The sequence below is a fragment of the Sminthopsis crassicaudata genome, chromosome 2, assembly GCF_048593235.1.
Source record: "Sminthopsis crassicaudata isolate SCR6 chromosome 2, ASM4859323v1, whole genome shotgun sequence".
NCBI lineage: Eukaryota > Metazoa > Chordata > Mammalia > Dasyuromorphia > Dasyuridae > Sminthopsis > Sminthopsis crassicaudata.
Window position 1 is genome coordinate 52,860,967 of NC_133618.1, and position 72,089 is coordinate 52,933,055.

The 72,089-nt window shown below is 36.3% G+C and overlaps 1 long non-coding RNA gene across 1 annotated transcript; it reads left to right on the forward strand.

The window, feature by feature from the left end:
• Positions 1-18,295: 18,295 nt before the first annotated feature.
• LOC141553205 (uncharacterized) lies at positions 18,296-59,126 on the forward strand. The gene is made up of 4 exons (XR_012485315.1): positions 18,296-18,598; positions 39,941-40,134; positions 48,562-48,624; positions 58,740-59,126. It is a non-coding gene; the product is annotated as an uncharacterized LOC141553205 (long non-coding RNA).
• Positions 59,127-72,089: the final 12,963 nt, after the last annotated feature.

The following is a 72,089-nucleotide window of genomic DNA, read 5'->3' on the forward strand; positions in this document are numbered from 1 at the left end:
TAGATTTCACAATAGATTGGCATATTGTGGAAGATGAGTCTCAGGTTACACACCTCGGTGACTAGAAAAGATTGCAATTTTTGTCTGATAGCTAAGTCTGTAAGCTATCTTAGAGTAAGCTATGTGACACAAGGAATAAAGTATTAGGCCTGGAGTCAGGAAGATTTGAGTTTAAATCTAGACTTAGATGTCACTTAACTTTTGTGCATCTCACTTTCCCAATCTGTAAATGGGGTTAATAACAGAATCGACTTACCAGGGCTGTTGTGGGGATCAAATGAAATAATATTTATAAAGTGTTTAGCAATAATAGGTGCTTAACAAATGCTTGTTTCCTTTCTTTCTTGTTTTTTATTACTCCATTTGTCTTTCCTAATTTCTTTGTGTTTTTTCATTTACTATTTTTATGGCATTATAGTTAACTGAACTCTTTTGTAGGGTTGAGTAATCAGTTAGACAACAGATATCAATTGGTTTTCACTACATGCTGTACACCATGGTAGGTGGTATGAGAGATTCAGAGATTCCTAAATTATAATCCTGCCTTCAAAGAGCTTATAAGCTTATTGAGAAGACAAGATTTGCTTGATAAAAAGGATACTAGAGTTGAATTTGGAATTCAAATCAATTGAATAGATTTAAATCACTATGCTAAGTTTTAAATCCACCACTTAGGTACTATGAGACTTTCTGAGCTATAGTTTCTTCAATTGTAGAATGGGGAAAATAATAGCACCTATTTTCTGAGGTTGTGTATTACTTCAGGTATTATAAGAAAAGTACATTGTGAACCTCTAAGGGACTTATAAATGTTAGCTATTATGACTAATTAAACCTTAAAAAATGTTATAGAAATGGGAAATATGGGGAGGTGAAATACGCAGTGGATCTGGAAGGATAGGTTCAAATTGGACTGGCAGAGTTGGAAAGAAAGGGCATTTAAGGAAGAGGGAACATTCTGACAACCCCTAGTGGAAAATGAGTCCACATTTCAAAACTAATACTACATTTAGTATGGATCACTGATTCTGCTTATTTTTGTGGGGATAGCTAACGTTAGGACATCAGAGGCAAATTGTACTAATGGGAATCCTTGGAGGTGTCTGCAGCCCCTGATAAGGGTTTTCCAAAGACTGGTATAGATACCTAAGGGGAACCTCACCCTTTTCTCGTGTGTGAAAGGCACAGGCCGTGAAACCCTAGAAGGAGGCCCTTAAAATTGGACATTTTGAACCTGTGGAAAACATAACCCCAGAAAACACTTGCCAAGTGTCTGCAAATTCAAACTTTGGAGGAAGGGAGAGAATTCATATTCCTGTGTGGCAGCTTTGGTTACTCATTATGGGGGCCCTGGAATCAGATACTGCATGGTATCCTGTAGTTAATTCCACCAGAAGAACTGACTAGCAGCTGAGAAAGCCACCTTGAAAAGCCAGTCATCCTGCTTGCCATGCTTCATGGGCCACTCAGTCTAAAAAAGGTAACTTATTGGAGATATAATTTATAATATGTACTTAGCCACGTCTACTGAGTCTGAGAAAAAAGCCTCCAGCCTGAAAGGAGTCCATCTTGCCCGCTTCTCATTAAAAATAAATTATTTATTTCATTTTAAATTTATGGAATAAACGAAGAATTTTTTTCTCATTTGAATTTTTCCTTCTTCATCTCATTCTCCATTCTCTATGGCCAAACTGATCATTCTAGAAATGCAATGTACATAATACAGAGGGTCTGACAATATCAGTGTAAATACCAGCTTTGCCACTTTCTACCTAGATAATTTGGGATAAAATCATTTTTCTTGGGCCTTCCATTTCCTCTTCTATAACACAAGGGGGATTGTCAAATTCAGAGTTTTTTAATCTTGTGTGTATGTGTGTGTCATGAATCTTCCTTGGCTTTCTAGAGAAATCTTGGGACCTTTTCTCAGAGTCTAAATTTTGAATAATTGAAGGAAATACTAAATTTGAAAAATAGGAGATTTTTTTTTAATCCAAAGTCAAGTTCATGGGTCTTTTGAGTTCTATCAAGGGATACCAGGTTCAGAATTCTTTTAGTGCAGGGAATGATAAACAAAAAAACTGCATTTTAATCCTAATTGTGGTGTGTACATTCTATGTGACTGTGGATAAGTCATATTTTTTCCATTGGAGTTAGTTTTCTGAGATGTAAAATGGAGGGGTTAGATAAATGATCTTGAAGGTTTCTTCCATATACTTCTTCCTATACTTATGAATTAGGATCCTATATTCAGTCATTTCAGTCATGTTCAACTTTTCTTCGCCCCATTTGGGATGTTCTTGGCAAAGATATTGAAGTAATTTGCCTTTTCTTTCACTAGCTCATTTTATAGATGAGGCAACTGAAGCAAACAGGATTACACAGCTAATAAGGGTCATACAGCTAGTAAGTGTCCAAAGCCAAATTTGAATTTAATTCTTAGTTTAGTCAAGGGAGTAGGGCATGGGGATAGGATAAAGTCAGATTAGATATAGGGTCCAAGTATGAGGAAGTAAAAGTTTCAAATGATTTCTTGGCTCCTGGATGGAAAAATTCTTTTGTTTTGTCCTATGGTTCTTAGGTCTTTGGTGTAAGTACAGATAGTTTGACCTTTCTTATTATCTGAGAACCTTGTGTTCTGAGAAGCAGCCTATCTTGGGGTAATGCACAGAGTTTGGAGATAGCAAGGCTTAGATTCACAAGGCTGTGTGACCTAATCTCCCTGCTCTCTGCATCTCTTTAAGATTATAAGTCACATGGGGACTGAATATGGATCACAACATAGTATTTTCATCTTTTTTGTTATTGTTTGCTTTTTTTCCTTTTTGATCTGATTGTTCTTATGCAACATGATAAATGTAGGGGTATGTTTAGAAGAACTGCATGTGTTTAACCTATATTGAATTATTTGCTGTTTAAGGAGAGGATGAGAGGAAGGAAGAAAGAAAAATTTGGAATATAAGATTTTGCAAGGGTGAATGTTGAAAACTATCTTTGTATGCATTTTGAAAATAAAAACACTATTATTAATAAAAAAGACCATAAGTCACAGAGGTGACTGAACAATTCCTCCAATACTGGTGGAATCAGAAATTCCTATCCTTTTTGCCTGCAGTAGAGTATGCTGTTCTATATTAATAATTCTATGATTATTTCCATCTCACCAAATGTTTCCAAGTTTTCTAAATTAACTATAAAGTTCTTACTCACCTTTAAAGGTCTCCAGACCTCGACTTTCAATCAGTTAATTGTTAATAAATATTGTTAATAAATAATAATAAAATATTAAGCCTCTAGCTTGTGCTAGGTACTGTACTGAGCAACATACCTTTCAGCCTCATTTCCCTCAATCGACCTAGTCAAATACTTGTAAGATCATAGATTTAGAGCTGAAAGAGACCTTAGCATTGATCTAATTGAGCCTCTTCATTTTATAGATGAAGAAATTGAAACTAAGAGAGGTTAAATGACTTGATCATGATCACCATTAGGAAATTTGGGGGGGGTAGAATTTGAGTTTATATCCACCTGCCAGGATGCCCTACCTAAAAGCTTCTGAATAATTCTCAGGGATATCCCAACATTCTTTATTTTGTTTTCTCTTTCAGAAAACCTTTCTCTAACTTTTCCCCCAAATTTATCCATTTTTTTACTTTCATGAAATATTCACTGACCCTCCTAACTATATGTGATATTACAATAGAAACTTCTGAACTCTTATCTATCCATCTTTTATGGAATTGTCCCTATTTTTCTTGTAGCCATCTGTGAATTGACTTTTATCTCTGTAACTACACTATAAGCACCTTAGAGATCCAGATTATATCTCCACAGTGTCTTGAACATTGTAGATATTTTAAAAATATTAATTGGTTAATTTTTAATGAATAAATGAATTGAAAAGAAAGTGGGTCCCTCTTAATTGAGGAATTATTGAACAAATGATGATATAATCAGTGTAATGGAAAATTAATGTGATATAAAAATGATGATATGATGGATTTAGCTGTAACTGGAAAAATTTTGAACAGATAAACAATGAAATGGCCAGAACCAGAGAATAATCAATATGATGACTATGATAATTTAAAGACAAACGGTACTGAAATACTTTAGAAATCTGATGAATGAAATTATCAGTCATGATCTCAGAAGATTCATGATGAATCATTCTTTCCAAGTCTTAGCAAAGAAGGAATAGACTCAAGGTACAGAATTATACACATGCACACACACATTTTTGAACATGACCAAATGCAGTGTTGTGTTTTGTTTGACTATATTTACCTGTTACAAAGTAGGAATTCTATTGAACATAAGGTTGGGATGACAGTGTGATGTGATAGAGCTAACTATAGAAAAAGAAAAAAGGAAGAAAAGGAAGAAAGAAAAGAACATCCAATGAATGTTTAAAACACAAGTCAATTTAACCTGCATTTACTATTTGTTTACTATAGTAAGTGCTGATGATATAAAGTCAAAAATGTGGTTTTTGTCCTCAAGGAGCTGACAGTCTAATGGGAAGACTATGTGCATGTGCAAGTGATTATGTTCAATTTGGACACACATATATGTATCTATAACTATAACTGTAATGAATTGAGATAAGGAGAAAATAAAAAAAGAAAGCTAAATATTTCAGTAAAATAAATTGTGTAACAGTTCATGATTTTATTGATTTTTGTTTAGTACATAATAAAAAAGAACTTTTAAAATTGAATGGTGATGGTTGTGGTCTTTTATGCTTAAGGAGGAGCAAAATGACATCAATATGTTGGGGTCAAATGAAAACAAATCAGTTTCCCAGCACAGTGCTGGTGAACTGTCCAAGTTTCACTGGCACACAACAATGAGGTTAGCACCTTCAGTTTGGTAGGCAGTCTAATACTTTTCCTTTCCCCCACTTTTCTTCAGAGCCTGCCAAACACTGAGCTAGTTCTGGCAAAGTGTACATCTACTTCATCATCTGTGTGTATTTCCTTGGAAAGCATGCTGCCAAGATAAGTGAACTTATTCACAGCATTCAAAATTCCTCCGTTGGCCATAACCAATGGTTTCATGTATGGCTGGTGTAGGGATGGTTAGTGGAGAACTTCTGGCCAAAATTAACACAAGCAGGAAAGAACTGATCCACATTCTGGTGCATCTCAATCTCAGAGGCTGCACTGAGTCCCTTATCACCTGGAAACAAAAAGTCCTGTACCAACTCTCCCTCCACTTTAGTCTTGTCTTGTAGCCTTTACAAGTGAAATGATTCATGGTCAGTGTGGTCAGTGTGGTAAATCTCATCCTTGTTGAAGGCATATGACACCATCACAGAAAATATCATGCTAAAAAGCATGGGAGCAAACATGTATGTCTGCCTCACTCCATTGGCTGCTAGGAAAGTGTCAGAGCATTATCTCTTATCCAGAATTTGTGTAAGCATGCTGTCATGGAAACTCATTTACTCTCTCCAGACTTCTGTTTTTCACCTTTAAATGAGCATACCTATTTGCATAATCTCCAAGTTTTCATTTCCATCGAGATTAATCAAGCAGTCAGCAAGTATTTGTCAAATGACTAATAATATGTGCCAGTCACTGTACTGGGATTGGGAATACACATTTTCTTCAGTGAAAAGAACTATACAAGCTTGTGTTTTTCTTTTCTTTCTCTTTCCTTCTTCTTTCTTTCTCTTTCTTTCTTCTTCTCCATTCTTCCCTCCTTCCTTCTTTCTATTTTCCCTTTCTCCCTCCTTCTCTCCTTCCTTCCTTTCTTTTTTTATTTATTTCTTTCTTTCCCTCATTCTTTTTCTCCTTTCTTCCCTTCCCTTCCTTCCTTCCTTCCTTCCTTCCTTCCTTCCTTCCTTCCTTCCTTCCTTCCTTCCTTCCTTCCTTCTCTCTTTTACTCCTTCCCTCCTTTCCTCCTTCCTACCTCTCTCTTTTCCTCCTCCCTTCATCCTTTTTCTTTCTTTCTTTCTTTCTTTCTTTCTTTCTTTCTTTCTTTCTTTCTTTCTTTCTTTCTTTCTTTCTTTCTTTCTTTCTTTCTTTCTTTCTTTCTTTCTTTCTTTCTTTCTTTCTTTCTTTCTTTCTTTCTTTCTTTCTTTCTTTCTTTCTTCTTCTCTCTTCTTCTTCTTCTTCTTCTTCTTCTTCTTCTTCTTCTTCTTCTTCTTCTTCTTCTTCTCTCTCTCTCTTTCTCTCTCTCTCTCTCTCTTTCTCTCTCTCTCTCCTCTCTCTCTCTCTCTCTCTCTCTCTCTCTCTCTCTCTCTCTCTCTCTCTCTCTCTCTCTCTCTCTCTCTCTCTGTCTCTCTCCCAACTAGCCACTGGCTATCTGAAATCAAGCCATATAGCATATAGATGTAAAAGAGATCAGATACCATCTTGCCATTTTTACAAATGAGGAGAAACAGGAATACAGAAGTGCGAGTGCTATAGCTAATCTGCAGAAGAATCTAAGATTCCTGACCAAATCATCTCTTAGAGAAAAGATCTCTAGACTCAGTGTTAAAAGAATTGGGCTCTGGTCTGTGTAATTTGAAGTGACACCACTTTTCTGGGTCTTGGTTTTTTCATCTGTAGAACAAGGGGGTTAAGCCTTTCCTACCCAATATTTGGGTTAGGCTTCTTATTTTTAAACAGCCCATAAGAAAAACAGATTAGAAAATCGTCTGGAGCCCTTTGGGATCGCTGCTGACACACAAGCTAGAATGGTGTGAAATATGGAGTGGTATGTTTCTTTAGTAATTATTTTTACTAAGGACAGACCTGAGCAGGCAGAGAAGCAAAGACCCAATATGATTTGGAAATGGGGAAAGCACAAGCAAGTCCATCTCCAGGGGGGAGTAAACACAGCTCAGGTTTGGACTTTACTCTGTTGGGGCCCTGTTTTTTCACACCTTCACCAGGCCTAGGTGTGGAGCCACTGTAAAATGTGGTCTTGGTTCCTGACCCACTGAAGGGAGCTGTCAAGGGGCCCTCCAGGAAAGGCTTTGGCTGAGAGGCCAGCTTTGAGGGGCTGTGTGAGGGAGTGTTAGGTAATCAGAGAAAGATAATGAATGGGGCCTCGTGGAATGAATGCTAGTCCAGAGGAAGCCTTGATAAAACTGCCTGCTCAGCATTTAACTAGTTGAGAAGGATCAAAAGGAAATGCCACTGGTTTGGGGCAAGAGGAAAGATTCTTTGGGATTTCTCTTCTCTGTCTTTGCTTCCCTGGGCAGCTGAATCTGTGATCCCTTGGGGGAACCTTCAGAATCCTAATATCCTCTGGAAAGAGATCTCTTGTGCAATATTTCTGTGTTTTTTGTATGAATTTGTCTTCTACTGGAAATCATCCCAAATTCCATACATACTTTTCATTCCCAAAGAGCCCAAGGCACCAGATAATGAGCAGTGATTTCCATGCTGACTCTGGTATTGGTGTTATTGTGTGTTCCTAGGAAGCTTGACCATCATTGCTGATAAAGGCAGTTATAAATGGTGTGGGGGGAATAGAATCTTTGAGTTAGGTTATTAGTCAGTCAGTCTACAACCTGAAGAAGGAAATGGCTAACCTTTCTAGGATTTTTGCCAAGAAAACCCCAAAAGGGATCACAAAGAGTCAGACATGACTAAAAAATCACTAAATGACAATCGTCAACAACTAGATTTTCATAGGATATTAAAGCTGGAAGGAATTTTTGATATTATTTACAATCTCATTGTGTAGAAGAGAAACTGGGGCTCAGAGAGAGGGGACTTGTTTAGGTCATATAAGTTAATAGCTGAGCGAGGAGGAGACAGATTGTTCATTTCCAACCTCTGTAAGACTTGTGGACAATCTCTGATTGGCCAGCGTGGCTACCTCATAATTCAGGGGTATATCTGTTTTGGGGTAGACAAACTTTTATTTCTTACTATTCCTCACTTCCTTCTCTCCCCAAATCCTAACCTAATGTAAATTGGACAAATCTTCCTCTAGTTTTAGTAGCCATGGAAAGGAGAATGAGATAGTGTGCTATTATTTACTATGAATATTTTTTTGCAGAGGCAATTGGGGGTTAGGTGACCTGTCCAGGCTCACACAGTTAAGAAGCAGTAAGTGTCTCAGGTCAGATTTGAACTCAGGTCCTCCTGACTTCAGGGCTGGTGCTTTATTCACTGCACCAACTAGTTGTCTCCGATTATTTCCTTAGATATTTTGAAAGGGTTTTGAAGGCAACCAGCAATCTAGTTCTTTCCTTCAGATGTATTTTTCTATCACTGATGTAAAAGGCTGGGATATCATTGGATTTAATTATGCTTTCGGACAGAGGTGTTCCTGAACTATTTCACAAAAATAGAGGATCCTCTCCTCAAAACATTCATGAAGAGATGCCACAGCCTCTCATATTTACTTTCAGGGTCATTAGAGAAAGTATATTGAGACCAGATGGCATTTCAAAATACATTCTCCCTTTTAGAACCTGTGTATATGAATATAATAATTTCTGATGCTGCTGAGATAGAAACAGCTCCTGAAATGAGTGGGCAAGGCGACCCTGTTTTCTGTAATAATCTTCCCCCAAACAAGTTTCTCACTTTTGTTTCCTCACCCATTTCCTGTTTTCTAAATTTATTTTGCCAGAGAATGAGTGGAGGGGGCCCCATCCCTCCTGGGCTCCCTGCCTTTTGCAGTCAACATTACACTTTGGGCAAGTGTTAAGTGAGAGTTTCTAGCACCAGCCTCCTTAGATTACAGTACTTAGAGACTGTTTGTTGTCTAGAGAAGGCCTCTGCTTAACAGGCCTTCCCTTAAATTCCTGAGAGGCTACCCGGAGGTGAGAGGGGTCTCTGAGCTGCAAATGGAATAGAAGAAGGAGTCTAAAAAAGAGATGGAGGTGTTTCTTGTGTGTTTTTGTATTTCTTTAGTTCTTGGCTTCAGGGCTTGACTACTCCTTGAAATGAGTGCCTTCAGTAAGTCCTTAGTGTTGCTGAAAGATTCTTGTATTGGAAAGAGCTCTGGAGCAGGGGTTGGGTATCTGCTCTGCTGTTCACCTTGAACAAATCACTTCTCTGGCACTCACTTTCCTTATCTTGAAAGTAAAAGATTTGGATTAGACTTGTGATGGAGAGAGCCATCTGCATCCAGAGAGAGGACTAAGGGAACTGAATATGGATCACAATATAGTATTTTCACCTTTTTTGTTGCTGTTATTTTTTTTTCTCATTTTTTTTCTTCTTTTTGATGATTTTTCTTGTGCAACATGATAAATGTGGGAATATGTTTACAAGAATCGCATATGTTTAAACTATATTGGATTGCTTGCTGTTTAGAAGAGGGAGGAGATGGGGAGGGAGGGAGAAAAAAAATTGGAATACATGGTTTTTTAAGGGTGAATGTTGAAAACTATCTTGGCACGTATTTTGAAAATAAAAAGTTAATATAAAAAAGGTAGTTATTAAAAAAAGGAGTTGGATTAGATGATCTCTAAAACTCTTTTTTATAGATTAGACAGTCTTAACTTTTTGTGTCTGGAATTGTATGGAGTTCCATACAGACTGTTGAAGTTTATGGACTTCTTTGTGGAATCATATCTTTAATTACATTAAATAAAATACATATGATTACAAAAATCAGTAATACAGAAATACATTTATTAAATAATAAAAAAGCTCTTAGGCTTCAGGTAAAATACCCCTGATAGTGAAAAGAGAAACAGTTTAAGAAGAAAAGCAAATTTCAAATTAGACATTGATTGGAAAAAAATCACTCAGCTTCAGCTTCTATTTCTATGAAATGGGAATAATAAATTGAGTGCTTTTCAAACCTTAATAGTTAGTTATAATTGTTATTGGAATGGTAGCATGAGAGCAGGCTTCAGCATTAAAAAGACCCAGGTTTAGGACCTGCCCTTGACATAGACTAGCTAGATGAATTTGGGCAAATCACTTAAACTCTCAGGATTCCAGATAACTCTCTAAAGCTATAAACTGAAAAATAATTGCCTCTCTATAAAGGGGGCTTGGGGAGTTGTCCATATATAATGAAATTACAAATAGAATGGTTTTATACATACCCACACACATGCATACATACATATTCGCACACATATATTTGTGTTTGTGTCTAATGGTAGTTGTCTTTTGGGCTGGGTTGAGGGGAGGAAAAAAGGGAAAAAAAAGAAATTCAAAAGGAGAAATATCATTCACTTTCTCTCTCTGGGCTGTTGTGAGGAGGAAAATAGGTAGTAAATCTCAGCCATTATTTCTACTCAATAGTGGAAAAAAGAAGTGGGCAATTTGGTTGGGAAAACATTTTATTTTTCTTTCTAATAATTTCAATATGATTTCTTTATACATACCTCTAAACTTCAATTATCCATTTAATTGTGGGGAAAGATAAGCCCCTAGTTAAAGCCTGTCCTCCTTTCTGTGAAAGCCCAGAGCCTTTTAGCCCTACAAAAAGAATCAGGATTGAATTGTCCTAAATTGTCTCCTTTATCTCTCTCTCTTTTCAGCAGCCCCATCATTCTCTTTGACTAAGGAGATCTGGCCCATCTATCCCCCCACAACTCCCAAGGAGTCCTAGGTCAGTCATAGAGGCTTTCAGGTAAACAGACACTTGAAACTCTTAGCAAGTAGCTGATAATAGAAGGGCTTTCTCATCAATTTAAAACTGTGGCCAGTTGTAGACTTGAGGCTCAATCCCTTTTTTTAGGTATCTAAGTGTGTGAGTGGAATTAAAACCTTAATACAGGCTGACAAGCCAGCATTAGACTTAAATAGGGCTGAGCAACCCTCCTTGAGGGGAGTTGAGCCACTAGTTTATTTAAGGTGATAACACAGCTAATCAGGGAAAGACTGCTGAGTGGTGTCAGCTTGAAGGGACAAGGTTTTGGGGGAGGGGGTTGAGAAGAATCTTGCTTAAACAACTTTTTTTTTTTTTTGATAGACGTTGAAGTTAAAACAAACAAACAAACAAACAAACAAACAAAGAAACTGTCCAACAATTTTAAAATGTTTCTCTCTGATTGAAATCCGTCTCTCTGGCTATGGTGTACATTTTCCCTCAATGCAGAGCCCAGTCTAGGTCATCATTGGTTTTCTTTTCCACAGTACCCCTTTGGTGAATAAAGTCTTTAGACATTTTCTGCTTCTTAACTTTTCCATGCCCTGGCTTTCCTTTTTCACTAGCTTGGTCCTTTTCCAGGAAATTGGGCTGGGGACTAGGAGAAGGATCATCTCTTTGTGTTCCTCATGTTTGATGACAGGAAAGCATAAAATGCAGAACTGGGAAAGAATTTAGAGATCAAGACTTTTCATTACAGATTATAGATTACCTTTTGATGAAGCACCTTGGATTTTTTTTTTTTAATAGTGTGAGGCTCATGGAAGGGAGATGAAAGGTACAGTAGAAGGCATGTGGTACAACTCATTTAACAGAAGAAAAACATTGAAGGCTGACGGTTCTTAACATTTGTGTGTGACCCAGAGCCCCCACCTCTCCCTTTCTCCCCCCCCCCAGCAGTCTGGAAAAGCTTACAAGACCCCTTATCAAATCATGGAGTTAAACACTTCAAAAAAAACACAGGATGACAAAAAGCTATTGAAATACAGTTCTTATAATATTTTGAAAATAAAACAAAATGACATGTTCAAAGTCCACAGGCAGTAAACCACAGAATCAAGACTTGAACTCAGGTCTTTTCACCTTAATACGCTGCTCCTTCTCTTATCTGACACAGACCCTCAACATAGTGTAGTGACTGAACTTAGTTCCAGAAACTGAGGTTCTGAGTTCAAAGTCTGAGGTCCTGGGTCTAGAGGCTGGGGTTCTAGACCTAGTTATGATACTTAGGACTTATATGACCTTGGATAGATAACTTCTCAGTTTTGGACCTTATAGTTTTCATTTGTAGGGGTAAGATCAGAGGTCCCTGACTCTAACTGCTATGGAGCTTTACTGGTCTCATGATTATTATAGCATGATGACTCTGCAGATAATAGCCTATTTGTGGAAAAATGCCCAATTGGTGAAGAAGTGTGGGGCTGGTACCAGGAAAGCAGAAGACAAGAGGAGAGTAAAAAAAAACTGCTTCTGGCATTTTTTATAGTGAAAGAAAATAACATGGAAGATGAAAAATAAAATTCGTCTTATAGGGAAAATTGATTTCTGTGATTTCCCCTCAGCTTCTTTTTTGGACATGTGATTTCATGGGAGAAGCTAACATTTATATAGCTCTTATTATGTGTCAGGTACCATGCCAAGCAATTTATAATTACTATTTCATTTAATCCTCACAATAATCTCAGGAGGCAAGTGATATTATTATCATATGATATTTTTCAATGAGGAAACTCAGGCAAAGATTAAGTGGCCTCTCCAGCTAGTAAGTATCTGAGGTTGAATTTGAACTCAGATTTTCCTAATTTTAGACCCCATCTGCAGGGAATCAACTTTTATTCCTTTTTGTCTTAAAAAAAAAAGTGCTTGGGAGGCACTGAGAGGTTGATTGAAGTTAGTTGGACTTTGCCAGTGTCACCTAGTCAAAAATGTGACTCAAAAATTCTGTAATTTTATATCTAGATTCTGCCCACTGGGCTGGTAACTGTCTATGCTGTAAGTAGTTGAGTTTTCAAGTGTGTCAGGCTACTGATGGAATCTCTGTTTCCCCATTCATAATCCTCCAGTCCTAAGAAGACCCTGAAGGCAACTTGTATGATCATCAGAAGATGTGATAACTTATCAGGATGGGGTTTGGAGGAAGACTTTACTTTCTTTGAAAATACTTCCAGAGCTCCCCAGACTCCTGAATTGTTGGAACTCAGACCCTGCTCATGTTGTCTCTGGGTTACTTTAATTGGGAGTTAATATGTTAATAATAAAGGGAGGAAAGACTTTTTCTCTAAAATATAGTGAATAATAGCTCATTGCATTTTCTTAGGGTTGAAGCATAACAGCAGATTTGGGGATGGAATAGGGAGTTAAAAGAGAACAGCCTCATTTGCCTGGGTTTGTGCAAAGTTGGGGTTGATTGGAAATGGTGAGTTTTTATCTGCTGGCAGCCAACGTGAGCTGGGCAGCAAGCTTCAGGGAAAGTAAGAAGCTGTTTGTTGGCTGGTATTATTTATGGCGCAGCTGCCTGTAGTGAGGGCCTTGTACCTACCCAAGACATACAACTGCGCTTTCAGACTTTACAATCCCTGAAGGTATTTGTGTATAAAAGAGACCCTGTCACGTTTATGCATGTTGGATTTATTCGATATCATTCATTATCCTTTTCTTTGGAAGGCTCAGACAGCGAAATATTTCGGGGGCACCAAATACTTTTTCATCCACATTCAAAGAGGGGGGAAAGAATTCTTTTTCCTGTTGAAAGCTTTGCTTGCCAAAGCCTTGGGGTTTCATGGAAATAGTCCTGATTTGGGGGCTAATCCTGGCTCTGTTCCTCCTGGTGTGATCCCCAGCAATAATTACTAATAGCCAGCATTTAGACAGAGATTTAAAATTTGCAAAGGACTTTACTGATGTTATTTCATTTGGTCCTTACAACAACCCTGGATAATAGTAGGTGCTATTTTTAATTTCTGTCTACTTCAGTTTCCTCATCTATTAAATGGGGATAACAATAGCATCCACTATTATTGTTAATAGCAAGACCCCCACTCCCCCCTTTTTTTTCCTTTGGGCTGCAAGTTACCTCTCTGGAAAATGAAGGAATTGGACTGGATGACAGCTATGGTCCCTTGGTGGCTTGAACATTCTGTGATTTTGTCCCTTTCTCTTTTTTTCTTAGTTTGGGAGAGTCATGGACCTCTTTGAAAATTGAACAAGATCCTTTCTCTGTATCATGTAGCTTAAAAAATAAAATGAAATAAAATATGCGACTTTACAAAGCAAACCAATTCTTTTGCATTACAGAAATCAAAACAGAAACAAAACAAAGCAAATTTATGAATTTCAGGTTAAGAACCTTTTTCTATAACAAGGATAAAGTAAGTTAGAAATGTTTTTAAGTCTCCCAAAGTTATTATATTTTATATTATAATTGTCATATATTCATTATACTATATTTATTATAACATTTTATTGTAATGTATTTACTATAATATATTTTTTAAAAAACAGCTTTGGGGCAGAAAGGGAAAGGCTTTTCTCCCTTACAAGTTGCATGTTTCTTGGGAGTCATTGTACCAGTAAGAAGGCTTGGCTACCCATGTGGCTTTAAAAATATTAAAAGTTGGTTAATTTATTGCATTTTCTTGCACTTATTCTGCTATTCAATTTTTTCCTATAGGGATTTTTTTCTTTCTTTTCATTTTATTAGGTTAATAAAACTTGTTTTTCAAGCATTCGGGAAGGGGTTCCCTGGGGTGCAATCATCCTGCATGTCAAATTCATCAGGTACCTAATGAAAGGATTTTGGAGGTCTCCAGTGCATCTGTACCTGTAGTTCTTGGTGTCTCATAAAGGTATCGACTTTGGTTACATTGTATATTTTGTCTGTCGGTTTCCCCAATTTCTTCAGCCAGATCAGCCGCTTTTCAGATTTTATATTCGGTTTACAATGCCAGCAATTTCTCTCCTCTCACTCCCCCCACCGCTCACTGACTCCTTGAAATAAAATGAAGTTTCTGTAATAACATGAATTAGAAAATTGTGGATAGGAGAATTTTAGAACATTCTAGCAAAGGAACTTTGGTGGGAAATGCCTTGGCTCTCATTAGAGAGAAGGATATGGGTTAGTGGATAAAAAAGTAATAGTTGGCTATTTTAAATGGGAAGGAAAGGCTGAAAAAAAAGTCTTTCTCTTTCAACTCCCTTCCACTTCCAAGTTGGTCAAATACATTTTTTTTGGTCATTGGTTCTGACAATGAAATATGGGTTATGTCTGTCTATAATGGTGGTGGTGGTGAAGGTCAGCTTGCTCATAGGAGGCAATCAGTCAATCCCCTTTCCTGACCATTTCCCTTTCCTTACCAGGAACTCTCTCACTTTCCCTACATTCATATATTGTGGATGTTCAAAGTTTTAGCCCATCCAAGTCTTGAGACATAAACTATCCAAGTCCTCAGGAGAGATGTGATTTTGCAGTCAGTCAATAAACATTTATTATGTGCCAAGAATTGTGCTAAACTCTAGAATATAAAGACAAAATTCAATTCCTGCCCTCAAAAATATATTTTATCCATATCCATAGAGATGGAAGTAGTCTTAGGGAAAAATAATCATAGATTATCTCAAAGATTTCTAATCTTCTTTGTGCTATGGACTGACTCTGAATAGACTGGTGAGGATATGCACCCTTTCTCAGAATAATTTTTTAAAGTATAAAAATACATAGGATTACATAGAAACAAATACATATGCAAATACATATACATGGATGCCTTGAAAAACATTTAAAAAGTTCGATAGGATTTATTTGTAAATGTTTATATATTCATATATATGTGGACACATACACACATGTATATGTTCATATATGCATACATATGCACACACATGTACACACACAAATTCCCAGACTCCATGCATTTTAAGAACTTCTGATTCTAGCCCAACTTTTTCATTTTAAAGGTAAGGAAATTGAAGTCCAGAGAGGTTAAGAAAGGATTTATCCAAAATCATGGTAGGTGGGCAGTGGGACAGATGAGACTATCGCTCAGTTCTCCAGAATGTCAGTTTTGGAGCTTCTATAAAGACACTGAGCAATGTCACTATAACAAAAATTGTCCTGGTGTGGGGGATTACTCGGCTTGACTGCATTGAATTTCCAGTTTTGTTGAAATTCCAGTTTCTAGCCAGTCCCTGGCTATCCCTTAATTTAACTCTAAGGTAGTTTTCTCCTTCTTTAATAGGCAAATAAATTTATTCGAGGGCGCAAGGATCTGGCTCTACTTTGGGACTTTCTGTAATTTATTTCTCCCCACTCCCATTTGACCCCACTGAAGAATTTTTTTTCTTCCTTTCTTCCTACCCCTCCTGTTTGGGTCTCTGTGTGTTCACATCTGCATACAGCCCAGTAAAGAACTATTTTGGGATTCAGTTAGGGTCTGCTCTCATCTTCTTGCCAGGGTCCCTCACAAATTTATTATCCGTTCTGCATTGGTTCCAAATTAAAGCGATCATCTATAATTGTTCACCAGATTGGGGAGCTTTTCCTTTTGATACTTGTGACACTGAGAACTGATTTGTGAACTCCCAGGCAGCAGAAGAATATTAATGGTAAGTCGTTGGTCATTTACCCTGCCCCCGCCCCTCTCACTTCACTGGGAAGAACTCTGGGAGGTCTGTAAGGTCGGGATAGATCTATATTGTAAGCGGCAGTGAAACCGAAATGGCATTACTATTCCATTTGGGTCTGTTGTCGTACTTAAAACAAAAAGACTATTATGAAGCCCATAGATCAGCTGCCGTAAAAGCTTCCATAAAGTCCTGATCGCTATATGAGGTTATAACAGCAGTGTTAATCTTCTCTACAGTGTTTACACAGCTAGCTCATCCATGGTGTCGCTGGACTTGGGCCAGCTTGCTAGAGAACATTCTTGATTAAAAAATGTAAAAGTTGTGTTGCTTTAAGCAGTGACCCCAGGAGTTTACATATACCTGGGTTATCAGTTCCCTCATAATTCATGGATCTGAATTGCAAATTTGGGGGAGGCTGGTTTGGATTTCACACTCTTGTGATTCAGTTGGGGCAAAGGATTTAATTACACTGCCAGTCCAGCATGGAGGTATCAGCCCGGGCTTCTCAACAAGGAAACCAAGTCTATTTTGGAGATGCATATCAATTTTCCCCCCTCCCAGATAAATGTCAATTTCATTCCCCCCCCCTTTTCATAGAAACTTTTTGGGCTTCTGGTTGGTTTTCCAAATTAGATAAGGAGGTTTATGGTTCACATTCGGAACTGAGGTTCTCCCAATGCCACAGACTAGTTAACTGGGATCCTTACAAGAAATGGGTTATGCCAGTAATAAACTTGGAAGTGTTTTTGACCCATTGACATTCTGAAAACAGGTCATTTATAGGGGAGAAGAAGCATTTTAACTATTTAAAATGTAAACTTATAGGAACATGAAAGCTTGAAAGAGATCAAAACTCTAATTTTTTTCCTCATCCATAAAATGAGAAGAATAACAGCAGCTTCCTCCTACGTTGTTGTCAAGAACAAATCAGAGGATATTTGCAAAGCACATTATTGTTGTTGTTATTATTATTTCCTTTATCAAATTCATGTTTTCCTTTTCTACTTCCAATCCTCCCATTGCAATAGACACTTTTGCCTTTTTTTCCCCCTGAATTTTTATATTGTTCTTTTAATAGCCAACCCTCAATTGGAACGAAGATGGAAAAACAAAATTTATTTAGAAAGATAATTTTCCCCGTGACCATAGAAATGATTAGTATCCTAAAGGTTTCCTCCCCCCATCCCTAAGCATTTTATCTTTAGCTTTTCTCTTAATAAATCCTGCAAAACTATAACTCCCCAAATCCTCCTCCTCCAGCCTAATTTCAATCTATTTTATTTATTTGTGTATTTGTTTGGAGGAAACAATCTTTAGATAGGCTGGCAACTGTTGTTATTTTTTTAAAACCCAATTTGTGTCAGATACATATTTAGCACAACAGAAAGAAATGTCAATCTTTATCTTTCCTCAATTGTCCAATCGGACTGAAAAATAGTCTCCGATGAAAATTTTGCATATTGTACCTGTGTCTTAGCTCCAACATTTAGACAATCTGGTAAGAAAACATTTTGCTTTTGATCTTGAAATAAAGGGGGAAAACAACCAAAAACCACTTGCTTTTACAATCATGGAAAAAAAAAAGCATTTCTTTTAAGAAAACCCAGGGTATCAGGACAAAAGCATCATGGCATTTGATCTTTTGAAAGACATTTGGAAAATAAAAGTCTTGTCTAAAGTATAATTTAATCTCACTGGGGCAATGGGCACAAGCTGGAATGTCTTGCTCGGGCACACAGTGAGTGAAGGCAGCCAACCAGTAGCTTGCATGAACCTAGGCTCTTTGGAAGCAGGATCCATCTGTATTTCACAACTAATCATTAAATATAAAACTTTCCTGAGTCAAACAGGTTTTAGAGAAAATACAAATCAAATACTTAACACAGCTAACATTTCCTGTCCGGGGAAGCATTTGTTTAGAGAGAGTGAAGTTTTTTAAAGTGTAGTTTCATTGGAAAACCAATTAATTTCCAGCCTGCAGCAGGATGTATTAGCTCTTTAATATGACTTGCTTTAGGCTGGCTTTTCACAGAGCCGAATATGTAGACATTTGGCCCAGTGACTTTGTAATGTGTAGGCGGGGGACCAACATTCAATATCCCAATTTGGGATTTATTTTAATGCATATCATTATCTCTGGTCACAGGAAAGATTAATGTATATATATGCATATATTTATATTTATATACATTCCCCTCCTCTTTACTCCTGTTAGTTTGCTTCTTCTGTCTGAGTCCTGGAAAGATGAATTATATATTTTAATTCGTTGTATTTCCTCTATTGATTGTTTAGTTAGTGACTTTGCCAACTTCCTGGAGGTTCATGTCGGATTCTGCAAAAGGACTGCATTTCCTTTTGGAATGGGGACTGAGAAAGAGAGGCAGCAGAGGCCCGGGTCTACCAGTAAATTGTGAGTACACAACTTGCTTTCTTCCTCTCCCCCTCTGGCTTCCTCCCTTCTGCTCTTCCTCTTCTCTTTCCATGGACACAGATTGTACAGTGTAATCCAATGTGATCTCTCTTTCTCTGTGTCTCTCTGTCTCCCTGTCTCTGTCTCTGTTTCTCTGTTTGTCTGTCTCTGTCTGTGTCTCTCTGTCTCTCTCTGTCTTTCTTTGTCTCTCTCTCTCTCTCTCTCTCTTTCTGTTTCTCTCTGTCTCTGAATCTGTCTCTATCTGTCTGTCTGTTTCTCTCCCTCTTTCCCTATTCCTCCTCCCTATAATGGTCTAGACTTTGAGTAAAATAGGCTTTTCACATTTTCTCAAAAGAAAAACAAATAAACATGTAAACAAACAGGGAGCTCAAGAGACACATAAAAGCCTAAATAAAACAGGAGAGAAAAATGGTTTTGCACATTGTTATTACTTATTTTCAGTTTTAAGGTTAGGAAAAATAGAAAATAGATAAAAGAATTCTGTTTGATTTAAAGGCGGTTGAGTTCCTTTGCTGAACTTGCGTACTAAAACTTTTTTTTTTTTACAGCTTTTCTTTCCTTTCCTTTCCCTTTTTTTCTTTTTAAAGAAAATGCATTTTTTTTTGATAATCAGATTTAGCAAGTCATTGTGAGTCAGAAGTTAAAATTTAAACTCAAATACTTTCATAAAATCTTCCTTTCCTAAATTAAAAAGTAGCAACGGATAACTGCTATGCAGTAAACAAAGGCTTCTGGGACATGGATATTTTTCCTTATGGTGGAGAGTAGGGTAATACTTAGCCAAATCATTTATAAAATTAATCAGGAGGGCTACAAAAATTAGTAGATTTCTTAATGCATTTCAGTTACCCTTTTTTTCTATGCTGAACATAATTGAAAACATTGGAAAAATTCTGGAGAAATCTTTTATTTATTGCTATCCCAAAATTTATGTCTTTCTCCCCGCCTCAAATAATTCCAACATGTTCAAGAATTTGTAGAACAATATCTTTTAGTGAAAAGAATATGGTGACTTTTATTACCCAGAAGAAGCAATGAAAACTGTAATTAAAAGGCAAAGCTACTAGGAGAGTTTGGAGAATAGTGGAAGGTTCGCCAGGCAAGAATCTGGCTCAGAAATTAATAGTAGGTAGAGATAATATAGAGATATGAACATAAATTTATGAAGGAAAAAATCATGTAAGCATTAAAAAGTTGTTTGCTTTAACTGCCTAAAAATCAACATGCAATATCTATATATACATACACCTAAAATATCTATATCTAGATATCTCTATATATATTTTAGACGTGTTTATATGTTTGTGAAGTCTTATATGGAGCTTGGAAAAATTGAGGCATGATAAAATGGGGTATATGGGTTTGTTCAAATGTGTTCCCCAATAAATGCATGTGTGTATCTGGAATAAAGCAGGCTTTAATTAAATGGTGGAATAAGTCATTAAGGATTGTTAAGGCTTTTCAAACTTTATAAATGCAAAGTGACACTGATAGATTCTCCTTCCCTCTGTCTCTCATTCTTTCTCTGTCTCTCCTCTCTGAATCATTCTCTCTGTTTCTTTCTCTGTCTCTTTCTTTCTTTCTCAGTATCTCTTTTTACCTATCTCTGTCTCTCCCCTCTCTCTAACTCTCATTCTCTCTGTTTATGTCTCTATCTTTTTCTTTCTTTCTCAGTGTCTCTGCCAGTCTGTCTCTGTCTCTGTTTGTCTGTCTCTGTGTCTATGTTTATCTATCTCTATCTCTAATTATCTCTGTCCCAGGACATGAGATCAGGAATTGGAGTCACTTGTCTCTCCTCTCTCTGTCTCTCTCATTCTCTCTGTTTCGGTCTGTCATTCTTTCTCAGTGACTGTGGCTGTCTGTCTTTCTGTCTCTTTATTAATCTTGCATTTGGGGGGAATTTGCAGTTGGTAAGGAGACATGTCCTACTAGTTTCCAATAGGGATCTTGTTGAGAAAAGTGTAGTGAGAACCTGACTTCTCCGTCCTTCTCCTCTTTTAGATTGCTTGTTAAGGCAGCCACCAAAACTATTGCCTTGTAAATCTTTGCTCAAGTTTTCTGATTTAGGTACTGTTTCTTATCCAGCAAAGCCTTCTTTATTAGCTGAAAGGTCCCTGCAGTGTCCATTAGATGGCATTGCTACATCTAGAGTCATAGTGGTGAAAATGATTATCAGTCTTGGCTGGGATGAATTCAGGGTTTCATCTTCTTCTCTTCTGGACTTTTTCCAGCTCTATTATAACACTTGATTTAAACGATTACTGTGGCCCACCACTGAATGACACCATTCATGCAAAACATTCATTTCAGAACCCATTATTATGAATCAATACAGAATTTTGAACTATCTTAAAATGGGTCAGCCACTAAGGCACAACTACAGATTGATAACATATGGTTTTATGTGATGGAAAAACAAAATCAAAACAACAACAACAACAACAACAACAACAAACAAAAAAACAAAAATTGAAAACCTTGGGATTGCAATGAATGGATCTGGATGCAAACCTGCATTTTACTAATTGGATGTGTAACATTGGGAAAATAACTATTTTTCCAGGACTCACTTTTCTTTTAGCTAAAATGAGGAGGTTTGAAATAAACAAAATCTAAGGTGTCTTTCAGATTGAAATCCTATGAGATTTACTATTTTCATGGCCACGGTAGGTTGTCTTCCCTCTTGGATCTTGATTTTCTCATTTGCAAAATGACTGTATTGAATGACATGTGCCACCCAATGAGCGTATAATTTCAAAGAAATGTTAATTATTTCAAAATAATTTTCAAGCTAGGAGTTGAGGCAATGGAGTGATTCTTTTAATATTTTGGAAGTTACATGCTCATTTTAAAAGCAATAGGCATTTCCAACAGGTTAATTAATTTTTTCATTCAACAAATACTTATTAAATACCTACTCTATGCACACATGTAATTAAAAAAAAGCCCCGTGGCTTCATAAGATTTATAGCCTATGAATCTAATTCAGGTAAAATGAGAATTAGATATATTAATTACTGCAAAATTTGTCTGCCTGAAAAACAGTAGAATAAAGTACACACAAGAAAATAGGGACAGCTGGGCTAATTTAATAACTTAATTTGTACATAATATTATCTGAAAATGAATTTAAATATATCTGTGAATATATTTAAAGCTATGTTCCTGGAAATAATTAGACAGATAAAAATGATGACTTGCATTTCCTAATACCAGCACTTGTTAAAAGGAATTACTAATTGCTTACCTCCTCTGAACATTGATTTAAATACCCATTTCCTATTTTGTTGCCAAGATTTCCCACTTTGCTTTTTACCAAAAGAAACAAGTTCTCAAAAGGCAACCATTTTATTTGTAGGACTGCAGAATCATAGAATTCTAGAGTGGGAAGAGATCTTTGTTTATATGTATGTATATACACACACATATCTATATCTATATCTATATATTTTGTAAAATTTTTGTTTTTATAAAGAAGAAAATATGGTCCAGAGAAGGAAGATAATTTACTAATTCTAAAAGAATTAGCTGTTAAACATGTCTGAAAGTTTTTTTTAATAACAAAATGTTAATGATTTAAAAAGTTATGTCTATTGAATACTTGCATTTAAATAGTACACAAAATAGGAAATAAGAATGATATAGGAAAAAAAACTTATTTAGAAATACCTGTTTCTACCTACATCAAAACTTTTATTCAAAAATTTGAATTAATTATCAAAATAATAGAGTTAGTTAAAAGTAAAAAAAAAATTATTGAAGGTCTGCTTTCAATAGTCATTTACCCTTAAAAAGGTGGTGAAACATGTAAGTGTATTCATTTAAGGAGAAAGATGGGAAAGAAGGTAGGGCTCTTGTTATAAGGAAGGTAAGTAAGAGGAAAGGAATATATCCAATTAAAAAGTAATTTTGTAAGACATTATAAATAAATAAATTTGATGTCACCAATTGGTTCCACCAGTGTGGATTCAACACTTTATTGTTTTTGTAAGCTGAACTACAAAAGGGATAGTGAGAGTTTACAAATGCATATTGATATACGATTTATTCATAGTTTATTAAAACATAACTTCTAATTGGTTGGGGAATGGGAGCAGAAGAAGCAGTTTCAAATGAGCTCTGTTCTGCTTTATTGATTTTGCCTTTTGTGGAGAAATAACATTTAGCAACTGAGAAATATTAACCACAGAGTGGTAGCTAAATTGGAAAGAAAAACCCTTTAAAAATTCACCTCAGGTAATAAAAGTTTGTTGATTGAATTGACTTAATGACCATAAGCTAGGAACAAAAGGATGAAAAGGCATAATGTTTATTATGTCCAACTCATTTCACATGAATTGTTTGTGACATTAAGAAGTCCGATCCTCTTGGCAGCATTATACGAAGTAGTTGTTTCCTTAGAAGAACAGAGTGAACTATTTAACACATTTGTACACGCGCACACACAATTTAAACAGCTTTCTTGGCACAGGACCCATCCAGACCCATGCAGGAAAATATAATTGAACATTTCAAAGGATAAGTTAATTTTAAGAAGAGGTGCCAAGTGATGCCCATTTAAATTAAATTTTGAAAACTATTAATTCCCACAGAGACTTACATTTGTGGTCCAGTCAACCTTCTTTTTGCCTTGTAGAATTCAGAGAACCACAGACTATTTAGAAGCAAGGAACTTTGAGATCATTTTGTTTAATACCCTCCTCTGAAAGTTGAGGAAACAGGCCCAGAGAGGGAAAGCCACTTGTCCAAGATCACATCATCAGCTTGGGCTCCAGTCTCAGTCTTCTTATTCTCTTATAATTGTGACATCCCAAGTAGACCATGTGGCAGTAAATATTTTCTGATGTGGGTCTAAAATATTTCAGACTTCAGAAAATGAGAAAGGAAGCAAACATCTCCATGTAGGATCTAATGTTGAATGGTAATAATTTAGACAAATGATTTAACTTAAATCGCCATTTAAATTTTTTGAATCAATTTGTATGGGGAGCAGACATGGCCTCAGCTGATGGGAAAATTGTCACCCTAGATCAGGTTTTTCCTGGGGGAAGAAAGTATAATGGGTAAGACCTTCAAGGAGGGAGTTTACAGAAATAACATAGGGGTTAGTGTCATGCCATGAAACCTATTTAATCATACGCATTACCGAGTTTGAACGATGGTGGGCTATATCTATTTGTAAACTTTTCACTTTCTGTTTTTGGAGACAGCCCTGTTGAGCAATGTGAGGGAGGAGTGGTGATTTGATTTTTCCTTGGACAGCTGAATAAGATCAGAGAGCTTGCTTTATGTTTTGTTTTAGATTTAGGAAAAAAAATCTTACAAAAACTTCAGAAGACAAACACAACACAAAATACTATGATTCGAAACAGGGCAGGACCTAATTTGTAAAGGAATAGGTTCATTGTGACAGTGACATTTCTATTGCCAAGATAAAATTCTCATAAATTTTGGATATATTTTACAGGGAATTTAATTTGAGGGTTACTGAAGGACTTCAAGATGTGTGTGGGTGAAATATCAAGAATGAATAAATAAATAAACAAGAACTCAGACTTACACATGGCCTTCCCAAGCTGATGCAGAGAAATTCTACTGCAAATAATCCAGTAAGCAGTTTTGAAAAACTCACCAGTAAAACACATCTTAGCAGACAGATTTTCATTTAATATTTGAACAAAGGGAAGGAAAGAAAGGGGGAAAATTATTAAATGTTTCCTATGTGCTCGATTCTCTGCTAAGTACTTTATTAGCATCTTTATCCTCTCTACAACTCTGGGAGTTAGGTTTTATTATTAACCCCATTTTACAGATGAGGAAACTGAGGCAGACAAAGGTTAAGTGACTTGCTCACGGTCATACATCTAGTAAGTGTCTGTTTTGAATTCAGATCATCCTGACTATAGGTATAGTCCTCTGCATACTGTTCTCTCTATCGGGTTCCTAGATCAGGAGATCCTGATTCCTTCAATCATTTGTTAACATTATTCCTTCAATACCATTGGATATGTCTCCCTGAGCCTGGGACCAATATATTCTCAATGGAAGAGACTGAATCAACTCCAATTCTAGGTAATCTGATTTATAGATAGTAGCAGAAATAGAAGAGGGATTTTAAAATTTATTTACTCTAAATCACTGGTTTCATGGATGTAGCTGAATAATATGTTTTTTCCAAACCATCCACAGAAGAAAAAACAAGTAGATAAAGAATGGCTTTGTTCCCACTAATACGTCATTTGGATGAATGATCCATAGAGTTGTTGTATATACCTATCTATATTTATATCTTCATCTCTCTCTATGTCTACCTTTATACAAGACATACTGGATGGACAAGGAAATAGTTCCATAATTTAAAAGGAAGAAGTGAACATATTCCATTCCTTTTGAGAAGTTTGACTTAAGGACTCCAAGCTTCTCCTTGAAACAATGATCAACCTTTTCCTTTTTCCTTTTTAACATTGTCATATTATCAGTGATTCTATAGAATTGTGAATCATGTAATACCATTTCAGAAGGTATAAGTCTCTCAATTGGTGATGGAGATGTCTAAGGAGGATAGTTGTTGTTTGTCCTATATTTTTGAGAAGGAACAAGGACACCATGAATAGTGTCTTGACTTGGGTGTGAAATTAGATTTAAGTGGGGTACATTTGCACAAAGTCATCAAATTAATTCTCTTCCTGAGTCGCTGAAGTCAAACAAAACAAAAGTCAAGACAACTGATGATGGCTGGGATGCAGTGGATGACCTTGACATCTTTGATGTCTATGTTCTAAACATTTCACAGTGCCTTCCTTACTTGCCTTCCTGGATGATGAAACAATTTGTTCATTTGCCTATTCTATCAGGGGAAGTCTTCATATGGTTGGTATAGACATCCCCCTAATTCATCAACAGGTTTGGATACTATCAGTTACCCTCAACCTGGTAAGCCTATTTGTCATGAGAGTTTACTGCTTGCTTCTATATAACACTACCCTCATCTCCCACCCCCAACCAGCAGCCATTCCAGTTGCTTCTTGGAGTCATAACTGAGAGTTGGTGTGAATCAAGTGAACACTAAAGGTGGATGAGCAACCCTGAAAAGGGCTTGACAAGCCCTCACACCAGAGGTGTTAGTTCTCCTGAACACTCCATGACTAGGATGAAAGGGAAGGGCATAAAGAATAATGCTGAAGAGAGAGATGATCAAGGAAGGAAATGGAACTGACGTATGAGAGAATCAGGGTTACCACACTGGTAGATTGGGGACAAATGTAGATGTAGTTTACCTAAATTTTAACAAGTTTTGAAAAATCAAGATTAATTATGCTTCTGACAATATGATAAGTTAGAAGGAAGAATGATATTATAATCAGAAGACTTCAGAACTGGATGATAAGCAGATCCAAAGAATCATCTTTCATGATTGGTACTCAGTTTGGTAAGAGGTCTTCAGTGAAGTGCCATATACATCTGTCCTTGCCCTTGTTCTTAAATTCTTAATAGTATATATAACTTATATGTATATATTATACACACACACACACACATATATATATATATATATATATAATCAGTAACTTAGATAAAGGCACGGTCAGACAAATCAAAAAGCATTTATAGAGTACTTGGTGTATTTCAAGCACTGTTGTAAGCACTGGATCTATAAAAGAGGCAAAGGACAGTCCTTGGTCTCAAGAAGCTCTCAGTTTAATGGGGAAAGATTACAGCTAAACAACTATGTAGAAACAAGTATATACAGGATAAATTAGAAATAACCAGCAGAGGTAAGTCACTAACCCAATGAACAATTGAGAAAGTCTATCTGTAGAAGGTTCAATTTTAGCTAGGATGTATAGGGAAGCCAGAAGGTGGGCGTGGGGGAGGGAAGTGGGGGGTGGACATGAGAAGGAAGAGAATTTCAGGCAAAAATGACATGGTATAGGCTCATCAGACTTGCAGATGACCCAAAGCTAGGAAGGATAACTAATACAGTGGGAAATGATGTTAGATACAAAAGGATTACAATAGGCTATGTCTCATACAATTTTGAGGAGTGGGAGTATGGGAATTGTGTCTATTGATTCAGTACCATAAGGATTCACTGATGAGGAAACTCCCTATTAATGCAGGTTGGCACCTTCTCCACAATTTACAATCTTACAGAGTTTCCTGAAATGCCAACAAGTTCAGTTCTGAGGCAGGACTGGAAGCCATGGTATAACATTTTACAATTTGTAAGCTTAAATTTTTTAAAAAAATATTTAATTTTAAATTTATGGAATAAAACAAGCATTTCCACAACACAACATAATAAAAAAAATTGCACATGAAACTACAAATCTATTACCCACAACTTTCTATTCTTTTAAAATATATACTAAAGCTATTATGTAAATTTCTTCCCCTCCTTTTTCCCCTCCCCTTGCCCTTATGAAATTCTAAAAATAATAAATCACGCCTTACACTTGAATACTAAAAATCAGCTTTACAAGAAATGTGGCTTACTCAATACCACATTTCCTTTGGCATAAGTAAAAGCTGAGATTCAATCTTGCCTCTGACATTTCCTGGCTTTGCCACCCATGCCAAGCCACTTATTCTTTCTGAGCCTCAGTTTCCTCATTGAGGGGGCTGGATTCAATTATTTAGTCTAGCCCTAAATCTATAATCTTATGATAGAAACAGAAATAGATAATAATTCATCCGAAAAAATGTCTGGGGAGAGTTTTAATCCAAAATGACCCAGTAGTCTGATATGGTAGCCAAAACTTGAAAATGAATTTAACAATACTGAGAGAGGCATGGATTCCAGGAATAAGGAAGGAATAGTCCCAATATACTTTGCCCTGTTGAGATCACATATGGCTTAATATTTTTAGTTTAAGAGAAACTTTGATTAAGTAGGAAATATTAAATAATGCAATTGAGATTCTATATAGGTAAATTGTTAATTTTATGGATAAAAGTAAAATTAAATTCAGGCTCAAAAAGGGGATGGGACTTAGCTAAGTTCATTCAGCTAGTTAATGTCACAGATGAGACCAGAATTTAATTTTCTGCTTTTTGGTTAGGATATATTTTCCTATGTCATTCTACTTTTGACCTCAATTTCCATATACTCACCATCCAGACACCTCTATAAAGACTAAGTACCTATGACTCTTGTCCCCATTCCAAATGATCACATGCTACTCCTTATGCTAAAAAAACTCTGGAGGGGGAGAACAATACTTCAAAGAGAAGTGTTACTGCTATTCATTTAAAAATTTCACTAAAGATAGCACTGCTGATAAGATCCATCTAATTAGATAGATTTATTTATATATGGATATTTGAATCTTCTAAAAATATTGTGCTCTCCTTTTATGGCATAAAATAATACTAGTAACTGGCTCAGTGGGAATAGGCAGCTGTGGTGTTGTGGAAAAAATTTGGGACTGAAAGAGACTTGGATTCTATTCCTAGTTCTTCAACTAATTTTTTTTGTGTTATCTTGAGCAAAGCATTCCAACTCTCTGGGACTCAGTTTCTTCATTTGTAAAATAAAATAGCCTAACAACCCAAACTCATTAGACAAATTTTAAATGTATAGGAAAGGAATTTCTATGTAAGTGGGAGTTATTACTATTATGTTTCATCCTCTAAGTATCCTAACTTTTTGCCTTCCCAAGGGATAGATCAGACTAGCAATGCTGATCAAGTAATTATTCTAATGTGTTATAGTAGAAGGTCTAGGGGGGCTCTGGGTTCTATTCTAAGATTGGCCTCTAACTGGGTGATCTCTGCTAAATCACTTAACCTCTTGGTGTCTAGTTACTTCTTCTCTAAGATGGGGATAATAATATCTTCTACTTATCCCCATCCCACTAGTTTTGAAAATGAGGATAAAATGAGATGATAAATGGAAATGGATTAAAAAAAATAAAAAGATCTGGGCAAATTCAAGGCACTAATATTATTCTTTAAGCTCCCACTAGATTGGCTGTCTGCCTTTGGCTCAGGATATCTTTCAGTGCTTCCAAAGGTCTTCAGTTTCATTGGTGCTATTACTAACCCACTAACTTGGGTTTCAGTGTCTCCAAACCTTACAGTTTCAAGTTATTGTGGTAAAAAAAATCATTCCCTTGGAATGGGGGGGTGTCAATATTTTTTGGTGAGCTTTGTAAAAAATATTTTTATTTATTTTATTATTTTCCAATTATATGCAAAAAATTTAAAAACAATCATTTGAGAAATTTTCTCCCTTTCACCTTTCTCTGCTTCTTCAGAAGGCAAGCAATATGATTTTGATTATATACATGAAGTCATGCAAAACCTATTTCTATATTAGTCATGTTGCAAAAAGAAAATCAAACAAAGGGTAAATAAGTGTATGCTCAAATCTATATCAGAGTTCATCAGTTTTCTTTCTGAAGGTGGCTAACATTTTTCATTATGTGTCCTCTGACAATGTTGAAATTATGTATTCATGTTGAGCTTGTCTTGGTATGCAGTATGAGATGTTGGTCTATGCCTAGTTTTTGCCAAACCATTTTTCATTTTTCGTAGGATTTTTTCCCAAAATGTTGAATTCTCATTTCTAAATCTTGGATTTTGGGGTTTATCAAACAGCAGCTTAATATGGATCTTTTCTATTAAGTATTGTATACTTAATCTATTCTCCAGACCCACCACTCTATTTCTAAGATAATACAAGATTATTTTGATGATTACTGCTTTGAAATATTGTTTGATACTGCTAGACCATTTTCCTTAACATTCATTTTCAATGATTCCCTAGATATTTTTGGCCTTTTGTTCTTCTAGATAAATTTTGCTATTTTTTTCTAGATCTATAAAATGATTCTTTCATACTTTGATATGGCACTGAATAAACAAATTAACTTAGAATTGTCATTTTGATTATTTTGGTTTGGCCTGCTCCTGAGTAATTGATCTTTCTCCAATTAGATCTTTGTGTGAGAAGTAATTGTATTCATATAATCCTTGGATCTGTCTCAGCAAATATACTTCCAGGTATTTTATATTGCCTGCAGTTATTTTAAACAGATTTCTCTCTTTTTCTGTTGGGTTTTGTTCATATTATATAGAAATGCTGAAAATTAATATGAGTTTATTTTATATCTGGCAACTTCACCTAAGTTGTTAATTGTTTCAATTGGTCCTTTTAGTTGATTTTCTACTGATCTTTATTAATTTTATCATATTCTCTGTAAAGAATGATATTTTAGTTTCCTCATGCCTATTTTTATTCTTTTTTTTTTGCTATAGCTAATATATCTAGTACAATATTGAATAACTGTGATGACAATGAACATCTTTATTTCACTCCTGATTTGGGAAGGCTTCAAGTTTATTCTCATTACAAATAATGCTCATTCTTGGCTTCTGATGAATACTCTATTTTAAGAAAGGCTCCATTAATTCCTGTGTTTTCTAGTGTTTTTAATAGGAATGGATATTGCATTTTACCAAAGTTTTTTTTCTGCATTTATTGATATTAGATGACTTTTTTGTTTTTGTTATTGTTATGGTCAATTATGCTGATGGTTTTCCTAATATTGAACTCATCCTGCCTTTCTGATATAAATCTGTCCTGAATATAGTGTATGATCCTTGTATTTCAAACTTTTTATTGCTATTCATTAAGGAAACTGGTCTGTAGTTTTCTATAGTTTAGGTAACAAAATCATATCTGTGTCATGAAAGAAATTTGGTAGGTTTCCTTTCTTACCTATTTATTCAAATAGTTTATGTTGTGTGGGATGTAGTTTCTCTGGTTAACCTTATTGAAGAGGTCCATTTTTGCTTTTGCTTTATTTCGTTCATGATTGTTATCCTTCTTTATTTCAGCTTCTGTTTCAAGCGTGTTTCTTGTAAATGACAAATTGTTGGATTCTGGTTTCTAATACATTCTGCTATCTACTTTTGTTTTTTAGATGAGCTCATCTTATTCGTATTCATAGTTATGATTACTAACTGCATTTCACTTCATGCTATTTCCTTCTGATTATCCTTTCTTCCTCTCTTTTATCTTGTTCTTCCTCTGGTCTGCTTTGCTTCTGATCACTGAGTTTTAAATGTGTCCCTTCTTCTCCCCTTCTCCTTCAGTTTTCCCCCATACTTCCTCTCCCTTTTCCATTCTTTTAGGAAACCTTTTTCTTGCTTATCCATTTTTTACATCATCCCAACATAACTGACTCATTCTACCAAACTGTTTCTATGTAGGATACTAACTTCCCTAATAATGATAAAGTTCTTAGATGATACCTGTATTATCTTCCCATATATAACTGAATTCCTTATAATTTCTCTTTCACGTTTACCTTTCTATGTTTCTTTTGAGTCTTATGTTTGAAAATCAAATTTTCTTTTCATTATTATTTTTTTATTTTTTTAATCAGGAATTCTTCTGAGTCCTCAATTTTATTAAATATCCGTTCCCTTCCTACCCATATTATACTCAGTTTTTCTGATGATTCTTGGTTGCAATGTGCCCTCTAGAAAATCATCTTCCAAGATCTTCAGTCCTTTAATATAGAAGCTGCTAAATCTTGTGTTGTTCTGACTGTGGCTCTATGATATTTGAATTGTTTCTTTTTGATTGATTACAATATATTCTCCTTTACCTGGAACTCTAGGATTTTGTTATATTCTTGAGAATTTTTAGTTTGGAATTTCTTTTGGGTGGTGATTGGTAGATTCTTTCAATTTCCATTTTTATCCTTTAGATTTTGGGGATGTTTTCCTTGATAATTTCTTGAAATATATTATCTAGGCTCTTTCATTAATCCTGGCTTTCAGACAATTCAAAATTCTTAAATTTTGTTACCTCAATCTATTTTTCTGTCACTTGTATTTCTAATGAGATATTTCACATTTTCTTCTATTTTTTTTATTCTTATGTCTTTCAGCACTTCTTGATGTCTAATAGAACCCTCAATTCTAAGTTTTAAGAAATTATGTTCAGTGAAATTTTGTCTCTCCCCCCCACTCCATCTGACCAACTCTATTCCTTAAGCTGTTACTGTCTTCAACATTTTTGGTGTCTCTTTTACCAACCTGTCAGTTATTTTTTTCATAATTTTCTTCCTTTGCTTTCGTTTATTTACCCAATATTCCCTTTGACATATTTGATGCTGAAAAATTTTAAAGCTCTCCCAGAAATTCTTTTTTTGGCTTGTGTCCAATTCACACTTTTCTTTTATGTTTTGCCTATTTTGACTTCATTGTTTTTGAGTTTGTATCTTGATCTTTCCTGTTACCATAGTACTTTTTAATTGTTTTTTGTTGTTTGCTCCTTTTCCCACTCTATTTCTCGAACTGGAATTTTATGTAATGTTGGGATCCATTTATGACGGTGTGTGTGTTTGTCTATGTGAAGAACAACTTTGCCTCAAGCTTCAGGCTCTTTCAAACTGCTGTTTTCAGAAGTAGTTTTTGGGGTTTGAAACTTTTTGGTGTTTCCAAAGTGATATGATCTGAGAAGTGTAGTCACTGCTCTTTTGTTCTGTACTCTGATACTTAGCTCAGGAAAAAAGTTTCTGACCCCTTGGAATTGCAATTGATACAATTCCTTAGGCTCTCTCCTTCCTTAGGATCAGAAATCATTCTATTTTTCAGGGTCCCCGATCTCTTGAGATAAAAAAATGATACTGCCCCCCAGGACTTCTACTCCTTAAGTGCTTATAAAAATAGAATTTACTAAATAGTATCTGGTCTTGTGTCTGGTCGTAGTACAGAGGCATCCTCTAATCTCTTACTGACCAGTTGCCAAGTTCCCTTACAATTTTTTTTGTTTGAGAACTCCCAAAACAGTTATTGCTTCTGTCAGTACTATCTAATGCCACCACTGGTGTTTTATCCATGTGCACTCCAGATGAGTCAACTCTCCTGTGTCACAGATTTCCATTCTTGACTTTTTAGGTTGTCTTGGGCTGATAGAATGTCCCAGTCTGACCTTCTGTCATTGTCACTCAAGAATTTAATTTAAGGCATTATTTTAAGTTATTTGGAGGAGAATGTTGGGAAACTCAGAATTCTCTACTCTGCCAACTTGGCTCTGTACCTGGTAGTCCGATGAGCTTGTTCTTCATGATTTTTAAAGCCCTTCATGACCTGACTCCCACATTTAGAGACTTTCCTACACTTCCATGTACTCTGTGATTTGTTTATCTGACATCTTTGTTGGTTCTTTTACAGAACATTCTACTAGCTCAGAGCATTCTTTCCCAACTGTCCCCCATGCCTGGAACCCTCTCTCTCTTCATCAAAGCCTCCTGGCTTTGTTAGTGTCAGCAAAAATCCCACCTTCTACAAAGAAATCCTCCTTAATCCTCATGTCTTTTTTCCTGCTGAGATTATCTCTGAGATCTCATGCATATATGTCTAATTCATACATAAGTTGTTTACATATCATCTCTATTAGACTGTATGCTTCTTGAGAACAGGGACTCTTTTGCCTTTTTAGGTATTTTTGGTGCTTAATATACTTCTGATACATAGTAAGTGCTTAACAAATGCTTGTTGACTTGTCTTGACTTCCATGAAATTCATCATCATATTTGAAAATTTTCTAGCTTGATAAAATCCAGCACTACAACTGGGATTAGATAATCAGAATTTTGTCTCAAGGTATTGATGGGAATTGCTGCAGTGGTGTTGATGGTGGGTGGTGGAAGGTCTCTTTCTCCTTGAAACATTCTTCCATTTGATTGTCAAGTCTTTCCTAGTTTCATCATAGTTGACCACTAAGCTCATGATTCTATCATCAAACAATCTCTCTTCCCATCTTATGTTACCTCTTTCTAGGATTTTGGGAGTCAGGTATATCCAGTTAAACTTTGAGACATGCCAGCCAGACTCTAAGAGGACAGGTTCATGTCTTTTTGTGTGACTGTACCCATGGGGAACCATCCTTTGAACCTCTCTCCTGTCTGGACTGAATTTTCCCTTGGGAAAGGAATTTCTAGCATTAGCTCTGATAGTTTTGTTAGATTTGGTTGGTTTAGCCATGAGTCCCTTTAGACCAGAAATCTCCTCAGATGATAGCTTCAGTAGAGGTTACATAGACCCATCTATGAAATGTCCATCCTACAGATCCTTCTTTTGTGCTCTCTCCTCTGATGAAATAACTGTTCTCAGATTGCTTTAAAACTTGAGTTAAAGAATATAGGTTCAAATCTTAGCTCTGCCACTTGCTACTTGTATGATTGCTCTGTTTTCAGAGTCCAGGGAGTCAGAAAGGATAACCTAGCCTGTGTCCCTTTCTTCCAAAAAAGAACATGGCATGGTAGCAGAACAGGAAGCCCACAAAAGGTTTATCACGATCAAAAACATTCAATGCTCTTTTATCGTTTGTTAATTCATTTGGTTCTATTCTATTAAGTGCTAAGGATTTCATGTAGGACTTTATTTCTCATATTTATTTGTTTATTTGATTATTCTTTTTGAATCCTGAGTCAGAGAAGCTGGGTGCATAAGCTACTTTCCTAAGCTCTTTTAAGTTCAGTCATTTCCTGTTTGTGACCCCATTTGGGATTTTCTTGGCTTACTAGAATATTTTGCCATTCCTCTCTGACTCATTTTATAGATGAGGAAATTGATACAAATAGGGTTAAGTGACTTGCACAGGATCACACAGCTGGTTGGCAAAAATATTGCAGCGGTTTACCATTTCCTCTCCAGCTCATTTTACAGATGAGGAAACTGAGGCAAACAGGGTGACCACATAGCTAGTAAGTGTCTAGGACTGGATTAGAACTCAGGAAGATTAGTCCTCCTGACTCCAGGCCCTTTATCCACTATGCCACCTAGCTATCCCATAGAGATAGCAAAGCTGAGATTTGAGTCTGGGTTCTTCAATTTGACATCTGATTTTTAATTTGAATTTTTAAACTTATAATTTATGCCCTCCATTACATTCTGAGATGTGAAAGCCCTTAGCACAGTGCCTGGTATTATTATATAATAAACACTTAACAATTGATAATTGACAGAATATTTACCTACATAATCTTGGGATAATTCTTAGCCTAGGGTTCTCTAAAGCTGGCTAAGACCACACAGCCTCTCTTAACCTGACTTTTCTCATTTATAAAAGGAGATTGGAAAACATGATCTCTGTGGTCAATTTTAACTCTCAGTCCTATGATCTCAAGATGTTCCAAGGTGGGGTTGAAGAGGGAGCTGCCGTGTTCTTGCCCCATCTAATTCCCTCCCTACTGCTCATAAAAGGGAATTGTTTTCTGGATGGAGGAGAAAGACATGTTAAAGCACTGTTTCAATTCTTCTTGGGGACTCAATAGTTTCAGGTTCCTTTGTCACTGGCGTCTATGGTCAACACCGAAAGGAGCGAGTATGTGTTCATGGCACAGAGCTCAGGATTAGACCCTATTGAACAGACTTAGTGGTAAAAGAAAGACATAAAAGTAGCTCTAAGTGTCTTAAGAGAAAAATATTGGATTTCTTAATCAGAATAAAAGTCCTTATAATTCTCCTTGGAAATAAACTAAATTGTAGCCTCCTCTGTTGAAGAAAGTTCTTTTTTATAAATAATCAGCTGTTTTGGTAACTTTTCCCTTGCCACTAGTGAGTTATAAAAACATTTAATTAATATTTAGAATTGAAAGAGTCTTTCAGATCATTTAGAACAGTGATGTCCCATATAAGTAGTGGAGTGTAATTGAGCCAGTATATGGTGTTGTAAGATCTGATTTAAATTTCCTCTTTTACTTCTTCCACTCTCAACCCTATTTTTTGTTATAATCACATTTTATCAATACTTTCTCATCTATACAATAAAAGATATCTCTGAAAAGATCTCCTTCACCTCTAAGTTATATAAATTTTACTGAGGATTAGAGAAATGACTTATCTAAATCTGTTTCTAAATCTAAATTTGGAAGTTACAATTATCCTTTTCTTTTTAAAAATGAAGTAAAAAATCTCTTAAAGTTTGCTTGTAGTTGATAGTAACTGAAATAAAAACAAACAAAAAGAATCATTTCTTATATATTCCCATAATCCATCATTTAAAAACATTGGTCTGGGAAGGAGAATGGATGAAAAGTTATGTTTTTCCTTTGGGAGAAAAGCTCTGTATTCATGAAATGATTTCTCCCAAGATGCTTAAAATAGTCTCTCTCTGTCTCTTTCTATCTCTCTGTCTCTGTGTGTCTGTCTCCTCCCTCTGCCCCCCTCTTTCTCTCCCTCTCTTTCTTTCTCCCCCTCTCTTTTTTTGCCTCTGTCTTTTTGTCTGTTTTCTTTCTCCATTTCTCTCTCTCTCTCTCTCTCTCTCTCTCTCTCTCTCTCTCTCTCTCTCTCTCTCTCTCTCTCTCTCTCTCTCTCTCTCTCTTCTTTCTCAACAGTCCTCCTCTCTCTCCCCTCACTTTCTTTTTTCTCTCTTCACCCTTTTATTGTCTCCCCTCTTTATCTCGATCCTTCTCTTTCTTTCTCTTTCTCTCTCCCTCACCCGCTCTCTCTTCCTTTTCTTTATCTTTCCTCTCTTTTTCTGTTCTGTCTGTCCTTCTCTGTTTCTGTCTTCCTCTACTCTCCATTTCTTCCCTCTTTCTATTTCCCTTTCTCTCCAGTTCTCTCTGCTCCCTTTCCTCATCCCTCTCTCTCTCTTTCTTCCTCTCCCTCTGTCTCTTTATCTTCTTCCTGCTTCTTGATCTTTTTCCATCTCTTTCTCGATCCTCTCTTACCCCCCACCTGCTCCTATAAGACTTACTTCCTTTTGTGATTGATTGTCTCCAAAAATTGACTACTCTGCCTTCAACATATCACCAGATGCTGGGTAAGTTCCTTTTTTACATTTTGTTTGGATGCTTGATGGGGAAGAACCACAAATAAAGACTAATGTTGTTCTGTGAGCTTGACATTCTAAGACAGAGCAGTCCTTAGAGTCAGTATGACCTGAGTGTAAATTCTTCTGGTGAAACACATTGTGACATCATGATTCTGGACAAGTAACTTCAGCTTTTAGTGACCTGCACAAAACTAGTCGGTCACTCAATCAGGTTTTAAGAATTGCTTACTATATCCCTGGCATTGCACTAAGATGGTACTTCTCTAAAGCTATGATTGCAGAAGAGTTGTTAATCTGAATAGGATCTGAAGAGGATATTTTCTTAATAGATCTGAACCAAAAATAAATATAATTGTCCATTATTGTTTGAGTATGTGAACTGTACTGAAGGATTATGTATGCCAGAGATGGAACTTTGTATTATGTCCACACTAGGAAATTGAAATTAGAGTACTTATCCCTTTCTTTCAACGTAATTCTATATATACTGAAAGACCAGTGATGTCACCATGTGGACACTTCCTAGAATGATGCAGGTAGAAACCCCTCTCTATCCCATGGAGATGGTTTTATGAGTGACTACAGTTATAAAAATTAATTTTTAGGATCTAGCCTTCTGGTGATGATCCTTTCCACACTTGACTGGTCTTCATTCTGATATCACACAACCTACTTTTGTTGATTCTTGACTGTTATACCGTCAAGAGCTTAGATGATATCTAAGCAAAGCTATGTTGGATGGAGCTGAATGGGGAGGCTTGGGAGAACTAATTGTTAAAATTTTAGAGTGAATATTTACATCTCAGGAATTAACAAATTTTACAAATTAGTTATGACTCCAATCATAGGATTAATAAAAACTTGGATTTGCCTTTTAGAACTTAAAAAAACCTTTTGAGAGTCAAATTGCATGGCCCAAGGAAGATTGAGATGCTGTCTTTTCCTCTCACAAAATTTTCCTATATTAAATGGTGCATTCAAAAGTATTATATTTACTTCAAAGTTCTATAGATGCTCAATACATCTTGTGAATGATAAGGGTGTTAATTGTACTAATCTTTTTTAAAAAGCAGACCCAACTTATTTTGACTCTCTTTTCTCTGTTTTTTTTTTTCAAAACTATTCAGTATCAGATAAAAAATTGGCCTTCTAGTAGACATTAAGTAATGGCTATTAGCACACTTCACACTTCATTAGAGAGCTACATAAACAATTACCGGGTCTTTAGGAACTTTTGAAGAAGTACTTCCAAACCAATCCCATGGAATCTCTAAGAAAGGCATTTGACAGTGTCTTGATAATTAGAGTATCTCCAGTCCTCTTGATCCATATCTTGCCACTGAACTCAGATAGCTCTGGAGAAGAAAGTGAGACTGGTGACTTTGCACAGCCCTCCCTCATTTCAATCCAATTCATTTGCATATTATAGCCTCACCTTCTGGATGTCATGGTCCTCTTTGAGAATGGAGGGCGAACAACAATAAGTAAAAACAATTTCCCTTTTTATTCTCTCGTTGTTAATTAGGCAATAAGCCACAAACAGGTGGAGAGAAAACAGGGAAATCAGGGAAACACAGAGTCTGTTTATCTAGCTTCTACCTTGAATAATTATTATTTCCCTAACTTTGTGGCTTATTTAGTTTCTCTATTATAAAAATGGAATGTTGTTTATTGATTTTGTACCTGTGTTTTAGCCAGACTGAACAACTCTCTCTTCTGCTAAAACACCCTTTCTTCTCTTCTCCTCTTACCTCCTTTCTCTCTCCTCTCTCCTCTTTCTTCAAACTATTACCAGTGTCTGACATCACTTGTCTCATTCCTATTCCCATTTGTTATGGGGAGGATACAGGTTTTCCTTTATTTGCTCAATGAGAGCTGATGTCTATCCTTCTTCCCTTTCAGAACTTACATAAAACTTTTTGTTCCTTGTGGTACATCTTATTCAGCTCTTTGGTCTGTACTTGTCTCTACAATAATCTCTTAGATGCTAAGATTTTTGAGGATATGTTAATCTTTCAATTTTGCATTCAGAGAGATAACCTTGATAGTGGATAGAGAAATACCATCAAAGTCAGGAAAACCTGGGGTCAAGTGCCATCTCTGACCCATACTGGCTCTGTGACCTTGTCAACTCACAACTTTCCTCTAAGACTATAAATTGTAGAAAAGGGGCTGACCTACATTGATAGAAGGAGAATCTTCACCTAGGAGTTCTTCATCAAGTTAACCATAGATTATGTCCCTATTCCCTTTCTGTCACAGTCTCTAATTGGTACTCAATAAACATTGACTGTAATGAATTTTTGTTAGACTATGTTGAGTTTGGGCTTTGGAATTAGACTGAGTATGAGTTCTAATTAAATTCCAAATAATTCCATTTTTTGTGTAACACTAGGCAAATCATTTAAAATCTTATTTTCCTATAATGGTAGAAAGGAAAGATAGCAGGCAGAGAAAAATTGGATGTATGAATAGATAGATACATAGATGGACAGATAGACAGAGAAGGTGATAGAATAGTTATTAAACTTTATGTGTCAGGCAAGCTTTTAAGTCCTGGGTATACAAATACAACCAAACAAGATAGCCCTTGGCTAAAGGACATTACATTTTGATGGGGACTGGACTAAATGCTCTCTATGATCCCTTATCACTCTAAATCAAAATTTCTCTAATATAGTAGAATCCTCTTTCTTAAGTATTACATCTATTTTACAAAATACTTTGCTCCAAAATAACTCTTCTTGAGATGAATTAGATCAAACTTTCTCATAGCCTGCCCTGAGGACTAGATTCATATAAATGGCTGAGTCTCATGATGGTGAGGTTGACTTGTCCAGGATCACAAAGATAAGTAGCAAGTAGTACTGGAGAATTGATCCCAACAGAATTCTCCCTTGAATCACTCAGCACATTTCATGCTATAATACTCAGGTTAGCCTAGACCTATATTGTTATTTGTCATTTGATCTTGAAGTGGATCATGACATCAGGGAGGTGATATCATGACATGCAAGTGAATTGGATATAAGTGAGGGGGGCTTTGCAAGGTCACCTGCCTCCCTTACCTTCTAGAGCCATCTAGGTCCAGTGGCCAATTGTAGATCAGGACAATTGGAGACGGCCCTGGATGCAGTGGGAGACCTTGACCTTTTTAAGCTAAGGTCTATCAACAGGTCTAAGTTTGACTGATAGTAGCACCCATTCAGTGATTAAGGCTAGGCAGCAAAAAATCTCTTTTACCTAGTCCCCCCCCCCCAATTTAAACAAATAAATCTGGGAGGGAAAGCCCCTCAGATTTTCTGGCCAAAGAAAAGATTATTGCTATTTACATTCAGTCTGAGAAAATCAGTACCCAAACAATGACCAGTTGGGGCTTGGTTTAGGACCTATTGGTGGCTAATGAGAATAAGATTGGTTTATAGTTCAATCCAACATCTCATCCTGGTCTTAAAGACTGACCATGTCCAAAGAAACCAGAGATTCTTAACTTCTTTTCTGTCATTGAACTCTTTTGACAGGCTGGTGAAGCCCATGGACACCTTTCCAGAATCATGTTTTTAGATGCATAAAATAAAAAAAGAGCAATTCTATTGAAATATGGTTATCAAGAAATATTTGTTTTACAAAACATCTCACAAATTCAGGGAACCCAGGCTAAGAAGAACTTCTGGTGTAAATGTTTGTTTTGGCAAGCCCTTCAAAAAGGTCACAGGTGAGTGATATTCCCCCTACTAGTCCCCCACTCTCTCCCCCCCTCTGAAGGGAGAACCGAGCCCTGAAGTGTGTCAAGGTTCATTGGGGAGCAGATGGAGCTCAAGTGGGTCCTACCTCAGACTCCCCTCCTGGCAGCCTGTTTCAGCTTTTGGCTTCTTGCTCACACATTCCTATGAGCTTGCTGCCAGCTCGTTTCCCCAAAGGGTTGCTCAGTGGTGAGAAACTAGGGATTCTTTCTTATCTCGCCAGAACAGGATGTGTCCTGTAAACTGTGTCCAAAAGGTTTCAAAGCCTTCCAGATGATGAGCTAGCAAGTTTGGGCAAAAGGCAAAGCGATCACACAGTATCTGACTATAGTATTCTCTTTTGGCGCTCAATAAGCACATAGCGGCTAGTCTTCCCTTCTCCCTCTCCCCCACCCCTCTGTTGGCATCTCAGCATATCCTGGCCTTTACAAGCTGGGATGTGGGTCCAAAGGGAGATCCCTGAACACCAAGCGGCCAAGGTGAAAGTGGGAAATGACACGGGTGAATTCCTGCCATGTGGGGAATGTTTCCGGCAATTCTCTCCCATCCTCTGTTTTTTATTTGTTGTCTAGAAATTGGTGTTGGGAAAACTTTTACTGTTCCATCCTTAGTATCTCTGGACTGGAAGGCCTGATTCAGCATTCACTGAAGGGGACCTTAGAACACAGAGTATCCCGGTTGGATTTCAAAATGCAAAATATCAAGTGACAAAGGGACTGAGAACATAGAATGTCAGAACTGGAAAGGTTCTTTAGAACAAGGTTCCCTAATTTTTCTGGATCATGAGCCCCTTTGGCAATCTGGGGAAGCCTATAGACCCCTTCTCAAAATTACTTTTTAAAATTCTTAATTGAAGGAAATATTAAATTTCAGTTAAAGACTGGTGAAAATAAGGATATGATTTTTTTTTTTCTTATTCAAGTTCATAGATTTCTCCTGAAGTGTCTCAATAAACACTAGGCTCCAGTGAAGAATCCCTTCTAAGGAATGTCTCTCCCCTGTGTTGGTTTTTCTCTACTTCATCCTGTCCATATCTTATTGACCCATACTCATAGACGTGTTGTCTTTGCCATCACGTAAGGTCAAGGACTGTTTTTGCCTAATTTGTCTAGCTAGTATTTAACACACTGTCTGACACATGATAGACACTTAATATATGCTTGACTGACTGAGTGACCTCAGAACCCAAAATATCAGTGCTAGGTAGTACCCAAGAAGCATTTTAGTCCAAGACCCTTTATTATTACAGATGGTGAAACTGAAGTCCAGAAAGATTTGAAACGTAGTCTTCCTTAATCCAGATGACATTTTTAGAGGGGAACACATTGCCTAAAATGAATCTGGAGAGACTCAAGGAACCAGGGAGACGGGGAACTCACAGTATTAAAAAATCACATCACCTCTCACCCTTCTGGGACCTAGTTTCTATACCTTTAAGATGAGAGTGTTAGACAAAGGTTTCTTTCATTTGTCATATCCTATAGGTGTCAGAATATCCATAATAGCATTTGCACTCATCTGTTTGGTCCTGAGGATTTGTAAGAGTTTTCTCCAAGTTATCCCATTAATGCTTAGAAGAGTAGGCAGTATGATGTTGGTGTTAGGACTGAGATGAAACTTGCTCCCTCATTTACTTGCTATCTCTTCCCTTCTTTGGTCTCTGTTTTCCCACCTGGAAAATGGAGATAATGATATGCTCACATGTTAGTTCATAGGGTTCTTGTGAGGTTTGGTAAAATGGAAAATGCTAGGAAATATGAGCTAGAGAAGCATGAAAAGAATGTATAGAATCATTTCAAGTCTATAGACAGAATGCTATGGAAACATGAGTGTAAAATAAAATCTAAGAGGATCATTTTTGTCCTGTGTCCTTGGGAAAGAAGGAACACAAATCACATCTACCTGCCTGCCTTTCCCCTCCAGTCACTGATAAACGATGTGATGATTCAACAAGGAAGCTATATGCCATCATCTCAGCACCAGGTATGAATAGGCTTCCTACCAGCCTTTGGAACTTTTAATGAGTGGTTGGCAACACTTTAATGGACACGGTACGGAAAATCTTTGTGGTGTTTGCTATGGCTGAGGACTTAGGATGCAATAAAACACGGTCGGCTAACCAAATGGTGGGATGGTGTGCTTTCCTTGGGAGAAAAATAAATAAATAAAAATTCAACGGGCTTCCAGCAAGCAATATCTGTGGTATGTTTGTGTTTGTGTGTGGGTGTGGGTGGAGGGAGTGTTGTTAGAAAGGTGTTAGCCTGTCCCTTTCTCTAGTCCTTCTCATCTTTATTCTTCACATAATCCCTCCTTCCCAAGCAAATCATAATAGTTTTTTTCCTCTCCCTCCTTCTTTCTCTCTTTTCCTCCTTTCTTCTTCCCCTCTTTTATTTTTCCCTCTCCCTTCTTCCTTTTCTCCCTTCTCTCTTCCTTCCCTCCCTTCTCCCTTCTTTTCTTTCCTCCCTTCCCTTCCTTTCTTCCTTCCTTATTTCCTTCCATCTTTGAGTCAGTATTTTGGGCCAATAGTCTTCCAGTCATAGTATGTAGATATGAAGTACAGACATTATTACCTACTTCTTAGAAACAAGGAAGTTGACATTCAAAGAGATTAAAGAAATTATATGGGGAAAAAGTATCACACTAGAGACTGGGACTGGGTAATAAGATGGCTCAGTGAATAGAGCACTAATCCTAGAATCAAGAACACCTGAATTAATATCCAGTCTCAGATACTTATTAGTAGGTGATCCTGGGAAAGTTATTAAATATCTTTCAGTCTAATAATGGCTCCTAACTCTTAGGATGGTAATCAGGAAAAAACTATTTGTAGAGTGCTTTAAGAGCCTTTTAATGCTATAGAAATGCTCACTATTATTATTAGTTGGCTTTCTGGCTCCAGATGCAGTGTTCATTCAATGGCATTACAAGAAGCATTATTAAACACCTACTGTGTGCTAGATAGTGGGGTTTTATGCCACTGCATTTACAATAAAATGAATTTCCTAAATATATTGCTTTTGAAGTAAGTTTGAACAAGTACAATTATTGCTTGATTCTAGTGCAAGAAACTGAGGCTTACACAGGTGAAATACCTTGCTCATGATCACAGGGTGGGAATTAAACTAAAGACTTCCTGGTCTAAATTGGGTTAATTAGTACCAAAGCAAGAACTTGAACTCAAGATTTTTTAAAAAGAATAGATAATATGAGTTATAGATCACTTAAAATTTGTAAAGTGCCTTACTTATATTATCTCATTTGATCTTCATAATAATCATGGGAGGTAGGAAAGAAGGAAGGAAGGAAGGAAGTTAGGAAGGAAGGAACGAAGGAAGGAAAAAAGGAAGAAAAGAAGGGAGGGAGGAAGGAAAGAGGGAAAGAAGGAAGGAAGGAGGGTCAGAGGGAAGTAACAAAGAGAAAGGAAAGAAGGAGGGAAAGGAGGAAAAAAAGAAAGAAGGAAGAAAGGGAGGAAGGAAATATCTACTATTCATTAAAGTCATTAAATATCTACTATGTGTCAGGCACCAGGCTAAGAACTTTACAAATATTATCTCATTTTCTTCTCATAACAACCTTAGGAGGTAAAAATCCTCTGTTTTACAGTTAAGGAGATTGAGGCAAAAAGAGTAAAGTGATGTGCACAGGGCCAGTTAGTAAGTGTTTTAACTTACTCCTAGTGGACTCCAAGCCTAGTGTTCTCTCCATTGCTCTGCCTAATTGACTAGGTACTCTCAGATAAGGAAACTGATGCTGTAGTATTTCAGGTAAATATATAATGGTGGAACAGTGGGTAGAGCACCAGGCTTGCAGTCAGGAAGTTTCATCCTCTAGAGTTCAAATCCTGCCAAAGATACTAGCTCTGTCACTGAGTCAGTCACTGAACCCTCAGTTATTTCATCTATAAAATGAGCTGCAGAAGGAAATGTTAAACCACTCCCAATATCTTTGCCAAGAAAGTCATGAAGAGTTGGACATTACTTAAATGACCCAACAACAACAAAAGATGTAATAACCTCTATTATTACAAATAAAGACCCTGAGGCTTACCTGCCTGCTCTTGGGATTCAAATTCAAGCATTCCTGATTCAAATCAATCATATCATATCATCTCTTAGTTCTTATAGGTCAAAATGTTTTTGTACTCTGCAGAATCTATTCAACTAAGTCCTAAAAAGAGGAGTGAATGAATTTTTTATTGGTTCTTTCTTTCCTGGGAACATCATTGTTTGGCTTTTTTCCCCTTCCCTAAGCTGATGGATGTGCTGAGATCAGTAATGGAGAGTGGAGGTAGTATGTTTTGATTTGGCACCTGGGGAATGTGTAAGATTGGCAGCCTCTCTCTTTTCCCTTGCCCCCAACACCCAGTTTAAACACATAATCTGCTCTATGGATTACCCTTTCCAGAACACAGCCTCGAAAAGAAGCTGGTTAGGGGATGGGGGGATGGTGAAGTCCTTCTTTGCTCCTCCTATCCACAGTGGGGTAGTTCCTTTTGTGCCCTGACCCCTGGAAGAAAGAAATCCTTGGGAGTTTGTCTGATTGCCTAAGTCGCCCTCCCTTTGTGCTCTGACACATACCATTTGCCAGTGGGCACAGTGTGATTAATTGGGCACCAGGCACATCTAAGTGCACGAAGTTCAAGGCTGGCCTGCCTTCAAGGCTCATTATCAGCTCTAATTGCTGGTTAGAATTTCACAAATCTTCTGCCTATGCAGGTGGATGACAATATGGAAAGGTCACACCTAAAGCTTATTAACTCTGTGGTGTGAAAGGTAAGGCCATCTGGTCACCATTTGACAATTTAAGTGGTAATTACACCATTTGGCCTGCGAATTGCTGTGAGCTGCTGTTTTGAACTGTGGCAGCCCTAAATTAAAAAAAAAAAATCGTGCCAAACAGGCAAGTGTTTAAAACTTGTTTCTAGAACTGAGATACTAGCATCTGTTGCAATCTCTCTCTTTTTTCTTTTTCTTTCTCTTTCTTTCTTTCTTTCTTTCTTTCTTTCTTTCTTTCTTTCTTTCTTTCTTTCTTTCTTTCTTTCTTTCTTTCTTTCTTTCTTTCTTTCTTTCTTTCTTTCTTTCTTTCTTTCTTTCTTTCTTTCTTTCTTTCTTTCTTTCTTTTTCTTTCTTTCTTTCTTTCTTTCTTTCTTTCTTTCTTTCTTTCTATATTTCTTTCTTTCTTCCTTTCTTTCTTTCTTTTTCTTTTTCTTTTCTTCCTCTTTTTTCTTTCCTTTCTCTTCTTTTTTCTTTCTTCTTTTCTCCTTTTTTCTTCCTTCCCTCTCTCTTCCCCCTCTCTTTCTTTCTTTTTTCTTTCTTCTTCCTTCCTTCCCTTCTTTTCTCCTTTCTTTCTCTCTCTCTTTCTTTCTCTGTCTCTCTTTCTTTCCTTCTTTCTTTTCTTCCTTCTTTTATTTCTTTCTTTTCTCTTCTTTTCTCCTTCCTTCCTTTTGTCTTTCCTTCCTTCTTTTCTTCCTTCCTTCCCTCCCTCCTCCCCCTCTCTCTTGCATTCTTTTTTCTTTCTTTTTCCTTCCTTCTCTTCTTTTCTCTTTTCTCCTTTTTCTTTCTTTTTCTCTTCTTTTTTCTGTTATCCTTTCTTCTTCTTCCATTCCCTTCTTTTCTCTTCTTTCTTTCCCTTCTTTTCTCTTTTTTCTTTCTTCCTTTCTTCTTCCTTCCCTTCCTTTGTCTTCTCTTTCTTTCCTTCTTCCTTTTCTCCTTCTTTCTTTCTTTCCTTCTTCCTTTTCTCCTTCCTTCTTTCCTCCTTCCCTTCCTCCTCCTCTTCCTCCTTCTTTCTCTCTCTCTCTCCCTCACCTTTTCATCCTTCCCTCCTCCCTTTCTCTTTCCTTCCTTTTTTTTTAAAAAAATAAATTCCTAAATGAATTGCCCAACTCTTCATTATGCTTATGAAGGTGGCTAGAAACCTGATACTCTGGAAACCAGAGGGCTGGAAAGTTAGGACACCTGGTTCCTACTTCTAGTTGTCACCGATTCTCTGTGTGACTTTGGACAAATAATTGCATTTCTCCTGGCCTGAGATTTCTCTAAAATGAGAAGATTGAAACAGATCATTTCTAAGATCCCTCATAGCTCAGATATCCTATATTCTAAGGGCCTTTCTTAATCTGACATTCTATGTTCTAAGGTCTCTCCCACATGCTGTGTTTCTAGCTCTGACACTCTGTTCCAAGATTTCGGCCATCTCTGAGGCTCCATTCTATGACCCGAATAAAGATGCCATAGCCACCAATGACCATAACTAATAACACCTGCTTGGTGAACTCAGGGAGCCCAAGAATGGAATGGAGGCAGCTTGGTAAGAAATTCCATCGCTGCAATATGGAAGTGTTTAAGCCTGGCCAGCACCAGTCAGGGTAGCAGAGATCTGAACCTTTAAATTACCGCCATTCCCTGCCTGAGGGAAAAGTAAATAAACAATTCACAGCTGCATCACCTAAACACAGAAACACAGCTATCTCTTTGGGGCTGTGATTGCTGAACAAGTAATTAAGTGGGAAATGTGAGCCCTCAATGTCAGTGTGACATGATAAAGGTCTCAGGCTGTAAATTAACTGAACCCCAGAGAGACCTGGGGATTAACCCTTGCAGCCAGGAGAGGTGAGAGCAGTCTTATCAGCCCAAAGTGTCAGCTTCATGGAAATGGGATGCAATATAGGCCATGGACCCAACACTCTGAACTCACCAGGGCTGTTTTTATCTGATTATTTAAAAGCTCTGGAATTTGGATGACTTCCCTGTGGAGCCCTTGTAAATGCTCAAGGGAAAGGTAGACTGAGTAAGGCTTGGAGAATGAAATTCCTTGGGTTTAGTACTTCTCTCAAGGAACCAATTAAACACCTATTTTGTTGTTGTTGTTTTTAGAAATTGGCGATGTCCAATAATATACTAGGGGCTATGTTTCTAAATGGAAAAAAATGCTTAAAGGTTGGGTTAGGAGCACGTTTGTAATTAGATAATAGGACAAACAACATCTGGCTGGAAGTTAGCTAATTTGAGTTTCAATTTTGTTTTCAATAGTTCTAGTTCTGTGACTTTGCTTGAGTTAACTTTTTAGAACCTCAGCTTCTCCATTTGTGAAAGAAGGATTATAGGAATGATAGCTCACATGTTAGCATGGCTTTTAGGTTTACAAAGCATCTTACACACATTTTCTTGTTGGAGAGGCAGTATGCATTCGGAATCAAAGCGCCTTGCATTGAATCATGACTATTGGTGTTGATTACCTGTGGTTTGACCTTGTGCAAATCAGTTCCCAGGTTCCTCTTCAGTAAGGTAAGAGGATTGGATAATATTGTCCCTATGGTCCATATTGTACAATGGAACAAGTCTTAGTTCCAGGGTCAGATAACTTAGGTTAAAATCTCAACTCTGATGCTTAGTACCTTAGGCATCTCACCCAACTTACCTGAACTTCACTTTCATCAAAGAGTTGAACCAGAAGACTTCTGAGTTAGTTTTCTCATAGCTCTACACTTTCCACTATCTATTGCTCCTTGGTTCTTCCAACAACCAACTTATTAGACCAGTTGAGTATTATACTCTCATAGATAAAGTAACAGCTTTTAGAAGGGATTTTCTCCGAGAAGTAAATTCACATTGTACTTTACATATCTCACAGGGCTTTTATCTATATCAAATAAGCATCTAAGTGTTCTATTTTAGTAGAGTTCTGTTTAAATAGAAATTATAATAATTATTACTATTATTATTGTCATAATTATCATAGTATGCTTTAAAGAAAAGTGATAGCATTCCCTCTCCTTGGATAGATAGACTTCTTAGTAGGATAAAGGGAATCAGAATAGGAAATATGAGTGCCATATGACAAATAAAGGAATAGATTGGAATATGCTTTGATGGGAATCACTAGAAACTAGTGGGAGACTGTGAGAACTGTTATGGTAATAGAGAAAGAAACATTTGGTTTGGAGATTTTTTGGTTCGTTCTTGTTGGTAATTTACCATATTCACTTAGGGCAAATTGACTAAGGGGACTTGTGGGACCCAGTTCTCTGCTCCATGAAATAAGAAGGTTAGACCAGATCAGGAATTGTTGCCCCAGAATCCACAGACTCCCAAGAAAACCAGGCAAAGATTTTAGGGGCTTTATGAACTTGGATAGGAAAATAATTCATCTTAATTTTCACTAACATCTAACTGAATGAATGCAATTAGCAATACAGGTAATACATCACTGAAATATTAAGCTTGCCTAGACTGCCAAAGGGGGGATTCATTAAACAAACAAACAAACAAAAAGCCATTAGGAACTCTTGGACTCTGTGATTTCTAAGGATCCATGTCCAACATTCTGCACTCTGATATTTAATTTTAATTTTAATTTTAATTTTTAATTTTTTTTTTTTGCTCTGCTATTCTCTTATACAGGTATTTTCTTATTCTAGAGTTCTGTGGATTTTGAAGGCTGTTTCAAGGGCTAAAGGAATATTGGTGAGTATTATGTAAAGGGTGACCTGACTTTTGCATAGATTGGAACAATATTTAGCCCAAGGGGATATATGTGAATGGGGGTGACAGGAGGTACATTGTGGAGGGACTTGAATTCAACACCAGAAGTATTACTGAGACTGACCAGAGGCATCACTTTGGGTTTGTGCTCCTTGGCCTGTTTGTTCTGTCTCTTGGGAGCACTATACACTTGGTAGGAAGAATGCTGATTCTTTATTCCTTTGGAATTGGGTATTTGCTGTATTTTCTCTAAAGGGTAGGGAGGGTAAATCTACATGGTATGACCTAGTGAAGCTAGCAGGATGGGAGAAAAGGGCTTAGAGGAGTGGATTCTCTGCAACAAATGGTAAGCTTTTTAAGGCCCTTGGACACTATGGATCTCTGTTCTTTCCTGGAAGCTAGTTGTCTGCTAATTAGATTGGGTTTTTTAATTCCTGAAGCTTTGCTTCTCTTGGGATTTTGCAGGGAGTTTATTTTGAAATATGCAGGAATGAATTTTTTTCCACAATAAGTCTTAACCTGGGGTTTGTAAAACACACACACACACAAATACATTCACATAAATGTATAATATGTGCATTTATATATATATATATATATACATATATATGCACATATAATCAAAATTATAATTTAATATAATTGATTTTCTTCACAATACTACTTATTTTATGCATTTAAAAATACTACTCTGAGGATTCCTTAGATTTTTCCAAACTACCAGAGGTATCCATGACACATAAAAGCTTAAAAACTTCCCAAAAGGGACACAGTAAGAACATGAGGATCTCCCCAGGCTTCAAAGTAGAAGGCTGCAAATGGCCACTGTTAACGTTTGGTGGAAAAGCATAGCTATCTATAAAAAGGGACCTTATTGATTATGTTGCCTATGCTGGAACTAGAAGGACTTCTTTGAGGCTTGTAAGAGGAAATCACTAGACTTCAGAATTTGGAGGTTCCTCAATGGTGATATAGTACAATTCTTTCATTTTATTAATAGGGAAATTGAGACCCAGAGAGGAAAGGTCTTAGATAAGATCGCACAGAGAGCTGATGGCTGAACCAGGGCTTCATGCCAGTCAGTGTGCATTCTGCTACATCTTGTTCTCCTCCTCCCAGTGGGAGCAAGGTCCTGATGGAAATTTTAGGCATAAAGGAGCCTTAGCAGGAGAAGGCAGAGGTTGGGTTTTGAATCTTAACTGGTGCTCTCATCTTAGCTTCTAACACCTCACTCTCAGAGAGGAGCAAATCCAAAGTCTCTAAGATTTGAAGGCCATTTGTAAAGACTGAGTTTCCACAATTTTCCTTTTAATGAAAGAATTTAAAGAAACTTAGTCTCTCTTTGAGTTTAACTGAATTCACTTGGAACTTAAATATATTTCCCCTTGAAGGAGAGGCAAAAAAAATAATGTCTGTGAAAAATCCTATAAGGATTCTTTATATATTTATGGACAGTGATTAAGCTATCTCTTAGCCTTTTCTTCTCTAGGCTAACCAAGCTGAATTCCCTCCATAATCCCCCCTTCCCATTCTTGAAGCATGTTTTCCTAGAACCTTTTTGTTGCCAGTTCAGGACTATTGAGCCTCTGTTGGAGGCATTGTGCTGTGTGGAACACACAAGCAGCTTTTCATCATCAAGGTGGATGCTGCTCATTATTGCTAGACTGCTGATTAAGAGATTGAAGAACCATATTGTACACATTTTTTGGGGAGATTTCCATCTCTGCAATCTCTCCTGACAATAAGAGTGGATTGTGGGCATGGTGTGTTGGGTAGTGCCCTGGACTTGGTATGAGTGGACTGGAGTTTGAAATTATTCCCTACTGCTTAGCAACTGCACAAATTCATTTTAATGAATTTTTAAAAATTAAAAGTAAAATTCTAATTAAAAAGATAATATTAAACAGGCTAGTGATTTGTCTCAAGACCATTTCTATGGGACTAACAAAATAACCGCAATACCAACAATGAGAGCACCAGAAGCTCTCTCTATTTTTTAACAGGCAAAAAATAAGTCCATATGCTGAAAAATGCTGATCTCAAAATATCTTTGAGTACTCAACCAAAAAAGGGTAAAAGAATGATCATAGTACGACCCTAGATCAAATGGTTGTCCATAATTTTTTAGAAATAACATTGATTCATAAAACTCAAATAATATTTTAAATAGATATCATTATACCACATTATAAATTCTGAATTGGATTTGGAGTCAGATTGATGTAAGTTCAAAATCTATCTCAGATATTTCCTAACTGTGTGATTCTGGACAATCATTTTACCACAGCCTCAATTTTCTCATCTGTAAAATGGAAATAATAATAGGGATATGTGAAGATCAAATGAGATAACACATGTAGAGTGTTTTACAAACTTTAAAGTGCTAGATAAATGCTAGCTATTATTATTATTCCATAACCATTCTCGTTTTGCTTTGTTCTGGTAATATTTGGACTTCATTCATTTTAACTATTTATTCATCTATTTTTTATTCATTGATTTTTCTATTAATTTGTTGTTATCCTTTTATTTACTTATCCATTCATTCAAATCTTTGTACATTCATTTGCTTGTTTGTTTATTCAACCATTTATTTATTAATTCATGCATACATCCATTAATTAATCTATCTTCTACATTATTCATTTTCCTTTCTCCTTTCTCTCTTTCCTCCCCTCCCTCCCTCCCTCCCTCCCTCCCTCTCTCTTTTTTTTCTTTCTTTCTTTCTTTCTTTCTTTCTTTCTTTCTTTCTTTCTTTCTTTCTTTCTTTCTTTCTTTCTTTCTTTCTTTCTTTCTTTCTTTCTTTCTTTCTTTCTTTCTTTCTTTCTTTCTTTCTTTCTTTCTTTCTTTCTTTCTTTCTTTCTTTCTTTCTTTCTTTCTTTCTTTCTTTCTTTCCTTTCTTTCCTTTCTTTCCTTTCTTTCCTTTCTTTCTTTCTTCCTTTCCTTTCTTTCCTTTCTTTCCTTTCTTTCCTTTCTTTCCTTTCTTTCCTCTTTCTCCAGAGAACAGAAAATATATGTATATGTAATGCCTACATGCAATATATTCATAAATACCCACATACATAAATACAATTTTGTATGTTGTTATTTTTTATATATGTGTACATTTATCTATCTATCTATCTATCTATCTATCTATCTATCTATCTTAACAAAGAAAGTAGTATAGTACCCTAATAAGTTTCCAAAACAAAGAGATCCCAAAGTCAGTGTGTTATCTAGAAACTGATTAAGAAAATATATTCGTAAACATCCTTTAATTCTTTTAAAAAAGAAACTCACTGATAGCTTCAGGTTACATGAGATATTTTCTTTTGCCACTTCACAGAACAGAGATGTTTGTAGCACCATATACTTTACCTAAAGATGCTTATGTGTTTTATAAGAAGCTGTGGGGATATCAGAACTTGTTACAGGTTAGTAAGTTAGCCTTTTTTGCAGGGCCCCTGGAATCAGTTCCCTTGAGTGGCCACCTACTTTGCCTAATCCACCAGGCCTGCTCAAGTGACATCAACCCATGAAAACTGGAAACAGCTGATGTTGTAGCTCATAGCTCTGCAGAGCATAGGCTTTGGCTTCCAGGTTATGGAAGTGACATGATCACGCTTGAAAGGGTCTGTTTACATCACTAGAGATAACCTGGTTCTATAAAAATAGCCAGGGTGGAGGGTCAACAAAGCTGTCAGCAGGGAGATCACTCACCTCCTGGCCTCTGTTCTACTAGTCCCTTACCGTCCCATATGTAGGGCCCAGGGAGGGTACATCCAAAAATGACCCAGTGTTTAAGTCAACATGACCACAGCAGGCCTGCCTTCCTAGTATCTCCTGGTCAAGCTTTATAGCTTGATTTTGTTCCAATGATATTTCCAGGTTACCCCTTGCAAGGGTAATAAAAGGAACTTTAGGGGAAAAAAAACACAACAGCTGTCCTTTTTTTTTTGTTGTTTGTTTTAAACATTTCATGACAGATTCAGCATCTGTGACACGGAGTGTCATTGTCCGCTTTGGATGCTCTGACAGGGAGCCAGGAGCAGAGAGCACCTGGGCATAGCCCAGGTTTCCCCAGGGGAGGGCTCTTGGCGACAGGAATATATTGTTGGGAAGGCTGCATTGGCTCGTTTACATGTTACTGGCAGCCCATCCATCAGCCGATTGTGGGAATCTTTCACAGAATGAAGCCCAGGCCAAAATTTTCCCAGTCCTGGCCAGGCTATTCACTTTCACAGGTCTCCTGGGTAAGGAAGGGGGTAATCCAGATGGGCAAACTGCCCACGCTCCACCAAAGGCAAGGTCTTAGGCTGTGGGTGGTTGTGAGAGGAAGAAGTTGCTTGGGTTTCCCACTCCGATTCTAGAACAGGAAATGACTTCTTATTGGTGGACCTGTTCAAAGGATATTTTGCTCAGACATATTGAGCTGATTTTGTCACTTAGGGGATGGAAGTGTAGGTTGAATCATGACATGTTGAAGCCATATTGATGTTGAAGATTCATGAAAGGATTTGTTTTTCAAGGCTTCTTCACTTGGACCTCAAAGGTTCTATGAATAGATTTCAAGAGAGAGGGGTCTGGGAATGTGTTTGGGGAAAATTTCATTTCTATTTTCACTATTCTCTAATGGAAATTTTGCATTTTCTTCAATTCTTTAAAAACATGATACTGAGAAAGTGTCCCTAGAATGCCAAAGGGCTCCATTAAAAAAAGAAAAAGTTGAAGAATCCTTGATTCAGATAATAAAGTCCCCCAAACCATGGTGGGAGTATTAATTTAAAAAAAATTAAGAAAAATTGACAGCATAATGTATGAAAGAACTAGGAGTTTGTAGACATGAACTTTGGGTAAAACAATTTAATCTTTGATCCTTACCTGTAAAAATCTGGAAAATAACTCTTCTTCCCAGGGTTGTTCTGAAGAAAGCAGTTTGTAAAGTGCTAGGCAAATGGGAGTTATTATTAAAAAGAAATCCAACTTAATTCATTACTCAGTAAAACTGATGGGAGCTCTATGAGTTCTGAGTTACAGATTTGAGTCTGCTTTGGCTTTTTATTTTCATCAACCACTAAATGAAGGTATTACTATAGTCCTCTCAGTCCCTTTTAGAACTAACATTTTATGGTATTTATGGCTCCAAATTCTGTGCATCAATCATGACTTCTGTCTAACTGAATGCCATGATTTGTTAGACATGGCAGATTCCATGAGCAGGTGAAGTATATAAGGTGATTGGAGGGATCCCTATGTGTCTTCTGTTACTTGAGAGCTTCATTCTTTATCTATAAAGAATTATAGCATTATTCTTTGTGGTTTTTTTTTAAAGGGTTCTTCTTAAAACATTAAGTTTCTCCAGAGAGAAGAGGAAAAGGATTAATTCCTTTATCAACTAACACCTTAATTATTAGCTAACACCTTTATTATTAGTTAAGACATTAGCAAGGATTAGTTAAGAGCCACAAGAGAGAAAGAAAGGGAGGAGACACAGATTAGATGGGATATAGATGACTGGGAAGGAAAAGTATGTTTTTAGGTGAGGAGAAAGAAAAACTTCCCCTTCCTCACAATTTTCCAATGGGTCTGGAGGTTTATTGCTTCTGAGGAATGTCTTAGAACATACAAGGCTTTTTTATAATTAGGCAGATTCCCATTGCTCCAGATGGAGTGATAGCCTCTAAAGGGCAGAATGAAACTCTTCAAAGACCCCAGTCAAACCCCCAAAGCATCTGGTGGTGGTGGGGTTTAAGTGGACCACCTTGTAGGCTCTCCTGCTGGGATCCCCATTAATAAGGGATGCTTGGTCCCAGGGGAGATTAAAGATGTGGCTGTTGTGTGTCCCTGCTTTTGTAAACTGAGTCTAGATCAGGAGTTCTCATTTTTTTTCTGTGTATCGTAAGCCCCTTTGGCAAGTCTGTTGAAGCTTATGAACCCCTTCTCAGAAAAGTAGTTTAAATAGATAAATATAAAATGCACTGGATTATGAAGGAAACGAATTCATTTGAAATACAATTATCAAAAAAGTTTATATATCTCAGGATGCGAATCCCTGGTAGATGATCAGACAATCAAATGAATACCCTCCAAAAAAAACCCAACCCTAAATAGCCCAACTAGCAATTGAATCAAAGCACAGTTATTCCCAGGATTCTGGTTCATTTAGTAATTTAACAAGATTTCTATGGTTCTGACCTTTTGACATAGTCATTTTCACTCTCCAGGACTCAGTTTCTTCAGTTATAAAATGGAAGATGGTAATGAATTAGAAGTACTTTAAGTCTCTTCTTCCCCTGACATTCAGTGGCTTTGTTCACATAATTAATCTAGAACTATTCAAAAGATTAATTCATGGTTGGTCTAGGAATGTTATAGACAATCAGAAATTTTTAGGTATGTTTGAATTTCACTGAAGTTAGGAAAGTGTGAGAAAGTAATTTTATGTGATGAAGATAACTGGAGCAGAATCTCAGTGTAAAAAGATGAAATTTAAAAGGGAGAAATGGGAAGTTTTACTCTAAAGTCCAAAAAAAATCAGAGAAGACAGGACCACTAGATTTAATTATTTTAAAGGCTGTCAAATGGAGGTAGAGTTGGATTTGTCCCACTTTGTCTCAGGAAGCTGGAGTGAAGAGAATAGGGAAGAGATGCTGGATTCAAATCATACCCCTTATTACTTGTGAGACCTTGAAAAAAATCACTTAATGTCTTTGTGTTTTTCCAGTTTCCACATCTATATTATGACTTCCAAGATCCCTTTCAACTCTAAATCTAAAATCCCATAGCTAGTGGATAGAAGGTACACACACATATGTAGACATATATGCATACATGCATATGGAGAGATAGAGAAAGAGAGGCAGAATCAGAAAGGGAGAAACACATAGACACAGAGACATAAAGATGGAGAAAGTGAGAGACACAAAGAGATACAGACAAAAAGACAGAGACAGAGAGACACAGAGAGAGAGAAAGAGAGAGAGAGAGAGAGAGAGAGAGAGAGAGAGAGAGAGAGAGAGAGAGAGAGAGAGAGAGAGAGAGAAGGGAGGAGGAGAGGGGAGACAGAGATATAGACAGAGATAGAGAGACCAAGACAAACAGAGATACAGAGATGAAGACAGAAACAGACACAGATACAGAGAGATAGGGAGACAGAGATAGAGATAGAGATATAGATAGAGACAGAGAGAAAGACAAAGACAGAGACACAGAGACAGGCAGAAAGAGAGACATAGAGATAGACAAACAGACAGACGAGACAGGCAGGCAGAGAGAAATTTGGCTCAACATTAAAAAAAAAAGAATTCACCTTGATTCCTGAGATCTTTTTCAGCTGTTAGAATTATAAATCTATGAATACTTTAGAGTTGTTATTTGGTCATTCATTTGCATCTGACTCTTCATGATCCCATGCACTATAGTATGCCAGTACAATCTCTGAGGTTTTCTTGGCAAGGATACAGAGTGATTTGCTATTTTCTTCTCCAATGGATTAAGGCAAACACAAATTAAGTGACTTGTTCATAGTTACATAGCTAGTGAGTGACTGAGGTCATATTTGAACTCAGCTCTTCTTGACTCCATTCCCAACGCTCTAGCCACTGAGCCATCTAGCTACCTCTGTACTTTAGCTTTCTCTTGCCAAACTGTTATTAGATTTAAGTGAGTTTTCAGAATTTGGGGAGGCAGTATTGCATAGTGAGTAGAGAAATGGCTTTGGAGATACAAAGACTATTGCTTCTGACATCCATTGGCTGTATGACCCCTTATAAATCACTTAACCTACTTTTTGGTGCTTTAGATACTCACTAAGACAATAAATTGCAAGGAAATGCTGTCCTGGATTGGGGACATTCGCCATTACGAATTCCTTCATTAGGAATTATCTTTACCAATGAAATGTACCCCTTTGGAACGTGAATCAATTGTACAGGTCTCAGTTTCTCATCTCCTTTATTCATTCCTTTTAAAGTAGTCCTAGAATAGCTAGGTGGGCAGCTAGAGGCCTGGAATAAGGAAGACCTGAGTTCAAAACCTTTCTCAGACACATACTAGCTGTGTAAACCTGAGAAAATCACTTAACCCTTTTTTCCTCAGTTTCCTCATCTGTAAAATGAACTAGAAAAGGAAATAGCAAACAACTCTAGTGTCTTTGCCAAGAAATCCCTAAAGGGAGTCACAAAGACTTGGATATGTCTGAAATGATTGAATAGCAACAAATCATCAAGTTTCATTCTAAAGAATACAAACCAGTTCTTGCTCTCTCAGCTTTTCAGGACACTTTTGGATTTCAGAGCAGTCTGAAATACCTCAGCAAGCATCATTATGAAAGCATTTGGCAATTCAGATCATGAAATGTGCAGAGATGCTGATGGAATGCCTTTTCTCCCCTTTACCATCTTCTCTTCCCATCTCTCCATCCCCTAGTCAAACATTTTGACACTTTTAAAAAATGACATTTTTATTACTTTGATGGACAAGGAAGCAGGGAAAAGATAGAGAGAAGAATTTCATAGTTTATTTCTGTTCTACTGGCTCTACCCACCCAAAGATCAAGTCGTCTGAATCTCAGTCATTGCTTTTAATCTGATGCCCCTGTACTTGGGGAGAAATTTTCTCTGAAAAAAGAAATGTTTGTATTACGAGAAACGTGGATATTCTCTTTCAAGGTGCTAAATTTATGCTGAGCTGGTTCAAAATATGACTGTATCTGGTTATGTCTGGTGTCTACTACTCAAAAAATGTCCTAAATTCCAGACAATCTCTTGGGCTTAGAAATAAAAGTCATTAATCCAGCATTTGAATTTAATATTTGAAACTGTATTCTAATCTCTCTCTTTTTTGTCTTCCACATGAATTAATTTTGCAAAAGTTGGACAGAAGCAAAGGTTTTTTTTTGAAATTTTCCAAGAGAACATTCTTAACAGAATGGTATAAATAAAATAAGGTTTGACCTGTATGTTTACAATTTTTCATCTGATCTAGAAAGGATATAGACCTTTCTAGAAAAGTCTTACTCCTATCCCTACCCTTATCCCTACTTTCTTCCCTTCATGAAGAAAATCGTGTTTTCTAATGGTGATAAAGCTGCTTAGATGCATATTAAATGTTAGGGTTTTTTTTTTTTTTTGGTTAACTGATAAGCATTTTTTGAATGACTGTTCCGGCATCAAAATCATTGGAGGGAGATGAGTTAATATTGCATGTAGCCTGAACCAGCTCTGTCTAAATTTTTATGCCATTGACATTATTCTGAAAGAGCTGAGCATACCCACACATAGATACTTATCCACATATGCACACACACACACACACACACACACACACACACACAAATACACACATACAAGTGCACATAATTTTGCCAGAACTCACACATAAGTATATGGAGCTATCTAGAATTATATTAGATTGGTGACCATTTTTTTTCAGGAATGCTGGGATACTTAGCATTTCAAAAATATTTCAAATGATCTTTAGAAGTAAGCTTCTTATGGATAAGAATTGTTTCATTATTTATAGCTATATCTCTAGCATCTAGCCTGAACAACCCTAAGGAAGAGCCAAGAGGCACATGCCAGGTATATCAAAACACTACCACTACCTTAACTACCATATCCTTTAAAGTTAGAGGGAAATGGCCTAGGATCCTGAGCCTGAGAATCCTAGGAAAAGCAGTTCTTAGACCATTGGTCATTCTTCCAGTCAGCCTTCAGCAACCATCATAGTTGGAATCAATTTTTCTTGAAGATGGAGATTCTTTTTTTTTTTATTAAAGCTTTTTATTTGTAAAACATATGCATGGGTAATTTTTCAACACTGACCCTTGCAAAACTTTATGTTCCAAATTTTCTTCTCATTCTCCCCACCCCCTCTCCTAGATGGCAAGTAATCTAATACATGTTAAATATGTTAAACTATATGTTAAATATAATATAGGTGTACATATTCATACAGTTATCTTGATGAACAAGAAAAATCGGATCAAGAAGGAAAAAATACTGAGAAAGAAAACAAAATTCAAGCAAACAACAACAGAGAGAGTGAAAAATGTTATGTTGTGGTCTAGACTCAGTTCCCACAGTCTGGGTATAGATGGCTCTCTCTCTTCACAGGATTATTGGAACTGATCTGAATCATCTCATTGTTGGAAAGAGCCACATTTGAAGATGGAGATTTTTATCCCCTCTATCAACCTCTTCAACCAATTGCAATTAATGGGCAGATGCTGTAGTTCCCCTTCTTAGCTGATACAGCTATCTCCTAAATACCTGAATAATAAAATTCTTGCCACTCATATCCTTGGAACTGTCAAATGGTTCGACTTCAGACACAGATATTGTTTTCTTTTATCAATGGAGAACTAAGAATAAGGAAAATGCATTATTATCTGCTTTACTGTTGTAGCCTAATGACCACGGATCCTTCCTGTCTGATTTACAAGAGAACTCTCCTATATTTGCTTTCCTTCTCTCTCTATTAGAAAATGAGGTCCTTGAAAACAAGAGCTATCTAACTTTTTGTGTATCCTAATGCTTTGAATTTAATAAATGCTTAATCATAGTAAATTAATAAATTCTTTTTTTTTTGGTTATTGCTGTATCATTTTGTGACGCCATTTGGGATTTTCTTGGTAAAGACACTGAAGTGGTTGACCATTTACTTCTCCAGCTCATTTTACAGATTAGGAAACTGAGGCAAACAGGCTTAAGTGACTTGCTCAGAGTCACATAGCTAGTAAGTGTCTGAGGTTGGATTTGAATTCAGGAAGACTTGTCTTCCTAACTTCAGGTCAAGTGCTCATCCACTAAGTCACATAGTTGCCAGATTCATCCATAGTAGACACTTAAATGCTTATGGATGGAAAATCCAGGATTGTGTGGATTTCTGAATGCATGAGAAGGCACATGGTTCCTAATGGCCTTAGAAATCTCTCAGAGATTGAAATGTTGAATCATGTAGTGGAAAAAGCATTGACCTTAAGTCTGTCCAACAGGTCCGCATTATAAAGAACATAAGATGTGTATTCCAGGAGCATGGGGTTAAATCTTGGTACTAATCTTTTTGGGCTCTGATGTTGATAAGTTGCCACCTTCTTCGTCTGAAAAATTAAAAATAAAAATTAAATATGTACACCTAATAATGTCTAAGGCCTCTCCATTCTCTAGATTTCCCAAAGTGCTGGGACTTGAAAATTAGTTTTTCCCAGATGGAAAGGGTGAGTGTACCAATGGAACCAAGTGCCAAGGCTAGTAACATGGAGACAGTCTGCTTGCTGGGAGACAAGAGTAGCCATTTCAGCTCAAACAGAAACTAGCATGTGGTTGGCCAATAGTGGTTTTGTGAAGATTGTAGTGGTTATGCAGAGCTGAAGGGTGTTTGTCTAAATGTGGTCTGGAGAGGAAAAAACAATCCCTGACCCTGGATTTGTTTGGTACATTGATATTCTCAGGGTTAGGAGGCCAAAGTTTTTACAAAACGAAAAAGTGTACTGTCCCAAATGTCAAAGTGACCTCCTTAGAACATGGATTGCTATTAAATAGAATACCACACTTGTGAACTTCCCAGCAAAATGTAATTCATAATTGACAACTCATTGAATTTCTATTTTTACTTTTTTATATTAGAGACTTTGAAATGGAATTTCACGGAGAGACAGAAGCCAAAGCACAAATTTGTTTTGTGTGGGCAGGTAGGAGTTATTATGAAGATAGAATATTAATTGAGTTCAATTCTGCAAGCATTTTCATTTTTTAAATTTATTTTTATAATAATAGCTTTTTTATTTTTCAAAATACACGTAAATAGTTTTTAATATTGACCCTTGCAAAACCTTGTGTTCCAAAATTTTCTCCCACCCTCCCCACCTCCTCTCTCTTTTGGATAGCAAATAATCCAATATATATTAAATGTGTAATTCATCTATATGTATTTCCACATTTATTAAGCTGCACAAGAAAAACTAGATAAAAAGAGAAAAAAGCAAAAAGCAAAAAACAAGCAAACAAACAACAACAACAATAACAAAGATGAAAATACTATGTTATGCTCTACATTTAGTCCCCATAGTCCTTTTCACGCATGCATTTGGCTCTCTCCATTATAAGTCTATTGGAATCGTCTGAATCACTTCATTGCTGAAAAGAGCGAAGTTTATCAGAGTTGATCATCCCATAATCTTGTTGCTGTGCACAATGTTCTCTTAATTTTACTCATTTCACTTAGTGTCAATTCATATAAATTTCTCCAGATATTTCTGAAATCATCCTGCTGATTGTTTCTTATAAACAATAATATTATATTACATTTGTATAAAATAACTTATTCAGACATTCTCCAACTGATGGGCATCCACTTAGTTTCTAGTTCCTTGCCACCACAAAAAGTGCTGCTACAAAGATTTTTTTCTGCAAATAATTAAAAAAAAATTAATTGTTATTATAAGAATTTATCTTTAATATCACCTTTACTTTATAATATATCCCCATCCCTTAACCTGTTAATTGTCCCTTACATTAAAAAATAAAATGGGGTAGAAAAAAAAGAGGGGAAAGAAAAAGATGTCCAGCAAAACTTTCCAATACATGTACTGAGTTTTACAGAATTCCATAGTCCTTGTTCTCTATTTCTTTAAGGACAGGAAGTACATTTTTTTATGTCTGTGCTGGAGGAAATGGTAGATACCTTGCTACCTGTGTAACATGGAGCACTTGAGGTAGAGGGCACCAAAAACTCATTTAGAAAAGAATTCACAGAGGTGATATGCTTTGCTGAAACTAATGCACCTGTGAAACATATTTCCACATTATTTATGTGAAAGAAGAATCAGAATTAAAGGGAAAAATAGGAAAAAGAAAAAACAAAAACAAAAACAAAACAGTAAAAATGGTATGCTTCAATCCACATTCAGTCTCAGCAGTTCTTTCTCTGGATAGAGAATATCATTTTCCATCATGAGTCTTTTGGTATTGTCTTAGATCATTATAGGGCAAAGTATAACAAAGTTGATCATCACACAATGTTGCAGTCACTATGTACAATGTTTTCTTGGTTCTGTTAACTTTACTCAGCATCAGTTCATGTAGGTCTTTCCAGGTCTTTCTGAAATCCCCCTGCTTACCATTTCTTATAGAATAATAATTTTCTGTTACATTCATGTACCACAGCTTGTTCAGTTTTCCCCCAGCAGAAACTTAGGGCTGGAGAGAACTGCAGTGATCAACTCACAGGTCTACAGTATTCCCCATGAGTGGTCATCCAGTTACCATTTGAAGATTGATGTATCATGGTAAATAGAGAGTTAGAAATAGATCAGGAGACCTGACTTCAAATCCCACCTTTGGTATTTGGTTATGTGACCTTGGGCAAGATAGATTCTCTAAGCTTGAGTTTCTTTACCTGTAATATGAATTATCCTTGCTCTGGAGTCCAGATTTGATGGACTCTTAAGAGTCCATCTTTCAACTTTCAATTTCTAATTTTCTCTACACTAAAATGGTATGGCAATAGGCAAGCACTTTCAGCTTCTAATTGATGATCCTAAGATTACTCATGAAAGAGAACCCATTACTTCCAGAGGTTACACATTTCACTTCTGAAGTTTTTTTTCTCTCTTATATTGAATTAAAATCCACCACCTTTCATTACTCCTATTTATGGTGTCTAGGGTGATACCTTAAAAGAATCCTATTAGCCAGTGTTCTAGGTCACTGCATTTACTTGAAAGAAGCAAAACTTATTGAATTAAGAAATGGAAGGGAACTAGATCAGAAGTATCATATACTTTACTTTCAAGTAGAGTCCTAACCATATCAAAATTTCCAAAAAAAAAAAAGAGAAATACAATAGGATATAAGTAATGTTAATATATGATTTTTAAAGTCACTCTATGACCCTCACAGGGATAGGGGTTCTTTCTTTTCTATTTCAGTTAAAACTGATCTAATACAACTCTTTCATTTTACAAATGGGGTAACTGCAGTTCATCATTGATTTACAGTGAGGTTTCGATTAGTGCAAATAAAGAATCCCTTGGAGTGGCTGCATGTATTTGAATTCACACTATTAGAAGTTATTTCTATGTCAAATATAGCCCAACCCCAATGGGAATATGCAGTGTGAATCGGCATATCACTTTAATGTCTTTATTTTTCATACTAATCAATTCCTGTTTGTATTATTAAATGACTTTGGCTTCTTGTTAATTCTGGCAAAGACATTTGTTAATATAGGGTAAAATTTATCATGATGTTGTGGAAAGGGTTAGGGGTAGGGCTTCTGTCCAGCCCAATTATCAAAATTTCAAATTAAGGAGCTATTTCTCAGCTGTGTTAAGCAAACCATAGCACCTCTCTGGACTCTTTTCTAGATGAAGGCTGGATGGAGTTAGGGGACTTGAATTCAAAATCAGCCTCCAGGTAATGAAATATTAATTTAGAGATACCCAGAGGAGGGAAGGAGGAAGAGATAAAGGCAAGGATTGCTTAAATTCCTAAGGTCACACAAATCTTGTGACAGAGCCTCCAGTTCCTAGTGCTTTGTCATAGACTCTATAGGATAATGGGGGGTGGGGGTGGGTGAGACACTTCTGAACTCCGACTCTTCCTCCATGTTTGGAGCTCTCCTCTTCTTCATCTTCATCTCCAGCTTCCTTCAAATCTCAGCTAAAATCTCAATTTCTTCAAGAAACCTTTTCCAATCCCACTTAATGCCAGTACCCTCCTTTCTCAGTCTAATTGTTGCCTGTAGATAAATGCTTGATTGACTGTTTATCTATCATCTGCTTAAAAACTTCCAGTGTGAAAGAAATCCCCTTTTGCCTGAAGCAACCTATTTCACTCTTGAAATAGCTGCAATTTCCAAGGTTTACCTTTCACACAGTATGGATTTCCCTTTTTGCTACTCCTCTCCTTTACTTCTAGTTCTGCCCTCTAGGTACAAATAGTCCTAACCCATTCAAATACTTGAATGTGATATAATGATCTTTCAAAGTGTTCCTTTTTTTCCTTTATCTTTACCCTGTCTTCATATGGCATGAATTCAAGATCATTCCCTGTTTATTATGGTTGAACCTTATCTAGGTATTTTTCAGCTTATCTGTGATGGTGGATCCTGAGTTCAAATTTGATCTCAGACCTTTACATAGTTGTGTGATCCTGTAGAAGTCACTTAATCTTTGCTTCAGTTTCCTCAATTATAAAATGGGCATAATAATAATACCTACTTCCCAGGGTTGGTGTGAGGACCTCACTTGATCATATTTGTAAAATATCTATAGAAATACTTGCTCCCTTCCTCTCTTCTTTCTTCCTTTCTAATCAAGTGCCCAAGACAGAACATAATAAATAAATTGCATATAGTCAGAGAGTGAAGAGTACAATTGGACTATTATCTCCTTATTTCTGGAAGCCCTATATAAATTCTTACTAGTTTTTTTGAGTCCTCTATCACACTATTGATTCATAATGAACTTATGGTCCATTAAAACCCCAAGATATTTTTTCATTCCGACTTGTCCCTGATTTTCTATTTGGGAAGTTAGTTTTTTGAATCAAAGTATAAGGTTAAATTTATTTCTATTAAATTTCATTTCATGGAGGCAAGGAGGGGAAGAAGGAGAATATATAGGAATGGTGGTTGACCATTGCTATACCATTTTGAGGTGGAGAAAATTGCTGAGAAACTAGTAAGAATATCCTTTGAAAATTTATGCTTTTGGGGGGAAGTATATTGTTTATCATATATCAAATACTCTTTCTAGAAGTTGGGATATTTAATAATTTGTGAATATATTGGTGAAACCTGTTTAGCACTGCTAAATAGGCAAGAAATGTTAATAGTCTATTTTAATATATATATGTATGTATAGACACATGTATATATGTATATATTTGTATGCATATAACTTTACATCTCATTTATTTAAAAAGGAAAACAAAAAATAAGTGTTCTAAAAGTGTGTTAAGTTGATATTCACAAGGCAAAATGTTTTGAAAATTGATATTCTGCAAGGATTTTCATCTAACATTTTCCCGCAAAATGTTCATTATGAAAAGCACATAACTTTTTCTACTATAATTAGTTTAAAAGGAATTTTGGAGGAAGGAGAGAGCAGTGCATTATTCAAACCTCCCCCCCCCCCATAATAGTTATAAGGAGGACTGATTAGCTTTAGAGAGGCTCATTCTCTTGTGACCCAGCTTGGAATCCTGAGTGTGGTAAACCATTAAATAGGTTCTTATATGTATATTTGAATGGTCTACGAGACTGGAGCAAACCCAATTAGTTTTATCAGAGTTGAGCAATAATTACTTGGAGTGTACAGGGTGTTCAGGGGGGACCAACACCAAATGTGTGAGGCTTGTTCTGTCCTTTTCTGGGTTGCTTATCCACCTTTGGGGACTACTTGGCATTCAGCTCTCACCTGTGGTTGTCAAAAGCTGTAGCATGTGTAGCAGCCACAGCCCACTCAACTATTGAGGCACATGAGCTAACCAAGTGATGAATATGAAAGGCCTCAAACCCATAGCTGAGTTAGGGGTTGTCTCCTCCAAGAACATGAACACTTCTGCCAGTGGGTGGTTGAGAATGGTTTTTTCCCAGTGGCCATGAATGTGTTTAAAGCAGGCACTGTGGAACCCTTAGACACCAAGGCCATCCACTGCAACTGGATACTTGCCAGTCATCCTAACTTTTGTCTTGCTTCTGGACTTCAGTGACTAGAAGAAAGAAGGAAGCTGAGGACTTTGTGCAATTCTGAATCACAAATCCAACTCATGCATGAGTCAAGACACTATTCTCATGATGACCTTGATCCTCTCTGAAAATAATATATATATATATATATATATATATATATATATATATATATATATATATATATATATATATATATATATATATATATATATATATATATATATATATATACCAGCAATGACATTTCATAGCAGGTTGTTCTCAATGTGAAAAAGACCCAGGTTCAAGTCACATCTGACAATGTTGGCTATTTAACACTGGTCTCTGTCATTTCCAGAGTAAGTGTCACTACTCATTGGTAAAAGGAATTTCCTCCAAGTAATATCCTATACCACTGAAACAATAAGCCCAGACCTGCCCCCTTCAAATCATATTAGACAAAGACATTCCAGGCTGATGAAACTTTTGTTTAATATTTACTGTTTTCTAGTGCAAATTTGAAGATATAATTTTTTTCCTTTATATAAGTCATTGGTAAACTTGCTAAATGGCCTGAACATCACCTTCCTAGCTGAGGTCCAAACAGTAGAGATGATTCTGGGTCTGCCCATTTACCAAATCTAAATGATCTACACTAAACTAAACTAAAATTGTAATGTCATTTACCCTACATCTTTTCATCTTTCCCACAGGATTAATCTTATTTACTTTGCTTAAAAGCTTGAAATTTGGGAAAGCTACTTGTTTGGTGTCCTCTTTTTTAGCCTGTCTGGTAATCTTGATTCACTATATTCAATGCTTAACATAGTGTCAAGCATATAGTAGGTGCTTAATAAATATTGAGTAACTAACTGCTGTGGCTGCTGCATTTCCTTTTTTGATCACACTCAGTAGAGTCCTTTATGCTCTGTCCTTTAACTATTCTTGATAATATAGCCTTCCTTTTCTTTCCCCTTCCCTCCCTTCCTCTCCACTCCTCTTCTTTTTCCCTCTTCCATTTTTTTCTAGTGCCCTTTGGTTGATCTACAACTTTAATTGTTCTGACACTCTATTAAAGCATTTATTGCTCTATTGTAGAAAACTAGCAATTATTGACTGAATTAGGTTAAAATGTAATTGGAAAATACATAAAATAAATAAATATATAATAAAACAGATAATATTATATTTTAAAACTCAGTCACTGCCTTGTCTGGTTTGAATATCCCCTCATATACATAGTGGTGGTCCCCACTTCTATTGGAATTTAACAGCACTGCTCTATAGCTTCATTATAAAAGTTCTTATGTAAAAAACATGGACAAGTACAAATTCTCCAAAGTATAGAGCTAGTTCTCCCTTTCTTCTTTAATTCTGTGTCTATTTTATTGTCCATCCACAATTTCAGTTCAAGATATATCTATATTTATCTATCTCTCTATTGAATAGAAAGTGTAAGTGAACAGTTTGTATCTATCTATCTATCTTGGGCCAGATACAACATATGGGCATATATGTATGCATATATATGTATATACACACACAGATATATACTATCTATATCCTTATATCAGTATCTAGATTGCATATAGCATCTGTGTATGTGCACGTATGTGTGTGTATGTATACTTGTTTAGTCATTTTCAGTCATTTCTAACTCTTCATGGCTCCTTTTTTGGGATTTTTTTTTTTTTTTTTTTTTTTTTTTTTGAGGCTGGGGTTAAGTGACTTGCCCAGGGTCACACAGCTAGGAAGTGTTAAGTGTCTAAGACCAGATTTGAACTCGGTCCTCCTGAATCCAAGGCTGGTGTTCTATCCACTGCGCCACCTAGCTGCCCCTTTTTTTGGGATTTCTTGACAAAGACACTGGAGAGGTTTGCCATTTTCTTCTTCAGTTCATTTTACAGATGAGGAAACTGAGGCAAAAAAGGTGAAGTTACTTGCCCAGGGTCATACAGCTAAGTGTCTGAGGCTATTAAGTGTCTCAGATCTTTCTGAATTACGGCCTGACATTTTATTTACGTAGTACTTAGCACATAATCAATCTATGTATATAGACACACGTAAATATATATATGTATATATATATATATATATGTGTGTGTATGTATATATATATATACATACATATAATTTAACTATAGATATTGTAGTTATGTAGTTATATTTTTATATTTTCAATACACAGATATATAAATATTGATATATAGCATATATGCTATATATCAGTATGATCATATATGTTGTTATCTCTTTATATGTACATATGATATCTATTTATCTCTTTAATAGAAACCATTGATGGACAATGAAATACACATACATACACAGAACCTTATCCCCCTTCATTTATATCGATATATCTCTGTTTGTGTATTCTTAATCCATTTCTCCCTTCCCTCCCCAGGTGTGAATAGTTTGTTGGAACTCTTAAGTGATTGTAGATCTCATTTAGAATGTTTTGCAATGTTCTGCAACTTAATGGAATTGGCACAAGGTCACCTGCAGATAGGAGTATCCCCCTCTGGAGGGCATCCTTTTTTCCTCATGAGGCAGTGCTGAACATCATCCCTAACTGTGGCAGACACCTTTCATGAGCATCAGTCTTCCTGTTTCATGCCTCACTTGATGTGAATAATTAGAGGGCTATTGAACAAAGTTATCTGTTTTTTACATCTTTCAAAGAATCTTGTATGACTTTAACATATGCCTGAAAGACACATTGTTGGCAGAAAGCCTTTAAGGCTCTAGCAAAATCAAAAGTTTTTTTCTTAAATATAATCAACAAACAATAAGCACATTGTATATGTCTACAAGTCAATTATTTGCTCTAAAGATCTGGTCCAATGAAGAAAATAATTTAGAAAAGCTTGCCTCCATCTCACACTTCCATCAAGGATGCCTTTAATATGTGAAAAATATTATTTTAAAGATTTTTAGAAAGGGATAATAGGCAATGACATTTTGTTAGTCATCCTTTTTTGGGGGGCAATATCAAGACTTGTGATTTTTTTTTCTGAGCACTTGGTATTATTTGTGATAGAAGGAAATTTCTTTTCATAGTTCTTTTTTTGGTTTTTAAGTCATTCTCTCTTCTTTCTCAAGAAATTTCCATAAAATTCTAATTTTTCTCTCTATTCTAATCCCTACTTGTACACCCAGGGAAGCTGACACCTATGCTGATTTTCACTCCATCACTCTGGACTCCTAGTTCATTAATCTTCTTCATTTCCCTAACATATCTCTTCATTTCACTTACTAACTGGGAGAGTTATAACTTAGAGCTCGCAGTCACCCATCACTGTGGCTACTTCCATGGTTTTGAACTCTGAAATGTCTTTGATCTTAATCTTGCTATTTATTTATCTCATCAAAGGGGTCATGAAGAGTTGGACACAATTGAAAAGTGTTTGATCAACAACAAAACTCACAACTATATTGTACTTTAAGGTTTACAAAGAACTTTATTTTTATTATCTCATTGGAATTTTGTGACTACCTTGTATGATGGATGTTATAACTGTCTATTTTACAGACAAGAAAACTGAAGTTGATTTAAGTTAGTTGATTGGCATCTGAGAAGATTCACAATTCTTGCTGATTTTTTTCCACTTCTAAGAATGCTAAAATTGTCACAAGGCTCAGCTCCTGGATCACCTCCTATATGAGGCTTCTCTTGGTCTTCCCTGTCTCTTCAGTAACAAAGTTTCTCATTGTGTCCTCCTGTACATGGCACAATAGAGCAATTGCCTGAATTACCAACCTCTAGTCCCAGCTCAGGAAAACAGAACTAAAGCAATTAGCTAGAAGATTCTGTATTCCCTTACCCACAACTGAGGAGAGAGTATATTTTTCCTGGCTTAAATTATCCAGATGGGTTGCCTACATTGACTGCTGGAGGCACTGAATAATTACTCAGTCGTCTACACTTGCCTCTTGGAAGCAAGAAATCATTGGGCAAGGAATCAATGTCAGACTGTGTCTGAAGGCTACAACAGTTTGCATCAAAAAAGACCAGACAAAAAATCCAATTGCTTTCATTCAAGCCAGGTTCTGACAAAAGCACAATGAAGCCTATAGTAAAGGCTGTTTATGTTATACCTTTTCATAACAAGATGGTTACTTATGAAATAGACCTATTGGGTCCCATTAACTCAGGAGTAATTCAGCAGTGGACTGAAAGGGAAAGTCATGGAAAGGGCTTTCTATTTTCTTTTCCTTTGTTTCTTTCTCTACTCTTTTTTATCTTACTCTAATTGATTTTCCTATTATTAATCTTTCTTCTTCATCTTTTTTCTCCCTCTTCTTCCCTCTTTTCATTCTTCTTCACTTTCTCTTTCTCCCTTTCTTCTCCCTCTCCTTCCCTTTCTCTCTCTCCTTTCGTTCCTTCGTTCCCTCCTTCCCTCCTTCCCTCCTTCCTTCCTTCCTCCCTTCTTCCGTTCCTTCCTTCCTTCCTTCCTTCCTTCCTTCCTTCCTTCCTTCCTTCCTTCCTTCCTTCCTTCCTTCCTTCCTTCCTTCCTTCCTTCCTTCCTTCCTTCCTTCCTTCCTTCCTTCCTTCCTTCCTTCCTTCCTTCCTTCCTTTTCTCTATCACTGCTCCTTTCTTCCTCCCTTGAGACATTAAGAAGTAAAGAACTTTTGCACAGAATCTTTCAACTTTGCCAGATCTCCAAACACTTTTATATACTCATGCCAGAAAGGTAAATCCTAAAAGTCATCTTCATGCAGCCCCAGATCTTCAGATAAAGCCATTAGTGATAAAGCCTTCTTGGTGACTTGCCAAAGGACACCAGACAAAAGTTGGCAAGACAGAAAAGTTGCTAATAGTGAAGTGTGAGGAAGAATACTGTTCACTTAAACAAATAATGCGGCTATATTTGCTATTCTAGTAGCAACAGCAGCACATTTCCTCTCTTTTTTCATTATAGCTTTTTATTTACAAGATATATGCATGGGTAATTTTTCAGCATTGAGAATTGCAAAACCTTTTGTTCCAACTTTTCCCCTCCTTCCCCCTACTCCCTCCCCCAGATGGCAGGTTGACTAATACATGTTAAATATGTTAAAGTATAAATTAAATACAATGTATGTATACATGTCCAAACAGTTATTTTGCTGTACAAAAAGAATCAGATTTTGAAGCAGTGTATAATTAGCTTGCGAAGGCAGTCAGAAATGCAGGCGGACAAAAATAGAGGGATTGGGAATTCTATGTAGTGGTTTATAGTCATCTAGTCAATCAGAGAATGTCAAAACAAATTTTGGCATGTGGAATACTATCAGAAATCATGGATAAGGTGAATACAGAAAATAGAAAAACCTATGTGTAGAGTGAAGTTAATAGGGTCAAGAAAATAATATACACAGTAATCATGACAATGGAAATGGAAAGAACAATAAAATAATCAAAAGTAAAACACTGAAATTATAAAGAATAAGCATAGCTCCAAAGAAGAAATGAGAAGAGAGTCTCAACCCATTTCTTTAAAGATATGTGGCACACTGCATAAATTTTTAGATTTGTTCAATATATATTTTTATTTTGATGATTGTTTTCTATTTTTATTAAAATATTTAATATATTTGATGACTCTGTTGGAAGGAAAGGGGAAAGAATTCTGGGCAAATTCTAATAATCCACAAAACAAAAGACATCAATAAATATTTTTAAAGGACAAAATTTCAGAGCTGGAAAAGTCTGGAAAGATTATTTAGTCAATTGAATACACATTCTTTTAGGGTAATCCTTTTTTTTTTTTTTTTTTTTTTTTTTTTTTTTTTTTTTTTTTTGAATCCCTAGGGTCTAGCTCAGGATTTTCCAAATAAGAATCAGATAATAAATATATTGATTCTGAATCTAAATCTGAATAAATATATAGAGTGCTCTCATGTACAGATTAAAAGAAGCTCTAGGAAAAAAATGACTTCTCAGTCATAAAGGTAGTAAGTAACAGAGAAAATTATTCAGCTGAGAAACCTATAATTTTAATTGTACTTTCCCTTTATGGCTGGCAAATAATTTATTTATAATCGCAACCTTTTGAGGATAGTAATCCAAACATTATTACCTCCATTTTGTAAATGAAACAGTTGAGAGTAGTGTTTCTACAAATGTTTAATAACCAGCTCTTTCAGAAAAAAGTATACATTACAAATTTTCAATTTTAACTGGCATTATTTACATTTTCTCCATCACTTTGTTAAATCTAGACAATTAGTCAAACAGTAAATCAAGCCCTTGTTTATATCATTTACCTATTAAAATGAAAATTTAACTATCAGCTCTCTTGAGTTGGTTTGATCTGCCTCTAATACACCATTGAAAATGAGGGCCCCTCAAAGGTTAAATGGTTAGAGGTGAAATTTGAACCCAAATATCTTTAACTCCAAGTCCAGAGCCCTTTGATCTCAATTATGTTGTAAGAAATCTGTGAATATATAGTTCTGGCAAAGAGTCATAACAGTATATATTTATAGGAGTTAGAACTAGAGACCATTTAGTCTAACTCCTTCATTTTACAGAAAAGGAAATTGAGACAAATAAAAATAATGTGACTTGTCAAAGGTGATATAATCAACAAGTTTATTTTAGTGCCTATTATGTGCCGGGCATTTGGCTAAATGCTGGGGATACAAAAAGCGACAAAAGACAATGCCTGTCCTCTAGGAGCTTCTAATATAGTTGGAGAGAAAACATGCAAAGAAAAATATATTCATAAGCTATCTAGAAGACAAATAGGAAATAATTAACAGCTGGAAGGGAATTAAGAAAAGGCTTCTGTAAAACTAA